This window comes from Lygodium microphyllum, chromosome 22 (genome assembly GCF_053477565.2).
Source record: "Lygodium microphyllum isolate KBCC chromosome 22, Lygodium_microphyllum_v1.1.10, whole genome shotgun sequence".
Classification (NCBI taxonomy): domain Eukaryota; kingdom Viridiplantae; phylum Streptophyta; class Polypodiopsida; order Schizaeales; family Lygodiaceae; genus Lygodium; species Lygodium microphyllum.
Genome location: NC_141156.1, coordinates 98,598,687 through 98,670,775, shown reverse-complemented (window position 1 = coordinate 98,670,775; position 72,089 = coordinate 98,598,687).

Below are 72,089 nucleotides of genomic sequence, written 5' to 3'. Positions count from 1 at the left end.
TTCCTAGGAATGGCTTCTTGCCAAATATAATACCAAAACAAGGAAGATTGGAGCGAAAATAAAAGTGAGTGTTAAAAAAGGATTAAGTGTCGCCTTGCGAGGGCTTGGTAGGTTCTTGGGTGCCGAGACAGGTCCTGAGGCCGATGCCCTGTTCTCCTTGGGTCACTACGCTCAGCTCCCTCCTTTTTACATGCCCAAGTATGTTCATCCAATACGAACCCTAAAAGAAGACATGTATTGAAAGAAAATACTCTTTGATCAGGCTATAGGAGTCCTCGCCTTGTAGGAGCTCCTAGTTGTGTTGTCTTTGGTTGGTAAGTAGTGCAGACTACCACTTCGGGCAACCTCTTTGATAGGTTTTTTTGTTTGGCTGTGTTGGAGCAGCTGGTTAGTGATTCACTTCAGATCTTCTATTAGATGATGCTAGGCCTATTCCTTGTGGATGTAATGCCTTGGTTCTGTCCAGGGGGAGGGGGAGCATTGTGCTGAGTTTTATTATATAATTGTTTTGTATCAGTTTGATGCTTCTTTGGTTGTTTATGTGCAGATATGTTCGTGGATTCGACGGGCTGAGTCGCCCTATCCCGTGGTCGCCAATGAGAGCGGAATTTAGGTGACAGGAAGTGCTTAAAAATAGCTAAAAATTATGAATATCAAGTGAAAAATATTCAATGTCAAAGGCGGCGGCTCGATCTAGGACGATTTTAAGCGTCAAAGTGCTTTAAAGGCTCCCGAGCGACACTTGTTGATTTTTCATAATTTTTCAGACAGTCGTGCAGGTTGACACGAACTACTGGCCAATGCGGGATGCTAAGCCGGACGCCCAGGATTTTTCAGAGCTCGATTCCGAGACCGGGCGGGGAAATGGCCAAGAAACCGGTCAAGATTTGAAAAGGTGGACCAAAGTTTGGCCAAATGGGCAAGTGACCCTTGGGAGCCCAATTTTAATGTAGCATGAAAGTTTCATGCATTAGGAGGAGAAAAAAACGTGAGGATGGAGGCGCCATCAGGCGGTCGAAAAATGCGCCATGATGTTGATGCCTCCATCTCCAGCCTGCAAACAACCCCCCCCAATGATCATGGACATTTGAGAGCGGAATTTAGGTGACGGGAAGTGCTTAAAAATAGCTAAAAATTATGAATATCAAGGGAAAAATATTCACTGTCAAAGGCGGCGGCTCGATCTAGGACGATTTTAAGCGCCAAAGTGCTTTAAAGGCGCCCGAGTGACACTTGTTGATTTTTCATAATTTTTCAGACAGTCGTGCGGGTTGACACAAGCTACTGGCCAATGCGGGATGCTAAGCCGGACGCCCAGGATTTTTCAGAGCTCGATTCCGAGTCCGGACGGGGAAATGGCCAAGAAACCGGTCAAGATGCGAAGAGGTGGACAAAACTTGGCCAAAATGGGCAAGTGACCCTTGGGAGCCCAAATTTAAATGTAACATGAAACTTTGGAGGTTGGAGATGCAACAAATCGTGGACAGCAAGCACCGAAAAATGCGCCCCATTGTTGATCAATGGAGTGTGCAGCCTGCAAACAACCCCTATCAATGATCACTGCCCCTCATTCCCTCCTGTCTGCAGACTCTATCGCCGTCCTTCGCTCGCGCAATGATGCCCTCTTTGGAGAATTCTGATTTCAGTCTTTCTCTCTCCTCCCTCTCTCTCTTCTAAGAGGCAGTTCATGTGTGGGAAGGAGCAATGAAGAAAGAATGATGGAGGCTTGTCCGGCATGGACTGGATTGCTCCACGGGCTGAGAATGGTGATTTGTGATGTTGCTGGACATGAAGTGTTGCTGTTTTCCAAATCTACAGCCATGGAAAAGAAACCCGAAACACGCGTTTAAGCGGTAAACTAAAAAATTACAAAGAAAATTTAGTGTTTTATGCTTTTGATTGATGGAATGCCGTTCATATGGACTAAGATTTGATTATGCTGCTGATTCTTCTGAGTTCTTACTGTTTATAACCAGAAATTATGAAAAACATGCATTTCATGGCTCGAAATAATGTCAAGAAACCCGAAAACGCATGAAAAATGGGGAAAAACAAGGGTTTTGGGCATATAAATGGGGAAAACCGTCGATACACATCAATTAACCTTTCAATTTTGTTGCAAATGAACTAAGGGCCACAGCCCACAAACTGGTTTTCATTTTTAGAAATTTAAAAAATACAAGAAAATGAAGAAAATGGCGGGAAAACGATAAAAAAACCATGAAAAATAGGGGAAAAATACATTTGGGGCTACGAAAAATATAGAACAATAGGATTTATGTTTGTTGATGTATAGCAAGGCTGGGGCATGAAGTTATGCTTCAGTTCAGCCTTGTTTATATGTTTTAGTGCGTGTTTCCTTCCTTTCTCCACATAAAATGACAAGGAAACCCTAAAAGAAATGAATGCAATGATGCACTATCAACGGGGGAGGGTAGAGTTGTGGAAAAAATGGTTAAATGCCGCTGAGCATGAGGAATAATTTGCTGATTTTATATGCATTGCATCTAGGACGGAATAATACTGATAAGAATTAACACCTAGTAGCACGAAGATCACTTCGGTGCTAGGTGTTGCAGCGAAGCACAAAGCGGTTAGAAAGAAAAGCATGAAAGAGATGTTTTGCACTTGCACGCTGCTGGTTTTTAAAATGTTTGAGCACTAGGCATCCACCTCTTTGCATGATCATTTAGAGGAAATTAAAAGTATCAGAGTTAGCTCCTGGATATGCATAGCAATTGTTTTTAGTAGGCCTGTGACCCACCGTTGAGAGCGTGAGGTTCCTATGCTGTAGGCTAGTCGTGGGATCATAACGGGGAAGAGAAGTAAGGACAATGGTACATTCCTGGACACGTTTATTTGGTACCTTGAGTGACTTGTGTGCGAAATGTCTAAATGTTGAGCGACGCATCGAGGGGCCAATCCCCAAGGTGTAGGAGAGTCGCAGAGGGTTGACGGCATTCAGCCGTAGGAGGAACCCCATGTGTGTGTGATTCGAGCCTTTTGGCTATGTGAAAGGGACTCCCTCTGAGGAGCAATATTGGGTTAGGATCAGTTGGACTACAACGTATTACAAACGCAATGTTTAGGAAGGCAGAGATTTTTATAGACGCTCCTGACCGCGAGGCCGAGGGGTTGTCTTGTGCATAGTGACGAGGTCCGGCTAGTGCATGAGCCAGTGACGGCCCGTTTTTAGGTCCATCAACATTCATTCCCCTCTGAATCCTGACTCTATCGCCGCCCTTCACTCGCGCAGTGATGCCCTCTTTGAAGATCTCTGATTTCAGTCTTTCTCTCTCCTCCCTCTCTCTCTTCTAAAGGCAAGTTCATGTGGGGAGAAGAAGGAAGAAGAAAGAATGATGGAGGCTTGTCCGGCATGGATCGGATTGCTCCACGGGCTGGAAATGGTGATTGGTGATTGTGCTGGACATGAAGTGCTGCTGATTTCCAAATTTACAGCCATGGACATGAAACCCGAAACACGCAAATAAGCCGTAATTTAAAATTTTCAAAGGAAATTTGAGATTCTATAGCTTTTGATGGATGAAATGTTGTTCATGTGGGATAAAAATTGTTCATGTTACTGTTTTTTATGAGTTCTTGCTGGTCCTAATCAAAAAATCAGAAAAATATGCATTTTGTGGTTCAAAATAATACATTAAAACACGTAAAACATGAAAAAACAAGGAAAAATGATGGTTTTTGGCATAAAAATGGGAAAGTAAATAGGAACATCAACTAAACTTTCATTTTTCTGCAAGAAGGAACTAAGGGCCACAGCCCATAACCTGTTTTTAATTTTAAGTAATTAAATAATGCAGGAAAATAAGGGAAATTCCAAGAAAATGGTGGAAAAACCCTAAAAAATAGGGGAAAATACATTTTGGGTTCCGAAAAATAAGGATAAATAAGAGCAATGTTTGTGAATGTTTGTGGGGACTGAAGCATGAGGATTTTCCTCAGTTCAATCCCACCTTCTTGTTCTAGTGTGTCTTTTTCCGTTTTTTTTCACATAAAATGATGGTAAAATGCCCCATAAATCTATGCAACGACGCAATATTTAAACGGGGAAGGGTAGAGAAGTTGAAATATGTCTAAATGCCATGTGAGATGATGGGAAAGTTGCTGATTTCTATGCATAGCATTTAGGACGGATGATAATTAAAATTAAGAGCTTAGTAGCACGAGGATCACCTCGGTGCTAGGCTCATGCAACGAAGCACGAACAATAGTTGGAAACCATTAAAAGAATGGTTTTGCACTGGTGCACAATACTGTTTTGCTAAATGTTTGAGCACTAGGCATCCACCAAATGCATCGAGCATGAAAATAATTTAAAAGTATCAGTGATCAGCTCCTGGACATGCATTGCAATTGGTTTATTAATTAGGACATGACCTACGTTGAGAGGCAGTAAGGTACCCATGCTGTAGGCTAGTCGTGGGGGTCTAGGGGAAAGAGAAGTAAGGACAATGGTACATTCCTGGACACGCTTATTTGGTACCTTGAGCGACGTTTGTGCGAAATGTCTAAAGGTTGAGCGACGCATCGAGGGGCCAATCCCCAAGGTATAGGAGAGTCGCAGAGGGTTGACGGCATTCAGCCGTAGGAGGAACCCCATGTGTATGTGATTCGAGCCTTTTGGCTATGTGAAAGGGACTCCCTCTGAGGAGTAATATTGGGTTAGGATCAGTTGGACTACAACGTATTACAAACGCAATGTTTAGGAAGGCAAAGATTTTGATAGACGCTCCTGGCCGCGAGGCCGAGGGGTTGTCTTGTGCGTAGTGACGAGGCCTGAGCCAGTGCCGGCCTGCTTTTAGGTCCATCAGAATCCCACGTGGGAGGAGCATGAACATCTCTTTCACAAAAGTCTCTTGGTGTAGGCTGAGTACGTCAAGACTCTTCCTCAGAAGCATCTCCAGTCCTCCCGATTAATCTCTTCTTATGCTCCAGTGACCAAATGTGTTGATTCCGTCGAGCTTGCAGCTCTTACCACCAAACAAACCACTTCTAGTCTTTTCTTACGCCTCTGGTATAACCATCGGCTTGAGATAGCTCAGGCTGGCAGTCGTCTGATGACCACTGCGGAGCAACGGCGCGCCATTAGTAACCTTCGGTCTGATCCTACATATCATTCTCCTGTTTCACTCCATGCCATCATTTTGGCTCATGACCTAGAAGTGCCTTCCAATTTGCAACACCATCCCCTGTTTAATAAAATTCTAACGGCGCAAGAACTACATGTGGCTAGTTGCTTTGCTGGTCCATGTCTCCTCACAGATATTACCACTTATTTGTGTGGTTTGGCTATGCGCCCATTTCACCTTGATACATTTGCGGAATTAGAGTATAACCCCAACTTTTACGCTTGGTGGATGTCCATCCTTCCTTCATTTTCCCCGTCCACCTAGTTGTCTTCCCATTTTCTTTGTCCATACTTCATCTTCTTTTTCTTTTTCCTTTGTGTGTTGCCCTGTCATCTTTTCTGTCCTTTGTCGCTTACCCCTACAAGCTAGGAAGCTTGCTAGGCCTTTTTGTTGCAGGAGGGCAATTGGCAATCCATTTTGGCATTATTTTTATAAAAAGGCAAAGATATAGTCTGACTTTTATATTTTGTGTGATGGTTAGCTAGAAATTTCTCAAGATGTGGTCTTATCTTTTGATTAAGCAGATGACAGGTTCACAGTTTGAAATGTCTACAATGACGACATTGGTGGCTGTCAAGGATCATCATTATGAGGACAGGGGAGTATTCACTATGGAGCAATGCAAGGAGTTTGGTCTAGAGAACAGCATATGGAGTTTTGGGGCCTTGAAGTTTCGTCAACTTACCAACTTGGAGAATATTGTCAACAGGTATCCTAAAATTGGGGAGTTGGTGGCTAAATGTGGGCTAACCGACTATATTAGAGCAACCAATGGGCCTATTCACTTTGCCAATTGCTACAACTTTGTTCAAAACTACGATCCTAAGACTAAAACAAGTAGGATGAGCTACTGGGATGAAAAAGAGCAAAAAGTTGGGGAGGTAGCACTTACTTCTAAGCTGATAGAACAAGCCTTAGGTCTTTTTCAAGGGTCAAGAGGGCATGGTAAAGCTACTAAAACTCATCTAGTGGATCAAAGGTGGGAGGGTAAGCCTAATGTTACTACTGGTGGTCTATTGTTCTCTGCCATAGAGGAGTTGGATCTTAGAGCCACTGCACAGGTGTTTCACCATTTGTTTACCTACAACAAAACCAACACTCGTGCAGGGAGAATATCCAAGGGCTTCATGGAAGATATCTTATCAGACAGGATACTTGATGAGGATTTAAATAGGTTTTGGATGGATCAGATTTGTGAATCCCTTGCCAAGGCACATGAGACTCTTCCTAAAACTCCTGAAGGGAGACTCACCACTACTGAGGCCAAGATATGCATGATAAATTACGGTGGTGCACTCAGTAAGGTCATCACCACAGCCTTGGGACTCTCCGAGCCCTTTCAAGTGACACCCGCAGTTGCTGAGATGGGTCAATTGAAGGAAAACGACCAAGGGAGGAACAAGAGCCAAGTGTTGAGAGTTCACTAAAGAAGATGGGTCAAAAAAAGTGTAAGAAAGGAAAATTTAAGACAAAGCACCACGTAGCGATCAAGGAGTCGCTAGAGAATGCACAACACTTGGGGGAAGCTCTCCACAAGGAAAAGGAGAATCAAGCCACAACCATACAGGAATCATCCATTAAGGACATGAGAGGGAAGGAAGCCTCCGCTCCACAGGAATTTGAAGAAGACATTGCTAGGAAACCTGGAGATTCTGACAAAGGAAAGGGAAAGACTCAAGGAAAACAATCGGTGATTGTTCGAGGAGATTTTCAGATGCTCATGACCACTTTACAAACCATGCAAGCCCAGATAAACATGTTGGAACATGGTAGACAGAATGAAGAAATTACAGTCACTTCTAGTGTAGAGAAGCTGCGACCGGATGAGACTACCACTAGTTCAAAAGTTTGCACAAGAAGGACATCAGTGAATTTGGATGGTCTTACCACATTAGAGCTCTTATGTGAAGAGTTGAAACATGACAAGGATCAAGAAATTCTGGAAAACTTGGAATTACAAAAGAAGTATGAGGTAGAGAGATCATCTCATCAAGAATTTTTGAAACACTCAGCCCAGTAGTTATAGGACTTACAGACTCAAATTGTGGAGAACAATAAGGAGATGGAGGGGCTAAGGGAAAAGTTGCAAGAAGTTGAGGTCCTGAGGAAAAGGGAAGAAATTCTCTGTGCTCAGGTTGCAGATCTTGTGGTTCAGTTAAAGGAGGAAAAGGCAAGGACATCAACTCTCACCAGAGAGTTGTCAGAAGCACATCAGACTCAGACGCAGATGAAGATAGCCTTTACAGGGTTGCAAGATACAATTGCAATGAGTCTGACTACTGCTGTCAATCAAGTTGAGGAAAAAGCTAACAGAGCTTACGAGGAGATGTTACAACAGCTACTCACAGACTTGGCTCATTCCTTTCACAAGGAACGCCAGTTTAAGCTTCATGCAACTGCCTATCAACATGCACTATCATTACAGCAGGGGCTTTATCATCAGGCCATTTGCACTTTATCATCCAAAAGCACCGATGATGTGGAGGAACTCAAAGCTCAGTTGGGAATTGCTATCGGTGCCTTAGTCGCTTTTGACCAGGGTAAGGAGCTCATGTTGTTGACCTCAGACCCAACTAGCAGCCAGATGATTGATCATTTGCATGACATGGGCTATAATGATCAAGAATTGAGGGATGTAGGAATGATGCAGCCAACATCTACTGAGCCATGTGACTTACAATATGAGACACTTGTTGAAGACCCTATTGCAGTAGAGCCTTTTGAAGATATGGTTCCTTCTGAGGATTATATGGATCCTCAAGATTTTGCTGAGCAGGAAGATGGAGCTACTGAGGAAATACAGGTACCCCCAACAGTGTCGAACAAGGAAAGAGGTCCAAGAGCGCTTTGATAGGATGGTTCAAGTTCTTAGGGCTACCCCTCAGGATGTGCCAGAGTATTCCATTGCCATGCAAGGTATCGAGGCATAGAGAGAGGATCTAGATGAGCCCATTAAGACCTATCATGAGAAGCAGACGAGGGAGGAGACCATCATTTTTGATTTCAATGTCTATGGAGATGCCAAATTCAGAACACCCTTACCAGTCAGTACAGTGCAAAAGCTTATTAAAGTGGGAGAGAATATTGCTAAGAAGTGGTTGAAGAAACAGGATAGGTCGGCTTTGAAAGGAGCTTGTAAGATTCCCAAGGAGAAGAACAAGAGGGAGTATCTCACCAAGAAGCCACGAGAGGTGTGGAAGCTTCAACCAGAATGGTGATATCCTATCCTTGAAGCGGATGAAATGGCCCATTCCGCCTTTTGCTACTCAAATCAGAAGACAGATGTACTCCATTGCCCCTATCCGAGAAGGTATGGCAGAAACTATGATGCTGAGAAACATGACAGGCATAACTTTCCCAAAATTCCCAATATCAATGCTCCGCATGAGAGTGATATCTATCACTTCCAGTTGCATGATCTGCTACCCTCTTTTGACAGTTTCCTTAAACTCTACTCAAATTGCCCCGATCCTACCTTCATAGTCACTTGCAATTATCTCCGCCTCATAGTCAAGCTCTTACAGTAGCCACCAACTCCCTATGAGGATGGCCTGCCACCCTTATTCTTCAACATCAACACAGGGATTGACTACATTGCCATGGCAAGTCTTCTTCTTCGAGCTGTATTATTCCTCTCTTATTGCGTAGCCTTGCTTGAGGATATGGTGGATAGCAGATTTGCTCGGTGTACCCATCCTTTTTATCCAGAATCACCCATTTATCTCCGAACCTTTCTTAAGCCATATCTTTTGAGCAAAGGGTGTCTTTCACTTACCTTGCAGCTACTTCCTGAGGAGTGACTCCCTTGTGCATCACATGATGGAAAAAGAAAAAAGAAAAAAAAGATATATATATATATATATATATATATATGCACTCACATGCACTGCACTGCACCTAGGGGTCCTCAAGTTGGATGCGTCCAGTGGCTTTGGTCGGCTGGCTCCGTCTCTAACCCCCTAGCCCTTTTTCCATTTCCCCACACATTTGCTTAGGGCACATCAAAGTCAGGAGATATCTAGGGAGTCTCGACTCGCCTAGTTACACATGTCTCCCTAAGTCACATGCACTTTTCATTTCTACTTCATTTATCTCAGTAACACCACATCACCTCAGGTCACCTACCACATGTGGTTGATCCAGTGGAGAACCATGCGCTTCAAGAATTCCTTTATCTATCCCACTTAGGTGTCTCCCTTGCATCTTCAACAACAACCTTTTTTTCTCAGTGCCTACCATTCTTTCCATCTTCATCAGATCAAGCTCCCTTGCTTCTCATCATCGAGCATCATCATCAACAGAAGCACCCATGGAGAAGTCTTCTACCTATGTATTAGAATATGTATGCACGTGCACTCACTATAGTATTTGCACCATAATCTATTCACGGTTTTGGGTCCTCAAGTGTGGGACAACACTTCAGGCTTGCCTGGAGTTCGACCCATCTCCCAAACCAACATCATCATATGTCCTGTGCACGATCAGAAGACTAGCACTTTTCCCCTAGGGAGTGACTGCACGTGAGGTTTTACTTTGCAGGTATTCGAGTTGTGGAGAATCATGCGCATCACTTCTACATCAACATTGCATCTCCCATCTTCTACGACCTCTATTCCATTTTCCAATGATCATTCAAGTTCTATTCATCAGAAGGATCAACAGTCAAGTGTATCTTCAGCATAGCCAACTTTTACAGGATTTGTCACCAGCAACACCATCAGTCTCACCATCTACCACAATTTGAGCAACATCATTTGTACCACCCGCAGCAGGCAACATCCTCATCTTCAACAACCACCGTTCTTCATCAGCCACATCCATTTCTTCTCCATCAGGACTACTACTTGATCAGGACTGTTCCCAGCATTCCGCGTCTTCGGTGCAAGCTATAGCATGCTACCTACGACATGAGTGCCATGGGACTGGCACTCGTCTAGGGGGGAAATAATGTTAACGGTATTTTGAGAAGGCTGCAGAAAGCGCAAGTGCTGGATACTATTTTTTGGTGGATTACTATTTTGTGGAGCTTCATTGTATTACTTTGGGCACTTGTGTATTACTTTTTACTCATGGACATCATGAGACTATCATGGTTGTATTATTTTGTGAGAGCCGGGCTCACTCCCGTGCACATTGTATTTATCACCCGTAGTTGTATTTGTCGCACCCGCATGTGTTGCGTGGGTTGCGCACATGTAATTGTGATTAGAATAGTGTAGGCTTGGTCTATTTAGGCTAAGGTTCAAGCATATTTCAAGGATTGACCGGCCTAAAGCCCACTATGTGGGTAGGATGCCCAAAGAGGGTGCAAACCCTAATTCACAGTTGTGGAAACCCTAAACACAAAAGGGGTGCAAACCCTAACCCTAACCCTAAAAGAGAGGGGCCCAACCCTAACCCTAATTCTATGTCTATATAAGGGTGGGAGGTCTCAGTTATATTGACCCCTTTGGCACATTCATGCTGCGAAAGCTCTGTCAGTGCAACCATTCAATCTTTCTATTCTATCATCTTGCTTCCATTGTGTTGAGAGTGACTGAGAGGGAGAGAGTGAGAGGTGTGTTGAGCGAGGAACTGAGGGAAAGGTGAAGCTCTTCGTCGTCTTCTTGCTTTTCTCGTCATCTCTACTAGCTCTTTGACTCGTTGGTGTGCTTGGTGGTGGATGCGAAGGAGCGACGGCATCGGATCGTGTTGATCGTGGTCGTGGAACTATCTTCGAGCCTTTGAAAGGTAAGTTAGGTGAGTTCACTACAACTCGAGCTAGTCTTGTGTTCTTGCTTCCTTGGGTTGGAGAGGAGAATGCTTGGTTAGTTAGAGCGGAGCGTGAGAGACAAGGTGAGAGATTGTCGCCAACGTGAGTTGCAGCTTCTGAAAGAATAGAAGTCCGTCCAAAGTCCCGACTGTTGGTGCGTTTGACTCAACATATAGTTTCATCAAAAAAGCCTGTTGGTCCATTTTCAAGAATCTTCTACCTAATAGTTTACACACAACAAACAAATATGTATAACAAAAAGGAACCCATAGTTGCCTATACTTGATCAAAACCTCTAGCGAGCACATCTATTGTTATCAAAATACATGTCACTCCATATCTGAATTCATTTACAACATGGTCACGATCCTCAAAAGACATGCCACCATGAATGGATGTACATGTGCGTCATGACCACATTCCATATATGCAACAATTAAAGCCGTCCATAACACTATGCCTTGACTTGCTATCCTGTTGAGCACATGTTGTGCTTCTAAAAGCAATCTACATTGCCCGTACATATCCACAAGTGTGTTTCCCACATAAAGCTCTTAGTCCCAACCCTTTTTGCATACTTCAGTATGTAGATCTCTGCCCACTTCTAAGGCCCCTATATAGTGCCAGAAGCTTTTATACCAAGAACCAGAGTCAATAGATCCATATATCCATATGGACTCATTCTAATTGCATTTGTTGGAAACACCAATACCTCTTCATTGATACCATTTTCAGCAAATCCTTCAATCAATACAGTCCAAGAAATTGCATCTCGAGCTAGAAGCTCATCAAATGCTTTTCGCCCTTCAGTTATGGAGCCACATCTGCCATACATTTCAAGTAATGCATTGCTCATCGAGAGATTTTCCAATCCTGCCAGTCGCATTTTGGCATGTAATCGCCGGCCCACTTCCAAGGCTCCAATGGTCCCACAGGATTTCAAATAGATAATGAAAGTGACAATATCTCTAGATACACCTTCTAGCTGCATCTAATCTAAATAGCTGAGGGCTTCTTCACGATGGCCATGTTCAACATATCTTGCAAGTAGAGTTTTCCACAGGATAGCATCCTTAACTTGCAATCAGTCAAACAGCTGGTATGCTTCTCTGAGAAAGTTTCATTTGGCATACATATCCACTAGTGTGACTCTTGCTTCAAGCCTTTTTGAATGATTTCTACGTGTAGCTCTTGGCCTATTTCCACAATCCCTATGGCTGCACAAGCTATCAAGCAGTAAACATATGTGACAAAAATTGCATGCAATCCTTCAACCTGCATCTATTTGTAAGGATCCAATATTTCTTAAGAGACCCTGTTCAACATACCCTACAAAGAGTGTAGTCCAGGAAACCACATATTGAACTAGTAGGCTCTTGAAAACTTAGTATGCTTAAATGAGGGAGTCACATTTCCCGTACATGTTCACCAGGGTGCCATACACATTACTTTTTGTATCCAATCCATGCTAGATGATATCAGTGTGTGTTTGCCTACCCACATCAGCATCTTGGAGCCGAGAGCACGCATTGAGTAGAGCCACATAAGTGAATTAACTAGGCTGCGCACAATGCAAGGGCATCTAGTGGTAGAGGTGAAAGGCATGGCATGGCCAGCATGTAGGCAAAGATGAGGCAAGTCTAGGAGTGCTCGGTGGGGCAGGGCAGGCCGTGGAATCTATGTAGGGCTCTCAAGCACCTCTTGTGCTTCTGCAATCAAGCCTCATTTGTTGTATATATCTATTGAAGTATTACAAAGTAGCAACTCTCTTTCCAATCCCCTTTTTGTTAACTATTGACTTCTTTCTATGGCTTTGATAATGCCACTTGCTTTCAAGCCCCAGGAAAACATCACATCAATAGGTGATACACCATCAAGATGCGTCCATTCAAAACAAGTCAAGGACTCCTTGGCAAGCCCATATTCAACATATCCAACCAGCATTGCATTCCATGTCACAACATCTTTTGGATATTTTTTGGAGGTGCCATTCAAGTGGTTGTGTTTGTATTTGTGCTATAATAATTTTTATGTGATGAGTTCCTGCTGGTTGAATAACTTGTTCGAGAGCTCTCTTTTAAACTATTGATTGTGATGGTGGATGGCAAGCCTACAATGAAAAAATGAAGAATCTCTTATATCCTTTACAACTTTGTTATGACTTTCCATTGTTTATCAGATGTGTTAATGAATAACGAAGTTTTCCTTTGGTAATATTCTTTCTTAGAAATAGGTGATAAATTGGGGTCGTGCTTGGGTGATTGTTGAAGATACTACAGAAGATTAATTTGAGCTCTTTACTGAACTTACATTCTTCTTTTCCTTAGGTCGCGAGGACACTTCCTTTCTAAGTGTGGCGATATGTTGAGAGTGGAAAACGACTGAAATTTTGATTGATTTTTGTTTGTTTTTTAGGTCTGAATGGTTGATTTTTGATGGATTTTGAGTGATGTATGGTTGTTAATGGGAGTGTTTGAGAGTGTTTTGGATGATATTGATTATATTTTGGAAGTTCATGATGATTCTTAGTAGAAATATATTAGGAGGATCTGTTGTTCTCTGATGACCTTCTGTAACCCTCTGTAGGCCTTCTGTAGAGCTTCTGTCTCTACTCTGTTTTTGTTTTGTTTTGTTATGTAGATCTTCTGTAAGTGTTCTGTAGAATGTATATGTGACTTTGAAATTTTTTTCTAAGTTTTGGAAATGATGAATCTAAGTTAAAAAGAGATAAAACAAATGGAAGAAGCAGCTGCTGAAAATTAAAGAGAAGACTAAAGTGACAGTGATAGTAGTGAGCTATGAAGAAACACTGTAGTGGCTCTAGTGCCCTTTCGTACCTCCCATACCTCTTGGGAGGTACATCCACGACCTAAGAGGGATTATTAAGTGCCATTATCGAGTATTGTAGTGAGGAGATGATGCATTATTTAGAGAGAGAGAGAGAGAGAGAGAGAGAGAGAGAGAGAGAGTCAATTCTATGAAATCTGTATATGAGAGATTAAGAGAGAAAACTATGAAGACATTGAAGATGAATACTATGTGATTGATTTCCATTCAAAAAATGTGTATTCTTTTATGTTCCTTATTCTATTGATGGATTTTATGAAGATGTTGAAGATTATGGTTGATTCTATCAAATCCGTGGGAGATATCTACTATGATGCTGTGTGAAGATTTATTATTTTCCCTATTTTGGTCATCTGAAGAATGAAACAAAAGCTTGTTGATATTACAAGATATATTTTCTTGCAGTAGAAACCCCTTTTCCTTGATGTCTCTCTTAGGGTTGCATGTTTTTGGTGCGCAGTCGAGGAAACTTTCCATCCACAAGCATAAGAAGAGGCTGAAAATGAAAGAAATGACATTGCCAAGAAGAAAAGAATTCAATGGATGTTTGCAAAGTTCATTCTTCCACTCAAGAGTTGGAGATTCTTATTATCAAAGCCACTTTCCATAAGAAGTTCATCTCACAATGACGGAAACATATTACCATCATGATGCAAGCTCTATGCGGTGGACTATTTTCTCTTCCTGTTGAAGCAACAGAGACGTGCATCTTGGTGGCAAATTGTTTGGGAACAAACTAAAGAGTAGAAACAGAGAGAATGACCATCCATGGAAGATTTGACATTCATTGAGAAGTTTCTAGACATCATCAAGTGGGAGATCGTGAAGAAGCTTCAGGGGTCGTGGTCAGTTCATGAAAACAAGAAGGAAAAGAGTTGGAATTTGTTCATGGATGCTCAACAACAATATACGTGGGATGCTTGGTGCATTGACAATCTTCTGTTTGTCCAATTAGCAACCCATTGGAAGTTGGTAGACAGAGTGTTTTTCACAACATACACTATTCAAACCCTCAGAATCTGGCATTATTACAATGATGGCACAACAACGATCCTAATAAGAATGAGTTTTGATACTTTCAGAATGGAATATCTCCCCCTCTGTAGTGGTTTGAAAGGCGAATTCAAAGATGTTGAAAAGAAAGAAGTAGAAGAGATGTTGGCTAGAGAATCCCTCAGATACTAAAGCCCCTCTCAGATTCTATTCTGTCTAGTACTAAACAATTGGTTGGAGCCAAGCCCTGATGAATGCTCAGATACTAAAGCCCCTCTCAGATTCTATTCTGTCTAGTACTAAACAATTGGTTGGAGCCAAGCCCTGATGAATGACGCAATCAAGAGGCAAGCGAAAATACAAGATTCAACTTGCTAGAATCCAAAATGATGACATAGGATATTGGACCAAAGCCTAGGGAGTTTGGTCCTAATTTTGGTCCAAGGAGGTTTCCCTCTCAAAGTTACAAAGGACGACAGTTTGGCGGTGGTCAGAGATCAGAGGTAGAATGTTACAGATGTGGAGAAAAGGGTCACATCTCCCCGAAGATTGAAGGATTCAATCCTCCTTCAATCCTTCTATCCATCAATCAATGCATTGATTGATGGAGGCTCATCAGTAAATATAATGACAGATGTGACAATAAAGGACTTAGGGTTGCAAGGAATTCAACCTACACAGTGGTGGGGCTGATTAGATTAGTAGACCAAAGTAGAATTAAACCATTGGGAATCCTCCCATACATAAAAACAACCCTTGCAGGAAAAGATTAATAGCTAACCTATCTGGTGGTTAAACCAAATTCTTATTGGACCTCATACTCTCTGCTGTTGAGAAGACCTTGGCTTTTTAAAGCAAGAGCTAGGACGAACTGGTTCAAAGGAACCCTAACCCTAGGCAGAGGATCCAACAAAGTGGTGTTGAAATTGTATGGATTGCAAAAAGGCAATGGATCCACATCCATTGAAGCCATAACTGACTCCTCCAATGAAGTAACACATGGTACATTAGGAGATGAAGAGGCTGTTAAACAGATCTTTCCCAAGAAAACAGAGGCATAGTCCCTAATAGTGGGCACTGTAAGCCAACTACCAAAGGTAGCAAAGTCTTTGTCCATGGGAGAATACCTCCTGTCTCAACTAGAATTAACTTCTGAAATCACCTCTGACAGCGAGATAGAAGCATGGATGTAATGTTCTCCCTGTTATATGTCAGTCGCAGAGATAGTAATAGAGACGATCTTGTTAATAGCCCTACAAAGACCTCAAAGGAGGCCGAAGATCTCGGGGTGTTAGAGGGAATGACCATGGTTCCATTTGGGTTGACCAATGGACCACAAAGTATGCAGAATCTGCATAAGAAATGGATCAAAGGCATAAAAATTAAGTTCACCAGTGGCTCCTATCGCCCTGACCATTCATTCTTGAGAAAAGATGATGATGTCCCTTGTCAACAAAAGCCAGAGCTATTAAAGCCACGGCTTATAGAAGGTCCATGCTATGTGACATTCTTGGACGCATCCTTTGAAGATGAATCCCTAAGTCCAGAAAAAATAACCACTCACACAGAAGAAAAAAAAGCTCTGATATCCTTCTAGCAATCTCAATAGACAAATGAGTCATTTGTTCAGAAGGAGGACACTGGTTCTAGTGGAACATCAGATGAGGACGCACTCCCTTGAAAGAGTCAGACCTCTATCCAAAAGCAATATGTGGGACATTTATCTGTAAAGTGGAAGGTGAAAGGCAAGTGACATTCTTAGATACTGATGGTACTGAACGTCACCTGAAAGTGGATCTCAATCATTCAGAAGAAGAACTAGTGGTCTTGCAAGATCTAATAAAGGAGAACTTAGACGTGTTTGCTTGGTCATACAAAGACTTAAAGGGGATTGATCCCACAGTATGCCAACATCATATTGACCTAGAGCCTGATGCCAAACCTGTAAGGCAAAGACAAAGGCATATGAATCCTAATTATTCTACTCTGGTGAAGGTTGAATTATTGAAACTTCTTGAAGCAAAGTTCATTTATCCTGTGGCTAATAGTGAATGGGTTTCGCCCATTGTGGTTGTACCCAAGAAGAACGGGAAACTTCGAATATGTGTAGACTTTTGAAAGCAGGCCATGAGTTGTATTCCCTCTTGGATGGATTCAGTGGATATAACCAAGTCCAAATCGCAGAAGAGGACCAATCCAAAATAACCTTCACCACAGAATGGGGGATCTATGCCTATAGAGTGATGCCATTTGGGCTTTGTAATACTCGTGCAAACTTCCAACAGTAATGATGGCTGCCTTCCAGAATCATTTGCATGATTTCATTGAGGTGTATTTTGATGACTTTTGTGTCTATAGCTTAATACGAGAGCATTGGGGACACCTAGAGTAATGTTTTGATAGATGTCGAGAGTATGGGATTTCTCTCAATCCCGACAAATGTGTATTTGGCATCTCATCAAGAGTTCTTCTAGGCCATATTGTCTCTACACAAGGGATTGCAATAGACCCGATGAAGTTGAGAAGATTGCTGCCTTGGGAGCACCAACAAAACTCAAGCAATTGAGAGGATTTCTTGGCCATGTGGGCTACTACGGAAGATTTATTGCACATTTTGCAACCAATTCAGCCTCTCTGCACAAGCTCCTAAGGAAAGATGCGGATTTCCTTTGGACTGATGACTGTGAAGGAGCCTTTAATACCTTAAAATAGTGCCTTATCCAAGCATCTATCTTGCAGCCTCTTGATTGGACAAAGGAGTCTCATGTGCACACAGATGCATCAGTTGAAGGGCTAGGTGCTGTCTTATGTCAAAAGGGCCCCTCTAAATTAGATCAACCGATATACTATGCAAGCCGAAAGGTCACTGATAGGGAATGGAACTACACAGTGACAGAGCTTGAGTGCTTGACAATGGTGTTTGCACTAGAGAAGTTTCAATACTATCTATTATTAACACATTTCAAGTTTTGTGTGGATCATGAAGCCCTGTCCTTCTTGATGAACAAAGAAAATGTCAAAGGACAATTGATGAGATGGTTTCTCCTATTCTAGGAGTTTGATTTTGAAGTGGTCACTAAGCCTGGCCATTTCCATGTCCTAGGCCGATAATCTGTCACGGATCCCTCAAACTACAGAAGAGGAACAGGATGATCCAGACCTTCCTGATGCTTCCTTGTTTCTAGTTGAAATAGCTACTCCTTGGTATGCAGACATAGCCAACCTCCTGGCAACCCAACAATATCCTCCTGGCATCTCAAGCCGTGAGAAGAAGAAGCTTCTGTTAGAATCAACCCCCTGCACTTTGCTAGGCAGTGCACTATACAAGAGAGACAAAGATGAAATATTGCAAAGATGTGTTGCAAGAGATGAAATCGGCATAGTATTGAAAGCATGCCATGACGAACCATGTGGTGGACACTTCACAGGAGAAGCAACAGCCAAAAAGGCTCTGTTGTGGCGAGATACTGGTGGTCCACCCTCCACAAGGATGCATATGACTACTGCAAGAGATGTGATGCTTGCTAGTGAATGGGAAAATCCACCAAAACAAGTGGCATGCCACTGCAACTCATTCTTCCCCTAAAGCCATTCGAGAAGTGGGGGATTGATTTCGTGGGACCCATTGATCCACCCACCAGACGGAAGTAGAACAGATACATCTTAGTATGTATGGATTATGTCACAAAGTGGTGTGTGAAGCTAAAGCTCTGAAGCGGGACGATGGTAACAACGTAGCTCTATTCATGTATGAAAATATTGCCACTCATTTTGGCAGTCCCCTTGAGCTAGTAAGTGATAGAGGTACTCATTTCCTTAACAAAATCATGGAGGAGTTGACAGAGTTGTATAAGATCTGCCATCGCAAGTCCACTCCTTACTACCCCAGAGCCAACGACCAAGTTGAAGTCAGCAATCGCATCCTTTGCTCGATCTTGATGACAAGAACAATTCCGCACATCATCACGAATGGAATGATCAACTTACAGAGGCCCTTTGGGCATACAAAACCTCCCATAAGGCAGCTACATGACAGACCCTTTCTAGCTAGTGTATGGTACAGAAGCCGTCTTCCCTATTGAACTGGAATTTCTCTCTTTGCGAGTGGCAGTTAAAGAACGTTTGGGAGATGATGACTCACTGCAACGCCACCTCCTGCACTTGGAATGTTTGGATGAGATTCGGCGGATGGCCCTACAGTGTATGAAAACCACTCAAGCACGACGCAAGGCCTGTCATGATAGTTTCATCAAGCACAAGGAGTTCAAAGAAGGTGATCTTGTCTTGGCCTATGATTCGAGATTTGGCAAGTTTCTTGGCAAGCTTCAACTATGGTGGATGGGCCCATACAAGGTACTTGCTATCAATCCTAATGGCTCCGTTTTTCAGGTTAGACCATTGATGCCTCTGACGATCCTTTTCTGATCAATGGCTATTGTCTAAAGAAGTACTTCCCTCCCTAGGGATCTTGACAATCATAGTCGACTCACCCTTTCTCTTTTGGGCATCGCACTGTCATTCTCTTCGTGCTCTAATAGCCTTTATGATCTTCCTCATGAGGCGGTCTTGTTCTGCTAGCCCCTCACAAATACCTATCAACCCTACCTTGTTCTCTTCTCGTCTGATCCAACAACGATGGCCGAGTTGATCTTCACACATGGTATTTCTACCATTCTCTTTATAACGAAAAAGAAAAAAAGAAAAAAAAGAGAAATGAAAAGAAAAAAGAAAAAAGAAACAAAACTGTTATAGGAGAAAAGGAAGAAATTCCCTATCATAACAGGCATCGTTCTAAGAAAAGGTGGAAACACCCTTGGGCGGGAAGCTGACTGTGGAAAAGGTGGTAAGACCCTGCAGTTGAGGATAGCTGACTCACTAGCAGTACCTTTCCAACCAGTAATTTGAAGCCACCTCCCTTGGTGCGTTGTCTCTGCAATATTAGTCAGTCTACCCTTCTTAACAGACGACCTTTCTTACAAATCATTGAAGCACTAGAATTGTTGGCTGCCTCCCTAGGTACACCTCGTCTTCAATATCCTGATGACAACAACAACCAACACGATCTTCATCACCAACCCCTAGAGTGATGCGAGCTTTCATCCTAACAAGATGGGGACGTGAGTATGGGCTGCCCTTTTGTATCTTTCAATAGAGAGTGAGACAGAGGGTGGGCTGAGTGACCAATCTTTCCCTTCAAATCAAATGAGAGGTGAGATGTGTGACTTGACTGTTGCATGCACGGGATGGGTCTCTCAATGCACAATGCATGATCTGTTCCTGTGCACTGCACCGTGAGGCTCCTTGGCTTTTTTTTGTGCACTGTATGTCGGCATAGGGCGAGATGCACAGTTGCACTATCAAATGTGCACAAGGCATACAACCTCTGCGTAAGTGACAGTGAAGATTACATCAATGGGTTTCAGGAATGGGTTGCCCTCCTAGATCTTTCAACACGAGTGAGACAGAGGATGGGCTGAGTGTGACTGGGGTTTCTTCAATTAATTATTGAGCGGTGAGACTTGAGGGACGTTACCACAATTGGCATCATCTACGTTTCTGTTTTCCTATGCACCCGTGGGATGGGTCTTTGCCATCGTCACAGGACACGCCACTCTGTTCTATGCACTGCACTACAAGGCTCCCTAGCCTTCCTCCTTGCACACTATGCCAGATGGGTGGAACACATGAATGCACTATCAATTGTGCACACTAGCATGCTCCCTCCAACTCAGTTTTCCCTTGTTCAATTCTACACCGACCGTGAGTTATGGGGTTTCATGCGTATTCATTGAGTGATGTGCATCATGGGGTGAGTGACTATTCTATCACCCTCTTGAGTGTCGTTGAGTGGAGTGACTATCCTTTGTCAACGACACCTACCTTGATGGGATTCATTCACCAGCTACCTCCCTGGGTGCTGCATCATGGTTCCTGCCATGCTGACTAAACGCTGGAGCGAGCTGTGGTGCCTCCTGCAGCCGACTCCAATCCTTTTGTAGCAGTTTGACGGTTCCTTCGACCATACACGAAACGAGCCAAGTCTTTCTAACCTTATCCTTATGATTGCAAGTGTACGTTACGTTTTAAGTGTAGGGATGCCAGAATCCAGTCGATTGACGAGTCCTAGGCCATGTTGCTACATCTAACCCTACCCGTTAAGGTTTTAAGTGTGGGGATGAGTCCCTGCACATCTATAATGCATACCCGCTACATATGCCTCACTTTAATCATGTATGTATGCCCCGACCCGATTTTATCCTGATGAGGTCCCTTCCCCACCCACTCGTCCATGTTCAACCCATCCTTCGGGCCGTTCCTTCTCTTTTTCCCTTTATCCCTTATTGTGATGATTTTCCATGAGAACATATCCTATGTTCACCATGACTCCCATCCAACCTTATAGCCCTGCTCATCCCTTTGCATATACACTTTTCCTTTTTACCAACCCTTGTTCTGACTGTTGGTTCTTGAGTTATTAATTTTTGAAGCATTTCTCATAAATTGGACGGTTTTCCATGTGAAGGCACCTTTATTGCTTCCGAACAACAATCAGACATGATAGCCCTGTCCTCCATCTTTCTCGTGATATTTTTCATTTTTACTCCATGACATTCTATTGCATGATTCATCCGATATTAATTTTTGCGTGTGTTCGGGTCATTTTCATGCATATTTTTAACATTTTTCCATGTGAACATGCTCTATTTTCACCAGAATTCCAGTTTCATTTGAAAGTTGTGTCTCACTAGCCTTTCCCTATATTTTTTCTTTTTTCTCTACTTGTTTCGATTGTTGTATTTTTCATTATTAAAATTTCCATATATTTTTGGTTTCGTTTTTTGTGTTTTTTGCATGTGAACTCTTCTCACTCCATCAAAAGTGAGTTTCGATGTGACATCCCTGTGCATTCCCTTTTCGCCCACATTTTTCCTTTTTATTGCTATTCATTTTGCTGCTTGATTCTTTCTATATTCATCTTTGACCCCATTTTCTGGTTTGTTTTTTGGGTTTTTTCCATGCGAATGCATCCTCTCTCGGTTGAAACCATGTGTTGACATGATCAGATTGTCAGGCACGTTATTTGGTACATTTTGCCTTCTTTTCACACTGCATTCGGGCAAGTGATTTTTTTCATATTAATCCTTTTTGTTGAGATATCGAGCTCCACTCGTGATACGCCAGGGTGACCGTTGTATATTTATGTCACCGACTTGTCAGTTGCAGACGCGGTTGGTACACCGCCCATGAATAATAGCTACATGATAGCTATCCTTATCTACTCTAGTTCGTGGCTCAGTTAGTATGCCACCTTAGTTAGTTGAGTTTGGTTTGAGACCCATATATAGGGTTCTTCTATTTCTTTGTACTTGAGTTCTTTTGGCTTACACAACTAAGAAGAGGAAAACTGTTTTCAGCCTCCACCCTTGTGTGTCTTCCCCCATTGTGCAAGCAAGAAAGCTTCAAGCGAGACTCCTTCCTTCTCTCCCACAATCTTGACATGGTATCAGAGCCTTGTTCGTGGTAAGGAGCTCAAGAAAGCAAGCCAAGCTCGCGGTGGTCTGGTAAGAGGAGCAGTGTTGCTTTCATTTCCTGTTTTGGGAGCAGATCTCTGCAGGTAGCACAGCCGGAAATTGCAGGAGTGCATTGTCTCAGGTTGAGACGCCCTTCGCGGTGAAGCAAGAGGGCAGTATATGCTGCGGGACAGGGCTTTAGCCCTTGGCGACCTTGTTTTTTTGATTTGAGGCCATTTCGGGGCCTGTTTTGCAGACGGAAGTTTTCTGCACGCACTCAAGAAAAGGCTCAGTTTTATGCTGTGTGACCACTGTTCTACAGGTCGGTGAAAAGTTACTGTAGAAATTGCATCGTATGCTTGTGCGCAGAGACATTGGGAGTTTCAGAATCATCCTTGGTTCCTGTTTATGCAAAATCGTCACTAGGAAGTGACTGTGTGGTCAAATACCACTTTCGCCAGTTTTGCAGATTTGCCCTTGTGAGGGTGAAGCTGTGTTTTTTGCAGTGACAGAATTTCTTGCAGTATTCTGTAATGGCGTCTGATTCTCTTTCACAGATTGTCACTGAAAAGCTTGACAAGAACAACTTCCAGGCATGGAAGTTTAGAATGACGAATTTCCTTATGGGAAAAGGATATTGGGAATTTGTTGCAGGAAATGAAGAAGAACCAGTTCTTCCTGATGTTCCCAATCAACAACAAATGCAGACATTTAAAACATGGCATGAGAGAGCCAGGAAAGTTATGTATTGGCTGTCTATCAGTATTTCAGACTCTATGATTGTGCATATTCAGGATGCAAGTACGCCAAAGGAGGCATGGGATACTTTGTCAAAAATGTATAGCACAAATACGCAAGCCAGGAAAATGCAGCTCAAGCAAGAGTTGCATAATGTGCAAAGAGAAAGTATGAGCATCAACGACTACCACATGAAGGTGAAGAAGATTGCAGATGCACTTGCTTCCATTGGGTCGCCAGTGGAAGATGATGATTTAGTTTCCGTGACCTTGAATGGTCTAGGAAAGGATTATGCACAGTTTCGGACATCCATTTCAGTTCGTGAAAGATTTCCTGATTTTGAGGAGTTGATTGCTCTTCTAATTTCTGATGAACAGAGAAATGGTGGTGCATCTTCTTCAGGAGGAACTTCAAAAGAAGCTGTCTTCTACTCAAATGCTGGAAGAGGTAGAGGCAGAGGTAGAGGAGGCCGATTTGGAGGCCGTGGCAGAAATCAGAATATGCAGCAAACTCAAGAAAACCAGTCCTATGGAGGAGGACGTGGTAACTCTAGAGGCAGGGGGAGCCAAAGAGGTCGTGGTGGATGGCAAAGAGGCCAAAATGCAAACAGTAATGTTGAATGCTACTACTGTGGTAAAATGGGTCATATGGCTAAAGACTGCTATAAAAAGCAGAATGACATCATGAATGGAAAACTGCAACAAGGGAATTATGCATCTTCTAGTAGACAGGGTGATGACAGAAATGAGCATTTGTTCATCGTGCAGCACATGAACAATTCTATGACAAGTGCAGAAGAAAGCAATGATGTATGGTATGTTGACTCAGGTGCATCAAACCACATGACAGGTCATGCAGAATGGATGGAGGATGCAAGGAAAATGGAAAAACCAGGATTTGTGGAGACTGGTGATGATACTGCACATCCTATTGTGCAGATTGGAAAAATTCCCTTGTCTATGCAGGGTGGGAAAAAGAAATACCTGTCCGATGTATTTCATGTCCCGAATATCACCAAGAATCTGGTTTCAGTTGGTCAAATGGTTGAACAGGGCTTGCAGGTCAGATTTAATCATCATGGATGCTTTGTTGAGGATATGAAAAATAAAGGTCGCTTGATAGCAAAAGGAAAGAAGAAGGGCAGAATGTTTACATTGGATGCAGACATGTCTGAATTGAGTGCATCAATGTTTGCACATGGGACCGGTGTAGTTGCAGATATTGATATCTGGCATAAACGCATTGGTCATGTTAATGTACAGCGACTTAAATCAATGCAGGCCCAAAATATTGTTGCAGGATTGCCCAAATTCAAGGTTGCAGAAATGCATAAGGTATGTGAAGCCTGTCAGTTTGGAAAACATGCAAGGAAACCATTTCCTAGACATGTTCAAGAGAGTGAGAAGCCATTGGAATTAATTCACTCTGATGTGTGGACAACTAAAGCTGCATCTCTTGAAGGCTGTCATTATTTTGTCAGTTTTATTGATGACTATAGCAGAAAAGTTTGGGTGTATTTTATGAAAAAGAAAAGTGAAGTTTTTGGGCATTTCAAAACTCTTAAAGCTATGGTTGAAAAAGAAACAGGCTTGCAGATAAAATGCCTAAGGTCAGATGGAGGGGGAGAGTACCTCTCAAATGAGTTTGCAAAGTTCTTGCAGGAGCATGGCATAAAGCAGCAATATTCATGCAGTTATACCCCACAACAAAATGGAATTGCAGAAAGGAAAAACAGGCATATTGGAGAGGTATCTCGTGCCATGCTCAATGAAAAAGACTTGCCAGATTTTTATTGGGCTGAAGCAGTTGCTACAGCAGTCTACATAATGAACAGGACTCCCACTGCAGCAATACATGGAATGACTCCAGAGGAGAGGTATACTGGTAGGAAACCAGATATTTCTCATTTGAAAATTTTTGGTTGCATTGCCTATGTACATGTGCCAGATGAGCTGAGATCCAAGTTGGATCCAAAAGCTTAGAAGTGCATCTTTATTGGTTACTCTCTGCAGCAAAAAGGGTATAGATGCTATAACCCTTCTACTCGTAAGTTTACAGTGAGCAGAGATGTTGTTTTTGATGAGATGAGTAGCTGGTATAAACCAGTAAATGTGATTGATGATGAAGATGCACAAAATGGTAATGCTACACAGAATTCACAGCAGCAGTCACAAAATATTAGTGGACCTGGAGCGTCCTCTAGCAGTGGTTCACATTCTTTGCCATGGACAGGCAGATTGAGATCAGGAGAATCTTCTCAAAGCAATGCAGATAGTGGTATGCAGGTATCACGAAAAGGAAAAGAGAAGGTTGATCAGCCCATGTTTGATGTGAATGCAGGTCACTCTTATGTGGATGGTGAATCCAGTGGCTCAAAACAGAGCATTGATGATGAGTTGGGTATTCCTTCTATTGTTACACCTGGAGTAAGGAAGACCAGGGATGTTTTGAGAGCACCTGGGAGTGAACCTACTTTGCGCAGGTCTACAAGAGCTAGGTATCCTGTGGATAGGCTGAAATATGATGGATTTACAGCCATTCACTATGCATATATGGTCAAAGTGATACAGGAACCAGAACCCACATCTTTTGAGCAAGCCATGGGAAAAGAAAAATGGGAGAAAGCCATGGATGAAGAAATGGATGCCTTGGAAGCAAATGCTACATGGGAGTTAGTACCTTTGCCTAAAGGTAAGAATGCAATTGGCTGTAAGTGGGTTTATAAGGTGAAGCACAATGCTGATGGTTCTGTGAACAGATACAAGGCAAGATTAGTAGTCAAGGGGTATGCACAAACATATGGCATTGACTATGAAGAAACATTTAGTCCGGTTGCAAGGATGGCAACCGTAAGAGCAGTCATTGCTATGGCTGCATCAAAGGGATGGTCTTTACATCAGATGGATGTAAAGAATGCCTTCTTGCATGGTGATTTGCAAGAAGAGGTCTATATGGAGCAGCCACCAGGTTATGTGCATGCTGTTCATCCTGAGTTTGTTTGCAGGTTGAAGAAAGCCTTGTATGGCTTGAAGCAAGCACCTAGAGCATGGTCTGACAAGATAGGACAGTATCTTGTCACTATTGGCTTTCAGATTTCCAAGGCAGATTTCTCACTTTATGTGAGAAAAACAGAGAAAGGTATTATGCTGCTTGTCATTTATGTTGATGATTTGATTATGACAGGTGACAGTGATGAAGATATCCTTCATGTGAAAATGCTATTGAAGCAGAAGTTTGAGATGAAGGATTTGGGAGAGCTGCGTTATTTCTTGGGCATTGAGGTGATTAGATCACCAAGTGGGATACAGCTCTTGCAGAGGCAGTATGGATTGGACATGCTGTCCAAATATGGGATGACAGGCTGTAAGCCTATTTCAGTTCCTTTGGAGCAAAATGTGAAGCTGAGCACAGATGCAGGTGAGCTTCTAGAAGACCCTACTATGTACAGACGCATAGTAGGAAGTTTGATTTATATGACTATTACCAGGCCAGATTTGAGCTATGCTGTTGGATTGGTAAGTCAGTTTATGCAGGCTCCAAGGAAACCACATTTGGATGCGGCTAGACGCATACTTAGGTATGTGAAGTCCACATTGCAGTATGGACTATTTTATGAGACTGGGGTTCAGATACAGTTGCATGGATACACTGATGCTGATTGGGCTGGTAGTATTTCTGATAGACGATCTACTAGTGGATATGTATTCTCTTTTGGGAGTGCTGCAGTCACTTGGAGCAGCAAGAAACAGCCTACAGTTGCCTTGTCGAGCACAGAGGCTGAGTACAGGGGTGCAGCAATGGCTCCATGTGAGGTAGCTTGGTTGCATAAGCTACTTTATGATATGCATCAGTCTACAGATGGGCCAGTTGTCATTTATTGTGACAACATGAGTAGTATACACTTGGCAAATAACCCAGTCTATCATGCTAGAACAAAGCACATTGAGGTGCATTATCACTATGTGCGAGAGAGGGTTTTACTAGGTCTTATTGATCTAGTTTATGTTAGCACAGAGGATCAGGTAGCTGACATATTCACGAAGGCATTGGGCGCAGAGAAGCTGCGCAAGTTCAGAGACCTGCTTGGTGTGCAGGAATTGGGATTGAGCTCGAGGGGGAGTGTTGAGATATCGAGCTCCACTCGTGATACGCCAGGGTGACCGTTGTATATTTATGTCACCGACTTGTCAGTTGCAGACGCGGTTGGTACACTGCCCATGAATAATAGCTACATGATAGCTATCCTTATCTACTCTAGTTCGTGGCTCAGTTAGTATGCCACCTTAGTTAGTTGAGTTTGGTTTGAGACCCATATATAGGGTTCTTCTATTTCTTTGTACTTGAGTTCTTTTGGCTTACACAACTAAGAAGAGGAAAACTATTTTCAGCCTCCACCCTTGTGTGTCTTCCCCCATTGTGCAAGCAAGAAAGCTTCAAGCGAGACTCCTTCCTTCTCTCCCACAATCTTGACACTTTTATGTATTTTTGGAGCCGTTTTTCGTGTTTTTTCCATGTGAACACCCTGATTTTGTCCCGGCACCTGTGTTGCAGATTTCTGTCATCTTTCCCTCGTCTCCCACCACATTTTTCCTTTTTACGGTCTTTCCATTCGGTGTATGGTTTGGGTTTTATTAGTTTTTCTTTCTCTTGACGTGTGGTCGTGTCTTTCGTGTCGCGCTGTCGTAGAGTTCACGCAAAGGCTGCAGAACACGGGGTTCAAGATACAGCAAGGGAAGAGGCTAACAAGAAGAACTCAAATTTTTGATGCAAAAGTTCACTATATTCCTTGTCAAGTGAGTTACATGAGGTCCATGTTCAAAAAAAGGTGTACATATTCAGCTTTACTTTCAGATGTTCAAGTTTAGTTTTGCCATTGGCACATAGACTTGTTAAATTCTGTTGGGTAATAATTCCTGTGAACAAATTTTCAGGATTCCATACAAAGTCAAAACAATGGAGTTCTGTGGTGGGTAGCACTGCTCACTGTGCTAGTAGTATGGCAAGTTTAAGATGCTGATAACAAAGAAGTAGATTTGGCTTGTCTGAAATGACCTCTAATAGGCGATAGAGCAGGACATAGTTGCATCAGTACACCCTATGGCATTGACATTTTGATTGGTCTTAGACTTCTTACTGGCACAAAAACATTTTACAAATCCTTTGCTGACTGTTCCTTCTGCTCTCAGTGTGGTTTCTATGGCACTGGGAGGCAATGCTCTTGCAATGTTCTGGAGAATCAGGCCCATTCCTCTACTGACAATGATGATATTGTCGAATAACTCTGAGCACTTGATAATCTTCTATTTATGGAGGGCTTACTGTACACCGCTTCCATGCTTGTGGACCTTAAACCTCCATGGTCAAATTTCCCAAAGCTTTGGCTAAAGCCTCTACCTTGGCTTAACTGCACTAGTTGCATCTTCTGCCGCAGCAACTGCTGCTTTCATGGCCATCACATCGCTGGGGTGGCCCTCTTGATTGGTCTGATTGCACTGCTTTGTGACATCTCTTGTGCCAATTTGGTAAGAATCTGATTTATGTAACTCAGAGTCTGGACGGTATATGCTGTCTGAACGGTATGGGGTGATACTGTGAGCTGGAAGAGAACTCACACCTAGAGCAGGATCCAACGGAGCCACACTTGGCCTATCATAACCAACGTGACGGTCCACCTGCCAAGACCTTGAATCGCGATTGACTTGAGCATTACTTACTGCAAAACCAGGATCCAGTAAATGTAAGGGATGGGAAAGCACTGAGCGGTATTCCTCCAAACGTCTGTCGTGGGATGAAGCTATAGGCAGCAAGCTGTCCGCCTCCCATAGCCTTGAGCTGGTGATTGTGCCTTCTTCGTGATCACCTCTGAGACTTCCACAAGGGGTCTTTGTGTACTCCTATCCTAGGGTACTAATTTTTCCTGCTTTGTGATTGCCTCTGGTATTGTCACAAGAGATCTATGCATACTTCTGTATTGGGTTGGACCTTTGGGCTCCCCTATCTGCAGAGATGGTTGGCATCTCTCTGGACTTCTCCTTGTTCCTTTCGTTATTATTCTTCTGAGTCCTCTGCACGGGCTTGTCAATTGATGATGACGATTGCCTCCACTGTAGAGCGAATGATAATGGCAAATTGCGATATGATTTGCTCTCAAGTCGGCAGCACAGCAGTATCAGACTATTTTCCAAGCTTCGGCCTCCGCTCTCCTCTCCTCTCAGCCACACATCTCGCATTCATCTGTTTCATTTTCTTCTGACATCTCATCCAGATCCATATCAAACACAAAAACCTTGTTGCTGTCCTCTTCCCGAATAATATCCTCCCACCTTATCTCCACATCGATTTCAATCAATCTAAGATTGTTGACTGAAATGAACTCATTAGGCAGTTGAAAACTTGTTCGATTCGGCCTGCATTGAAACAAGTCTGCAGGTGCTGAAGTGTCATATCCATGAGTACATCCATCTTATCAGCAACAGCGCATAGGGTTTGTTTCTTTCACCGTTCAAAGCACTAGCATCAGCTCCAAGGCCGATCAGACCTGTTTCGTTGCCCTCTGTTCCCTTGCCATCATCTTCCATGACTCCCCCTCTTTTTCCAGCAGCATCCCCCAAATTAGATTCCCAGTACCCCTAAAAGAGAGCACACCGTTATAGTGGATTCCCCTCAAAACAGGGCAAGTCGCTATATCTCCTTTACTTCAGAATTTGTCAGCTGCCAAGACATGTGGATATTGTTCTCATGAACCTTCTTTTTAATTGGTAAATTTTGGAATTTGCTGGATTGACACATTCTATGGGGATGCAATCTTTGAGACAACTGCAGAGATTCCTCGCATCAAAGGCAAAGGCATATGAACTCTTCTTCTCCATGACATGTAGTGATAATGTATCTTCTTCAAAAATGATTTGTCCCGTATATTATGTCTACCTTGTTCTCGTGTAACCTCTATCTTCATAGCTTAAATGTCGGCTTCAACAAAGCTTCCTTTGATTCCACAATTCCCTGCACTTTTCTTAGAGATCATCATTGAAATTATCAGCTTGATAATGTCCTTTGGCATCAGTTTTTCATATTTTTCTAACGCACACACATCATGCATCCAAACAGAAACACACACACACTAGCGGAATATATACATTGAATGCGGGTACTAAAAGGACGGATTATTGTAATGCATCAATCACACACAATGAATCACACGCGGAAAAATAACACAAATGCACAACAAAAGAAATGGAGGTGTATACAGCTCGGATGCGCAGCAGCACGACATCCACCCCATCTAAACCTGCGCATCCTCCAGATGAGCCAACTATCCAGGATCTTTCAAGTCCACAAACAGGTCGAGTCCCATGAGTTTCTAGTAGACCTGTTTCTCCATCAGCTTCATCATCCATATTCTCTGCTTCTTCTGCTTGACTTTCTTCTACCTGCTCTTCTTCTGCCAATGCTTCAATTGAATATTCTTCATCTTCTCTTCTCTTGAAAATCTTGACTCGTTTTCCAGCAATGGGCACCCTCAATAATGTTCCATCTAATTCAACCAACTCATAGGTACCATTGTCAAAAACCTGTTTCACCTCATGCGGTCCAAACCATCTTTGAACAATTTTTCTCATGCTACTATGCTGATTCTCTAGACTACTGTCGTAGACTAGAACCCAACCTCCTTCTTTTATGGCTCTAGGCCTCAAGCGATGCCTCAAATCAAACCTGCCCTTATTTCTGAGTTGGGCTGCCTTCAAACGATCAACTGCTAGCTGCACATCTTCTGTTCTTCTCTCTAGTTGACGAATCCGAAGAGCTAGAAGCTCCTCCCTTGATAAATTCTCATGCCATGCAAGAACACTCCACGTGAGAGCACAAATTTCAGTAGGCATGACAGGTTTTTGCCCATACATCAACTCTGCAGGCATATATCCAGTAGTCACGCTATGTGTAGAGCGGTCTGCCCACAATGCAAAAGGTAGTAATCTCGGCCAATCTTCAATCCGACCTCTACAAGCTTTTGCCAATGCTTTAACTATTGGCGGATGTCCTATTTTGCTCTTGCCATTTCCCTCTGGATTATAAGCAGTAGTAAGAGCCAACTTAATCCCAAGCCGTGAGAAAAATTCTCTAGCTTCATCTGTATCTAGCTCTCCACGATCAGCTGTAATCTTGCTTATACATCCATACCTGCAAAATATTTCTTCCAACAAGAATTTACATACTGTAGTGGTGGTCTTCGTCCGCAAAGATCTGCCTTTAACATAGTTTGTAAGATCCTCCCTAGCCAAGACAAGATATCTCATCTGCCAAAGTCCCACTGGCAAAGTAACCAAGTCTACCACCCACTTATAATGCATACATAGTGGATAGGTCGGATGCAACTCATCACGATGCCGCACTAAAGAGTAAAGTTGGCAGCCCCTGCAAGTCTCCACAAAGTGAGAAACATCTTTATACATCCCTTTCCACCAATATCTTTCTTTGATTTTCTCATAGGTAGCCCACACACCTCTATGACCAGCCCATGAACTCTCATGAAACTCTCGCATAATCTGTATCTACATCGCTACCTCACAAACTACTCTCAAGGGTAAGCCGCCTCTCTTCTTTGGATGCTTCCAAAGAAAACCATCTTTCAAGAAATACCCATAAGCCTTCCTTCTGATTTTCTTGAATTCATCATCTGTCCAATCAGCTCTTCAAGTCAATGAACTTAGATACTGTCCAATTTGCAGCCACTCGTCAACATAAAGTTCTTCAATAAAGGCTTCAACAGTAGATACATGACAATCATGAACAAGGACAGAAGCTGCAAACTTTGTCTCATCATCTTCTGCAAGCATTGACTCCTCATCCTCATATCTTGCTCTAGATAGCATATTAGCAACTGGATTATCTTTCCCTGCTATGTGTCGAAATTATGGATTCAATGATTTGATATAGGCAATCCACCGAAGCATCGCTATATCTGGAGTCGAGCAGCTAGTAATCATGCCAAGCAAAGGCAAACAATCTGTTTCCACAACAACTGAAGCTCCAATAAAATACCCTTTATCACACTTTAGTGCAGTGACTACTCCCCACAACTCTCTTTTAATCTGTGGATATCTCCTCTGTTGCTCATTAAGAACTTTAGCTCCAAAGCGGATTGCATATCTATTTCCATCAGCTTCATCCTGTCCCACTGCCCAACCTATGCCAATAGGGCTAGTATCAACTGTCAACATGATTGGCCGTCCACACTGATAATCCGCCTTGCGAAGAGTAGGAGCTGACTGCAATAGCTTCTTGAGTTTACGCATGGCTTTCGAATGATTCTCATCCCAATGAAATTTATGCCCCTTTCGAAGCAACTGATAGAGAACATCTGCTATGTGAGCAAAATGAGGAATCCAAATCATGTAAAATACACAAGCTCCCACAAATCTCCGCACCTTTGAAGTAGTCAAGCAATACTCTGCAATCCTACTTATGGCATCCACCTTTGCAGGTGAAGGCTTCCTGCCATAATATCCAACCATATGCCCAACTATGATGACTTCATTAACACCAAAGACAGATTTCAGCCCTGAAAGAGTCAAGTTTACCTCCTCTAATCATGTCAATATTTGCTCACAAGCAACCAAGTGTTTAGCCACAAACTGTCTACATCCTCGCAAATCAAGACTTTCATTCTTTTCTTCTTCTGCACAACCCTTAATAGGCACATCATCTAGGAAAGGCATGGTATACTGCGGAATATAGTCTCGTAGAACTCTATGCATAGCATTCATCATATGAGCAACTGAGTTGGTGGCACCTTGAGGCAAGGTACACATCCTCACAAGACCAATAGGTGTCTGCATAGTAGTAATATCCCTGCTTTCCAAGGCAAGCTAAAACTGATCATAACCTGAATACAAGTCACCTAGAGAATAGATGGCTCGTCCTGCAAAAGCCTCAGAAAATTCATCCACAACTGGACCTATTTCCACATTCCTAATTGTCACTTTGTTCACGGGCTGCATATCCTGAATAAATCTCAAGGTACCATTCTTCTTTGGTACAGTAAACCATATGTTAGAATAGGGCGTAGAAGAGGGTTCCAAAATCCCCATCTTAATCTTCTCATTCAGCAACTCTATCAGCTTTGGCAAGTGTGCTTTAGGCACAGGTATAGGACGTATATTCCATGGTACATGAGGAACAGTGAAGATGACCATAAGCGCAACCAATTCGGGACTAATGCAACCAATTTCATGAGGAAAGAAAGCAAATGCCTTACCATGATGCCCAAGCATCTCTCTAAAACATTCTTTTTCCACTGGAAGTAAGAAATCATCATTTCCAATCTTCAATTCTGCAAGAGTTTCAGCTGTAAATTTATGTCCAATATTTGCAGGATCTCTCAACATAGGCTGCTTCATAGCTTTTTCTATTTGCTCATCACTATCAGGAGTAAGCGGCCCTGCAATCAGCTTAACCTTCTTATCAACTATTTTATACTTCGTGTCAACCTTGGCATCAGTCAGGCACTCTTTTCTTTGCTGCAATTTCTGCAAATTTTCAGCAACTCTCAACTTTGTTGGCTGAAAGATTTCAGCCCTTTGCTCTATGGACTGCATGGGTGCAGCCTGAAACTCTGTATGCTGAAGTTTTTCAGCATTCAACTCTGTTGGCTGAATGAATTCAGCCCTCGGCTCTATGGACTGCATGGGTGCAACCTGAAACTCTGTATGCTGAAAATTTTCAGCATTAAACTTTGTTGGCTGAATGAATTCAGCCCTCGGCTCTATGGACTGCATGGGTGCAGCCTCATACTCCATATGCTGAATTTTTCCAGCATTTAACTCTGTTGGCTGAAAGGTTTCAGCCCTCTGCAACTCTGTAAGCTGATCAAGCTCAGCCATAAATTCAGTTTGCTGAGTTTTCTCAGCCTCGAACTCTGTTTTCAGCATAAAATCAGAAATTTCCTGAACATATCCAAGGTTTGCACAGGTATGATCTTTGAACCCTTACATACATCAGTTTTCAACATTGTTCCCATCTCAAACAATGTATCTACATAAGACATCCCTTCATACAATCCATCTACATGCTCTTCTGCTTGCAAAATACCTGCAATCTTCAACTCTTTCTCCTTACAACCAATGTACTGCCTGACAGCTCTAAGCAAATCTGAAATTCTCTGATAACTCACTGAACTATCTGAAGAAAAACCCACAAAATTAGTGGAGAAAGACTGGCTGCCAGGAGGCGAGATCTCCTCTTTTCTCCGCTCCGTACCATTGGCGTCTCGCAAGATAGCGGTACCTAATGAAAATCCAACTCCTTCGCAGGTAGTGGTGCCTCACACAAGGAGTCCCTGTTTCTCGGATGATTTACCCCAACAGTCATAAACTGAACAGCTCGCATACCATCCTTATTGCGTATCTGTGCATAAGCTGAGCCGTCATCCATCACTTTCGTCTCCATTCTTGCTTCTGTAATGAAAGGCTGTCCAAGAATAATCGGATAAGAGTAAGAATCCTGAACAAAGCAATGATAATCCTCTTCAACATTACCAATAGAAATTCTGATACTCGGACAAGCAGCATACATATCACCAGAAGTATTATTGGCGGCTCTCATGCGCCAGCCATGCTCTGCATCCATAGGCCACTTGCCACTTTCATAAACTCCTCGAGCAATAAGATTAATCTCGGAACCATGATCGACTAAAGCGACCAAAGGAATCTGTTTCTCTCCAATCCTTACCACCGTCTCAGTGGTTGCTCTAGCCCAATGACTTCGTGAAAAATGATTGCGAGGAATGAGAATAGGGGTATCATCATCTTCATACTGCATAGGCTGAACTATTTTCTCCAATTGCGGATTGACAGAAGCATTCTCAACCATCACTGCATCATCATGCTCTTCCCCAAGAGCTCCATGCCATAATCCCTGTAAAGCAGGTCCTTCCATCGCATGTCGTTTCCTCCGCAAAAGATGCTGCATCTGATCCTGTATTTTTCTTCTAGCAATCCCAAGAGCTTCTCCAACAGTAAAAGTGACTTCACTATTCAAAATTCTTTCATGAAAAATCTTACTCATATCCGTCTGCATATCAAGGTCTGACAAGAGCTTGAATCCTGGCTCCTTTCTTGGTTGCCTCTTCTCTTTCATCTGCTTGTCTCCCATAGGTTGTTTAGGACCTGATTGAGTTGGAGAACTTGACATAGGTGGAGCTGTAATAGGTGGTGAAACAAAGTCACCCCCTCTAGTCTTTTTGGAGGTGCTGAGACCCTCCTCATCTCTTCTTCTCTTTTCCTCAACCATGGCATCTAAACCCTGTGTTTTTGCCATATAAGCAAAAACAGAATACCTGTCAACAGGAGAATCCCATCCTGTTTCTCCTCGGATGCTGAAGCCCACACAAGTCATAGTAGATGCCTGAACTTTCCCTCTTCTCGCTATCTCCAAGGCAGAGGACCATAAAGCAAAGTCTCCATCTGATTTCTACTCAAGCTAGACTCCATAAGCTGAAGCATCTCCTCTAACACTCACATAAGCTGATCGCGTAGCCATATCATCAACGAGTTTCTTCATGCCTCCCTTACCAAAGTTCGTGTCAAGAGGAGCACCAGTCTCTGTCAGCCATATCTTCCCATCTTGTCCCCATAACACTTCATTCTTCTTACGTGCTTCCTGAAAAGAATCACAATCTCTGTAGTGTTGGTGCTCTGTACTATCGCACCAAATACATCGTCTCCCTTTTCTTTGACCAGCTGGAAAAGCAGTCACTGGAGCAGGTGCTACAGCAGGTACTGACATAAGTTGCTCTTTTAACTTACCAACTTCAGCTTTGACTGCTTCAATCGTCAAATCTGCCAAGCCTTTAATAACATCATCTACATATAAGGGCACTGGAGCAGCAGGAACTGGTGGATTTACAACAGGAGGAGTAGGCTTAGGCATAGAACTTGCAGCAAGGGTAGAAGAAGAGGTCTCCAAGGATTTTTCAGAAGCAGATCATGTATTACGATGCAATCGTACTCTCCTGCACTGCTTCTTAACAAGAGCATTCACAGCATCAATGACATGTCTCCACTCGGTCTTTAAACCTGAATCAATAGCTTGATCTTCCAAAAGATCATCCAACTTTTCCTGTAAATCAGCATCAGCGGCCTGTAAAAATAATTCCACTTTCTGTATCTCCAAAGCTTGCTACTCAGTTCCATCCAACTGATCATAGCGACTCTCAAACTCTCGCAGAAGGGCGGTAACTGAAAGTCCCTTATTAGGCATAGAAACCCATGCTAAGAAATTTCTGCGGCTCATAAGACCTGTATCCTCCAGGAAATATTCATCTTTTAATGCCTTCTTAAACTCTGCCCAACTAGTATGTGTTTCTTGAATTTCTGAAATTCGGACTTCAAGAGCGCGCACCACGATCCGCAAGAAGTAGCGGCTCCAAACTTCTTGAGAAACCCCAAAAAACTTCATCTTTTCTTCATATAAATGCAAGTAAGTTGACACTTGTTGGCCATTGAACTGCTTCATTTCCTGTTAGACAGCTTTCAAGGCATCCATGGCATCACTATCACGCTTCGAGTGAGCTTGCTGCTTCATATAGGTTGTAAATGACTGAAACAGGTTCTTCATGACATTGTCATCAGTCATCTCTTCTTGCGAGTCTCCCATCTTGCTAAAAAGTGACGCCGCACTTTCATGTCGGGTTCACCAGAAATGTCGTAGAGTTCACGCAAAGGCTGCAGAACACGGGGTTCAAGATACAGCAAGGGAAGAGGCTAACAAGAAGAACTCAAAATTTTGATGCCAAAGTTCACTATATTCCTTGTCAAGTGAGTTACATGAGGTCCATGTTCAGAAAAAGTTGTACATATTCAGCTTTACTTTCAGATGTTCAAGTTCAGTTTTGCCATTGGCACATAGACTTGTTAAATTCTGCTGGGTAATAATTCATGTGAACAAATTTTCAGGATTCCATACAAAGTCAAAACAATGGAGTTCTGTGGGCAGCACTGCTCACTGTGCTAGTAGTATGGCCAGTTTAAGATGCTGATAACAAAGAAGTAGATTTGGCTTGTCTGAAATGACCTCTAACAGGCGATAGAGTAGGACATAGTTGCATCAGTACACCCTATGGCATTGACATTCTGATTTGTCTTAGACTTCTTACTGGCATAAAAACATTTTACAAATCCTTTGCTGACTGTTCCTTCTGCTCTCAGTGTGGTTTCTATGGCACTGGGAGGTAGTGCTCTTGCAGTGTTCTGGAGAATCAGGCCCATTCCTCTGCTGACAATGATGATATTGTCGAATAACTCTGAGCACTTGATAATCTTCTGTTTATGGAGGGCTTACTGTACACCGCTTCCATGCTTGTGGACCTTAAACCTCCATGGTCAAATTTCCCAAAGCTTTGGCTAAAGCCTCTACCTTGGCTTAACTGCACTAGTTGCATCTTCTGCCGCAGCAATTGCTGCTTTCATGGCCATCATCATCGCTGGGGTGGCCCTCTTGATTGGTCTGATTGCACTGCTTTGTGACATCTCTTGTGCCAATTTGGTAAGAATCTGATTTATGTAACTCAGAGTCTGGACGGTATATGCTGTCTGAATGGTATGGGGTGATATTGTGAGCTGGAAGAGAACTCACACCTAGAGCAGGATCCAACGGAGCCACACTTGGCCTATCATAACCAACGTGACGGTCCACCTGCCAAGACCTTGAATCGCGATTGACTTGCGCATTACTTACTGCAAAACCAAGATCCAGTAAATGTAAGGGCTGGGAAAGCACTGAGCGGTATTCCTCCAAATGTATGTCGTGGGATGAAGCTATAGGCAGCAAGCTGTCCATCTCCCATAGCCTTGAGCTGGTGATTGTGTCTCCTTCGTGATCACCTCTGAGACTTCCACAAGGGGTCTCTATGTACTCCTATCCTGGGGTACTAATTTTTCCTGCTTTGTGATTGCCTCTGGTATTGTCACAAGAGATCTATGCATACTTCTGTATTGGGCTGGACCTTTGGGCTCCCCTATCTGCAGAGATGGTTGGCATCTCTCTGGACTTCTCCTTGTTCCTTTCGTTATTATTCTTCTGAGTCCTCTGCACGGGCTTGTCAATTGATGATGACGATTGCCTCCACTGTAGAGCGAACGATAATGGCAAATTGCGATATGATTTGCTCTCAAGTCGGCAGCACAGCAACATCAGACTGTTTTCCAAGCTTCAGCCTCCGCTCTCCTCTCCTCTCAGCCACACATCTCACATTCCTCTATTTCGTTTTCTTCAGACATCTCATCCAGATCCATATCAAACACAAAAACCTTGTTGTTGTCCTCTTCCCGAACAATATCCTCCCACCTTATCTCCACATCGATTTCAATAAATCTAAGATTGTTGACTGAAATGAACTCATTAGGCAGCTGAAAACTTGTTTGATTCATCCTGCATTGAAACAAGTCTGCAAGTGCTGAAGTGTCATATCCATGAGTACATCCATCTTATCAGCAACAGCGCATAGGGTTTGTTTTCTTTCCCCGTTCAAAGCACTAGCATCAACTCCAAGGCCGATCAGACCTGTTTCGTTGCCCTCTTTTCCCTTGCCATCATCTTCCACGACTCCCCCTCTTTTTCCAGCAGCATCCCCCAAATTAGATTCCCAGTACCCCTAAAAGAGAGCACACCAGTTATAGTGGATTCCCCTCAAAACAGGGCAAGTCGCTATATCTCCTTTACTTCAGACTTTGTCAGCTGCCAAGACATGTGGATATTGTTCTCATGAACCTTCTTTTTAATTGGTAAATTCTGGAATTTGCTGGATTGACACGTTCTATGGGGATGCAGTCTTTGAGACAACTGCAGAGATTCCTCCCATCAAAGGCAAAGGCATATGAACTCTTCTTCTCAATGACATGTAGTGATAATGTATCTTCTTCAAAAATGATTTGTCCCGCATATTATGTCTACCTTGTTCTCGTGTAACCTCTATCTTCATAGCTTAAATGTCGGCTTCAACAAAGCTTCCTTTGATTCCACAATTCCCTGCACTTTTCTTAGAGATCATCATTGAAATTATCAGCTTGATAATGTCCTTTGGCATTAGTTTTTCATATTTTTCTAACGCACACACATCATGCATCCAAACAGAAACACACACACACTAGCGGAATATATACATTGAATGCGCGTACTGAAAGGACGGATTATCGTAATGCATCAATCACACACAATGAATCACACACGGAAAAATAACACAAATGCACAACAAAAGAAATGGAGGTGTATACGGCTCGGATGCGCAGCAGCACGACAACGCGTGAACGCATATGTTTTTGGTTTTAAGCGCCTCGGGACACCCCCATGGCCTTTGCACCTCCGTGTCACCGTCCCTGCCCCATTTGATCCTGTCGATGCAAAAAAATTTTACTTCCGCCCCGTGCATGCGCACGGGATGGGGGTGCGTTCACCTTTTAATGGATATTTTGAAAAAAAAACCCCCAACAATTCACCCCTACCACCACAAACAAAAAACAAAAAAAAAAACAAAAACAAAAAAACACAACAAAACAAATCCAAAAACCAAAAAAAAACCAAAACCAACATACTTAAACTTTTAAAAAAACCACAACCACAAACATTTTTTTATGAAAAAAACAAAACCACAAAAAAAACACACACATACAAAAGCACAATAATTATACTAAACAAGAGAAAAAACCAAAAGAGAGAGAGAGAAAAAAAACAGCCAAAAAAACAAAAACAACCAAAAAAGAAAAACCCCCAAAAGACGAAAGAAAAAAAAAAAACAAAACCACAAATTAAAAAAAAAAACACAAGAAAAAAAACCAACACAAGAAATAAAACAAAAACAACAAAAAGAAGAAAAACAACAAAAAGGAAAAAAAAACAAAAGGGAAAAAACAAACAAAGGAAAAAAGAAGAAGAAAAAAAGCAAACAAAAAGAAAAAACAAAAAAAGAACTAATAAAAACCAAACAAAAAGGAAAAAAAAAGCTGCATTTCTACTTGTCGCATCGTGTAGCCCTCCTCCCCTTCCTCTGCATCGTAGTCTCCTCCTGCGCACCCGCAAGCGCTTCCCTCTCCACCTCCTCCCTCTTGCGCAGTGCCTCCCTCCTCTCCACCTCTTCCCTCTCCCACAACGCCTCTCCACCTTTTCCACCTCCTCCCTCTCGCGCAGTGCTACCCTCTCCACCTCCTCCCTCCCGCCCATCGCTCTCTTCTGCCTCCTCCTCCCTCCCTCGTGCACCTCCCTCCCCTGCGCCTCCTCCTCCTCCTTCCACGCCTCCACCCTCCCTCCTTGTTTTCTCCCTTTGTCGCCTCCTCTTCCACCTCCACCCTCCCTCCTCGTCTTCTCCATTCCACCTCCTCCTCCTCCCATTCGTCCTCTTGCTCCTCTAACCCTCCCACCTCCCAACCCTCTCGTCGACCACCCCCCCCCAAACCTACCTCCAATCCTGCCTCCAAAACCCCCCCCCCCAAACCTAACCCCCCCCCAACCCTAGTTACCCTTACCCTAGCCCCCTTTCCCACCACCCCCACCCGCAGCAAACACGCAGCCCCACCGATTTCATATAGGAACTCCCCACACGCAGGCCCCCTTGCTGCCTGGTGGTCCCGTGTGTGCATGTGTTCGCGCCGGCCTCGAGGTGTGTTTGTGTGTACATGAGCTGCCAGTGGGTGTTCACGTGCAAGGACGCGCATTTGGTCTTATTCGTGCGGTGATACGTGCCGTCCTCGAGCACACACAGCTATTCACAAGAAGCTAGGGTATCTCCTTTGATTTTCCACAAACCCGTGAAAATTGCCTAAAAATACCTAAAACACTTGAAAACATTAAAAATTTCATAAAAATTCAATTAAAAAATAAAAAAAATTACTTAAAAAATTATAACTAAATTGGGTAATTTTTTGGTTTATCTTTTTTATTATAATATAGAGAATTAATTGTAAAAAAAGTAACAATATTTAAAATTATTTTTTAAATTCACTAAAAATTGAGAAAAATTCATTAAAAATCTCTAAAAATCAAAATTAAATTCAAAAAAATCACAAAAAATTCCATCGATGCATTTTACTACTTTTGGAATATTTTACAAGTTGAAAATGATCACCCTATTATTTTTGGACCTAAATGGTAAACTTTTAACCTAAATTCATCAAAAATTCATTTTAAATTCCAAAAATAGACTGCCAAATTACAAAAAAAATACAGTTACATTGTTGAAGCCTGATGGTTTCATTCTCATTTAGGTTTGATTGATACCCTAATAAATCAAACATTAAAAAATAAATAAATAGAGAAAAAGAAAAAATAAAAAAATAAAAACACACCTAAATTAGAATAAAAATAATAATATTTTTTTGTCTAAGGAGCTCTTCACAGCTTCTAGGATGGTTTTAAAAGGGGTTGCCATTGACTAGAGTACTTACCTTCTTACAAAGATGGATTAGTATTTTGTCAAAGTGACTAGAGGGAATGCTACTAATGTAACCTATGGTTCATATTTATATGCTTTCTTGACATATTCAGGCCTTAAGAAGGGTGTGCTACCTCCTTCTCCATCTGATCCAGTCCCTCCCCCTCCACCTTCAGAAGATTCAGAACCCATTGGCATAGAGGATATTCATTCCCCTCCATTGGTCATTCAATGGAAGTGCTTGAAGCGTGTAGCTAAGAAAATTCCAGTAGTCATTCCTTCAGTGTCAGTTCCTGCCACCTCTGGAAGTGACCTCCCTGCCTACCTCACATGCAACAACTTATTCATGGCACATCAAGAGGGTTCTTTGGAATATCAGCTCCTTCGCTGAACAGTTTAGTGTCAGGGGATGCCATTCCTTTCTTTTGTAATGACATCCAGAGTTCTATTGAACTCTCAGTGACAGCTTGTGTTCAACAGTTATATGCTTCTTTCTATGAAGAATTGATGCAATCCAAAGACCAGATATATAAGACAACCACAGAGTTAGCCTATGCTAAAGACACTCTTGCCGATTTGTTTAAACAGATGGAGCAGCAGACACAAATGATTGAGACCCAAAGAGAAGAAACGTCCTATCGTTTTTCGTTGTATATTTTCCTCCTCACTTCCAACCCTGACACTATTTCTCAATTGTCTTTTACTCCTAATTCCCCTCACATTCATGTCTTTACTTTTTGTCCTTTCATTGCCGATTCGACATCATTGCCTACCCCTTCTGAACCTCCTCTTGTAGTTCCTCCTATTCCTTCTATTTTCTTAGCAAATTCCCTTCATAAGCTTTTGCTGAATTTTCCATCTCTTCCATCTTTCTTATCTCTTCATTTCCCTTCTTTTTATGATCTATCCTATCCTCCTTTACAATGCTCTTCTCTTATTCCAGTCCCCTCTCCTTTCGATTACATTAACCTTCCTCCTCAATCAGTGCTGGATACATCAAGGTATGATAGTGACATACTTCGTCGATGACAATATCTTCTTTGAAAATTCAGTCAGCAGAACCTCAGTCAGAGGTCACTATAGTTTCGGAAGAGAAAGAGAAAATGTCCAAAGGAGCTCAAGAGTTTAAGACTCTTTTGGATACGAAACTATGAACTTTGCACACTGCTCACAATACAGTGGAATCCCAAGCTTCCCAGATTAAACAATTGAAGGACCAACTGATGCAGTCACGGTCCATTCCTCCAAGCCCTATTGTCCCCATGATTCCTTCTATATCTCAATAGGACTTGGTAGTTCTCCAGAGACAGGCCACATTATGTCCGTTGTTTCAAGATAAAGTGAAAAGATTGCAGTCCAAGATGGATTTATTATGGTTTACATTTGAGCAATTTCAGGAGTCTGTTCCTCCTGACCATTCCTTTTTTGTCCACTATCAGCTGCAGAAGTTGGCCTTCTATATTAAGCTCTCAATGATGGATCTCCCTCTTCTAGAGGATGGTTGGACTGGGGCTTGGTCTTTTGATTTGCTAACAGAAGTTGTCTGTATGGTCTTTGAAGATTCTGTGACAACGGATACGATGTTGCTATCTTATATCTATCTATGAGGTGATCTGTTAATTTTAGATGATGTAGATCTGGCTTGGTATGTCGGGATGTAGTCTTACAAGCTGTCTTATATGTCAACCATTTGGAGTTGAGGATAGATGACATGTTCCAGTGCTATTATTCTAAAGTGGCTACTTGCCCTGACACTTTATGGCATTCAATGATTGATTCTGTATTCTTGAGAACCAATGCTAGAATATAGCTTCTACTTATGTGCAGAGCACTAACCAATTGAGGATGGATCTCCTACCTTATCTTTCCAAGAACCATCCATTTAATTTATCCTTCTTTGATGCCTACCTTCGACAATCTTTTTTAGGTCCCTCTGTTCCTAGCTTATTGTATTATCAACAAATGGCCCATCGCTATGATGCTTATTTTTGCCTTTATCAATCCAACTTTGCAGCTATCTTACCTCTCCTTTTCCAACCTCAGGGTTTTCCTCAAATTTCAATATTTACCTATTGTTCTTTCATTGAAGATCGAGTTTTTTCCCCTTCTCTGCCATGTCCTTCCCCATCTATCCATATACCTTCTACTTTTCCTACTTATCAATTGACACCTTTCCTAAAACTGATTCGCTTAAATTTTCAGCCACTCTTTCTTTAGCTTATTCCTCATTTTATGATTTTGCCTACCCATCTCTTCATCCTCTTTTGCTCATTCCTCTTCCATCTCTTGCCACTTCTATTTCTCAACCCCCTTAGTTGGTTAGTGGGTATGAAGGATTTGATCAGCAGATTCCAAGAAGAAGAGGATGGAGCTCAACTGATTCTCTCACGGGACCACAGATTAATTGGCTATTAATTCTAGGGGATTGGACAACTGCTAGTCAAGAATACCAAAATTACCTCCATTTTTTCCAACAATATTCACAATCTCTAGATCCTTCATCAATGAGATTGATAGCCCATTTTGCTTGGTACCTAGCATATATGCGTAGGCATTCCCATAACGATCAAAAGGCCGGTATGAATGTCAATGTGAACATTGATTTCCAACAGTTGGATGTCCTATATTTTCATGTCCTTTGTCTACCTAGCAGATACCTTGTTTTGCTAGAATGGATGTGCTGCCTTCAATTCTTTTAGAATCCTCCAAGATCTTTTGTAGATGAGTCTTTATCCCTGGATCACTTTCGTAATCATCAAGCTTTCAAGAGGGATCATCTTCACATTGATACCCCTGAATGTAACTTCTATGCTTCTTAATGAGATATTTTTTGGAGGTACCATTTAGATGGTTGTGTTTGTATTTGTGCTATAATAATTTGTATGTGATGAGTTCGTGTTGGTTGAATAATTTGTTCAGAGCTCTCTTTTCAACTATTGATTGTGATGGTGGATGGCAAGCCTACGATTGAAAGCTGAAGAACCTCTTATATCCTTTACAAAAAATTTATGACTTTCTATTGTTTATCAGATGTGTTAATGAATAACGAAGTTTTTCTTTAGTAGTATTCTTTCTTAGAAACATGTGCTAAGTTGGGGTTGTGCTTGGGTGATTATTAAAGATACTACAGAAGATCAAATTGAGCTCTTTACTGAAATTACATTCTTCTTTTCCTTAGGTCGCGAGGATGCTTCCTTTCTAAGTGTGGGGATATATTGAGAGTGAAAAAAGATTGAATTTTTTACTAATTTTTGTTGTTTTTGAGGTCCAAATGTTAATTTTGATGGATTTTGAGTGATGTATGGTTGTTAATGAAAGTTTTTGAGATTATTTTGGATGATATTGATTATGTTTTGGAAGTTCATGATGATTCTTAGTAGAAATATGAGGCTCTGTGAGGTTTTGATAGGTTCTGTTGAGGTTCTGATTGGTTCTGATACCTTTTGTATAGCTTCTATTTTGTTCTGATTTTCTTCAGTATGAAGCATGGATTGATGATTGATGAAGGTTGAGGTTTTTGGAAAGTTTATTGAATATTTTTTAATAGTTTGAAATGGTTTTAGTATGAGTTAGGAGGATTTGTTGTTCTCTGATGACCTTCTGTAACCCTCTATAGGCCTTCGTTAGAGCTTCTGTCTCTACTCTGTTTCTGTAGATCTTCTATAAGTGTTCTATAGAATGTATGTGTGACTTTGGAAAAGTTTTCTAACTTTTGGAAAGGATAAATCTAAGTTCAAAAGAGCTATGAAGAGACACTGTAGTGGCTCTAGTACCCTTTCATACCTCCCATACCTCTTGGGAGGTGCATCCACGACCTAAGAGGGATTATTAAGTGCCATTATTGAGTATTGTAGTGAGGAGATGATGCATTATTGAGAGAGAGAGAGAGAGAGAGAGCTAGAGATAGCCAATTCTATGAAAACAATGTATTTATATATGAGAGATTAAGAGAGAAAACTATGAAAACATTAAAGATGAATACTATGTGATTGATTTTCATTCAAAAATGGTGTATTCTTTTATGTTCCTTGTTCTATTGATGGATTTTATGAAGATGTTGAACATTATGGTTGATTTTATCAAATCCGTTGTCGTGTTGCAACGCACACACCGTGTAAAAAAAAATCTAGAGTGTGGCTTCCTTTTAGATTTAGAGAGCCAATGCCATTTTAGATATTAGTGTTAGTGTCCATGGCTCAAAAATATTAGATTTTAGTCAATTTTTAATATTCTGGATATTATCTCTTGTAAAAAAAAATCTACAAAACTATAGACAACTTCTAGATTAGGATGACATGTAAAAGAAAGCATATAGCTTTTAGCTAATTTGAGAGGATTTTATGTAAAAAGAGAGATTAGTGAAATTGTGCAACACGCGATTGCTGTTTTTAGGCAGTGAACAACACTCCGAAAGTGGGAGATGAAGAAGGAGTTATCTAGCAAGATTCTAGTCAGGTGCCTTGGTATTTAACCCCCCTTTCAGGGCCATTGGAAGGATCAGATTGGTGATTTGAGCAACAGAGAGGAATGCATTATTTTGTACACGTTTTTTGTCTATTAGAGTTATATTTTCTCATAATGCTAAAAGAAACTGACAGGCTTCATCTCTGTTAGTATTCTTCTATATTTTCTAATTCTTTTTTTGAAGTATTATTGTACATCTTCAATCTCTTCAAACCCATTCTCTTTTATCTACTTCTCTCCTTGAATCTACCTTCACCATGTTGTCACTTATCTTCAAGAACTTGGCTTGAAACCTTCAACCCTTCTCTTATCTCTACTATCTCTGGAGTCTAAGCTCTTGAACCGCCATACATTCTTCTCTTGCCAAACCCTTGTGGTGACCTTCAACCCTACGCGCTACGACATTGGTGAACCCGACATGAAGGTCGGTGTAAGAGAACTCCAAGATGGTGGATTCTTCAGGAGATACTCTACAACAATTGTTGCGCATACTGCATCAGACTTAGCAACAATAAATCCAAATGTTACAACAACAATAAAGGGAAGATGAAGAGAAGATTGATTCCACAGCTATCAAGACCCTAGAGAAAGTTGGGCATGAATTAAAACAATTTAATGGTCAAAATGTCTCTTTTTTAATTCACTTATATGTTGAAAAAATGCTCTTCTTTGGTGTACCATTGTAATATTTCTGCTCAAAAATATTGTTGAACTTGACTCCCCACATGCCGTGTAAAACCTAGGCAAGGTTATCTCCCACATCGAATTTATCGGCAGCTTAATCCATACCCCGCACGCGCAAAAATGAGGCCTCTGCATTGAGCAATTGAGGCTAGGGGTTCAAGACCGCATAGCCGCAGAAGAACACCCCTTTTTAAAGGGGCAATTGGGATAATGATGGAATTTAAGTCAAATTTTTTTAATAATAATTATCCCTTCCCCCAGCCGATGCATGGCTGGAGGAGAGGGAGTGGGAGAGGAAGTAGGTGAGGAGTATGGGGAGCTTGTAGAGGTGGAGATGCATGGGTGAAGAGGGAAGCATGGGGGTCTCCACGTTTGTGGAGTCTCTCCCCCCCTTAAGCCTATATAAACACCCCTTAGGCATTGAGGGAGGGAATACAGGAGGGTAGAAGCTAGTGAATTGAGGGGAGCCAAGGAATTGCTGTCGTCGTGCTGCGTGAGGGTCCATTGCCTATCGTGGAGGATCAGATGAACGGTTGCCATGTTGGAGGATCGACACGAGAGGAAGAAACGCTGCTACGCCATCGTGAATCCACCACCAGGCTATCGATGCAGCAACTGCCACACCTAGTTCATCAGGCCATCGGCATTCCATCATAAACCCCCCTTGTCGGCGCTGATTTTTTCCCCCCCAATCATTACTTTCCCTCCCACGTGGTCGTGGAAAGTGAAGCTCTTTAGAAGCTTCTAAAGGATAAGGCCCTTAGGCCTTGTTCCTATGCACCCTCCCCGGTTTTAAAATCGGGTTCGTAAAGCCAATTTCCTGCGCAAGGGAGGGGCAGGCGGGCTTGGAGGCTGTTTTGCCAAAGCGGAGGAAATTCGGAGATCGAGTAAGAGATCGCGGAGTTCAAGTCATCAACGATGGCTCCCAAGAAGATGCAAGGCGCACCCGCGGGAGGTTCCTCCCCGAACTTACACGTAGACATCCTACGTATAAGAAATGCTTTGAACATGCTTAATTCCATAGGGCGAATGCATTTTACGCTTATCGTTAATGCATGTGATAGCGATAAAAGTACGTTTGATAAATTATCTCTTTGAACGATAGACAAGGGTTGGTGCATGTTATGCAATTGGATCGTTTGCATTTCCAAATTTGTCAGTCTTAGGAGATTAGCTGCATGTTGCTATTTTGGTGCATTTCCAAAGTAATGAGTCTAAACGCCTATTTCTTAGGAAAAAGGGATGAAATTGTTAAGTGCATTTTTGACTGGACATGGAAAGAATAAGGGTACGTCGCATTTTAGGAAATATCTTCCTTGTAATGATTCACATGAGAAAAATTCGTTAACGCCCGTAGGATGTTATCCGAAAAGGAATTGTAGAGCACAAAAATGAATCTATGGATTTGCATGTGGAATATGCTTGTAAAATGGAATAAGTCAACACTAGTCCTACAATATTCACTTTGCATGAACTTCATTAACTACGTTGTAGTTAGGAAAGGGTTGCATGTTGCATATTCGTCGTGCGTAAATTTCATTTCATCGAGTTGCATTTAGAAAAGATTGCATGGCTTATCAAAGCATGAAACTCAATTGCCTAGACAAAAGGCTGTAGGCATGATTCTTTGATGTAAGTCCTAGTAGGGCTTATGAAAGTTATTCTGGAAATTGTCATGCGTTTTAACTTTAGCAAGAAAAGATAGGGTTATTGCAAACCTTGTGGTGCGTGGAAGTAATGAATCGCATGTTTACATGTATTGTGACATCTTGCAAACTAGTTTAGCATCTCTAGGAAAGAATCCTCCTTGTCGCAAGACAAGTAGTTCAATTTACCCAAATCACTTGGATATTATAACTGTTAGGGTTTCGTATAGGCATAACTAGTCGACACGATAAATACCTCAAGTACTAGCTAGGGCTTGGCACGTTGGAAGTGCTGCCTAATATCGCACTTGGAATGCCAAGTCAAAATCCTCAAACCCTAAGGTCCTACCCACATTCACGAAATGTTTGGGTCAATCAGACGCTCATGCAAACAACGATCTAGGGTTTCTACCCTAAGGATCGTTCAACCTAATTCTAAAACTCGGATTGAGTTTGGAAACCCTAGGACCAAACATTGTCAACCTAGTACAATTAGGGTTGGGTGGGGTAAGAAGACACCCTAAACCCCACTTCTTGTCTTAAAAAAATTCATTGACCAAGAAATGCCGTTAATGGATGAAATGATCCCATGAGTTAGGTGCGACACTTGTGCAACAAGTTGCATCGTCGCATGGCCTTGTGGTTTAATCACAAGATAGATTTGCCATTCCTTGGAATGAGGTTGGCAGGTTCTAGCGCAAGTCTTACTTGCAAGAGGATGAGTAGACATCCTGTTACATCACCTTTCTTGGGCTGATTTGCCAAGTTAAGGGAGGTTATGCTTTGCCTAGTAAGCAAAGGACCAATCAAGTTAGAGCGAGCCACAATCTACTGTCTTAATTTAAAAAACACTAAGGTGTTGGTTAATTTGGGGTTGACAGGGTATGACCCTAACCCAAGGACAAAAGGGTAAACAAACAAACCCTTGGGGATCTTGCCAAGTCACAATTGATCCCGGATCGAATGCCGGATGCATTTGGAGAGAAGGATTCACTCCTTAGTAGTTGTCAAAATAAACGACCACTGGATTGATTGTGCTTGTAACAGTTTAGGAGCACTGTTTGCATTGTTTGCTCAAGGAACTAAAGGATGGTAAGATAATTAATGCTTCAGGTTGAAGGCCTGAAGGGAGAGGCAGCATCAATTTCCCCCGACTGTTTGCCTGACCTTAACCAAGGGGGTTGTTAGCCGCGCCGAGAAAGTGGACCGATCCCACCGTGAGAGGTCTCTCTAATGGGTACTACTTGGAGCAGGAGGATGCTTGGGTGCCGAGGGGGCTCTGGCCATAAATCCCTTGCGTTCCAGGCCCTACACAAGAGGCCAACGTGACTCGGGATTGGATCTCGAGGCCCGCATACTAGTCTACGGGCGGAATCTTGGATTAGTAATCCCTATGGATTGCTGGATAGCCTTCGGGCAGATTATGGATTGCCTTCGAGTAGATTATGGATTAGCCTACGGGTTGGATTATATGGATGTATTCCTAAGATAAATAAGATAACCTATTGAAAAGGAACTTGTTTGACACTGTTTTTTTCTATGTCAAGTGCTAAGATTACATGAAGGAACGGGTGTCTAACTGGCTAATTAAGGAAGCTATTTTATGCGTGTCCAACTAGATGTGGTAGGTAATTAGACAACTAAAACAACCCTGAGGAAAGTGCAGTGGATGTGACCGTGGGTCCGTCCTATGGATGGGTGGTCCCAGTTGGCCGAGAACTTTTCTCAAACGAAATGGACAGCAGGGAACTTCTCTTGAAGGAAACAAACATCAAGGAACATTGACCTAGAATCTAGGTTATTAGAACCCGATTTATGTTGTTTTAGGGGAACGGATTGGGAGTATGCCTCATGGGCAGAGAGGTCGAGCTTTGCATCCCTCTCGTTTCCCATTCTACTTGAACCAAGTGCAGCATGAATCTGCTTTGACCCTGACGTTTCTGCGTAAAGTAGTTTGCCTGGGGTTCGATGCTAGCTACAGTTCTAGGAGTTTGACCACTAGGAAAACCCTGATTCAGGTCGGTCCTAAGTGGGAATGGTCATAATACTTCCGCTACGTGGTAGACTCGGAAAGACCTAGATCACGAATCCTGTAACATTCCATGGGAATGTCGGGCGGAGCTTTCTGGACCCTCTTTCTGATGGGCTGCTAAGACGTGTCCTGAAAGGGAATAGGTGGACACATTACAGTCAGTATCAGAGCGAACCAACAAAGGATCTGTCTTTATAAGAAAACTTAATAAGAAGAAGTAAAGCAAATGTTGTTGTTAAGAACATTTTCTTACTTATCGATGTTGTCTTGCAGAGTCAGGAAGCATGGAACAGGTTCATGGTGTTCCAAGTGATGTTTATGACCGCGATGCATGCCTTGGATTATCGACAAAGGATCAATATGATGAATATCCTAGACCGCATTTACAATCCATCACCCTTGTACATGGAACAGAGATGGATGGGTGTTTTAGGGATCTATTACATAGCTTCCCACCAACTTGCGTACCTTCAAATCAACTTGAAGAGAATCAAGTGGATGGAGGACCTAAAGATTGTGAAGCTGTTCGTCTTTGTTGAAGCTCACGTAAATGCGACCTACATGTCGGAGGTCGAAGGGTTAACTAGAATAAGTATGTGTATGAGGAAGTGACTCGAGTAATCCCTACCGATCCTCAAGATCCTCAAGTGCCTAGGACCCTACAAGATCCTCAAGTGCCTAGGACCCAATTCTTATAGGCTACAACTCCCTAAGAACCTAAAGGTTCATAATGTATTTCATATCATCCTACTAAAGAAGTATGTACCTAATCCTAGCCATGTACTTGATGATCAATAACTTGTAATGCCTAGCCAAGGAGTCCTTGAGCTATGACCTGTAAACCGAGAACATGGCTAGGATTCCTGTAATATTTTCAGTATTGGAATTACCGGCAGTGTACCTATAAACCGCACGTGAGGAATCAAGGCCTCCACATTAGCAAACTGAGGCCGGGGTTCAAAACCGCATAAACCGCGGGGAAACTCCCTCTTGGGAGGAGGTTAAAAGGATAAGGTGCAAATAATTGCAATTTTTTTTCTAATTTTCCCCCAGCCGATGCATGGCTGAGAGAAGGGGATGGGCTTAGTAAGATGTGGACTGCATGAGGAGGGGGGGATGCCATGTAGTGGCCACGTAGTGGAGGCCCCTCTCCCCTCTTGACCTATAAAAACCCCTCCTTAGTGGAGGGGGGGTAGGAGGGTAAGGAGGTTGAAGCAAGGAGCTGCCGTGTGCCAATCGTGGAGAGAGAGAGGAAGCCATAGCTGAAGCTGCCCAGTTGTCGAGATCACTGCCTAACCCAGCCGCCAGTCCTACCGCATTGCGCCAACATAGGACATCAGGCCGCTGCCAATTTTCCGCCCACTAGACGTCGTTCTACTACTAATACTACCCCTCCCTCTTCCACATCGGAGCTGCACACCTTAGAAGATTCTTTAGAAGCTTCTACGGGGGATTTCCTAAGCCCACTTCCCACCAATCACCCACAAGCCCATCCCTAGCCCGGGACTTTGAAGAGAAGAAGAGGAAGCTTATAAAGCCCCCTTCGCACTAATCCCCCATAAGGCCGGCCCTAGCCTCGAGATTTTTAAGAGAAGAAGAGGAAGAACTCTCAAAGCCTCCATTGCCGCAAGGCCATTCACAAGAGCCCTTTTCGAGAACCCCCTCCTCTCCCGCATAAGGCCCAAGCTCCAGCCCCTAAGCCCTTCCATAAGCCAAATCCCGCAAGCTGGAACTTCTTTCAAGGATTCGTACTTCGAAGGGAATATTCGCGTAGGAGGGAGACGGGCAAGGATCTTAAGGCTGCATACCAATGCAAGTAATTCGTAGACAGTGAAGGCAAACCAGAAGTCAAAATCACATCTACGATGGCCCCTAAAAAGTCACAAGGCGCACCTGCAGGAGGTTCATCTCCTAGTATTCATGTGGATATATCTCCAAGCCCGCAAGTCTAGGTTTTTTCTATTTTAATTTCACGCAAAAGTATTGCATTGCACGATAATTTCATGAACCTAGATGCACCTATGCATGTCACATCCACCTAGTTAAATGCAATTGGAAATAAATTGGCTATTTAGAATTTACTAGAATTAACTCATGATACGAAGTTGGTCATTGGTACTTTCAATGGAATGAACGAAAAAACATAAGGTGTCGATGCATTTTAGGACCTTATTAGCAAGTTGCCTTTTGTGCATTGCAAAGTGACGAGTCTAGAATAACTGATGACTATCATTACAAGGTCTAAATTATTGTAGTACACCTTTGATTAGGCATGGAAAGATTAAATCCGATGTCGCATTTTTAGACAAATCTTCTTTGTAATGATTCATTAAGGAAGTCATTTTCAACCATAGGAAAAAGCAAAGCATGGAAAAGATTTTAAGGGTTGCATGAAATAGGTTAACTCTAACTTCAATTAGCATGAATCTCATTTAACTACGTAGTAGTTAGGAAAGGTTGCATAATGCACATTCATTGTACGAAGAATTTCATTCATCAAGAGATGTAGTTTAGGGAAAGGCTGCATGGTTCATTTAAGCGTAAAATCTTAAAAGCTTAGTGGCATGATTCGTGAATGCAAGTCCTAGCAGGATCAATGGAAGTTATGCCAAAATTTAACATGCGTTTTGGTCTTAACAAGAAAAGTTAGGGATTGTGATTCTAATCGTACGAAGAGGCAATGAATCGTGTGCTTATGTGAATTGTGTTGTAATGCAACTAGTTTTCCCCTTTTAGATCAAATTAACATCCCTAGGATTGGTTCTTCCTTGTCGCAAGACAAGTAAACTGGATTACCTAAATCACCTAAACCGCAAAGGATTCGCATAGGATGGTTCAATCGATACAATAAATACTCCAAGTGCTAACTAGGGTTTCGCACGTTAAGGACTCGACCTAGTTTCGCACTTGTTGCCAAGTCGAAACCCTCATACCCAAAGGTCCTACCCACATTCAGAGAATGTAGAGACAAGTGGACGCACTTGCAAGAAATGATCTAGGATTTCTACCCCAAGGATCACTCGTTTAAATGATGAAACTCAGATTGAGTTGGAATCCTTAGGATCGTCGGCCTAGTGTAATTAGGAATGGGTTGGGTAAGATGACACCCTAAACCCTGTTTCTTATCTAATCATAATTTCTTGACTAGAAAACACTGTTCAATGGGTGAAAATGATCCTATGAAATAGATACGACACTTGTGCAATAAGTTTCAACTTTGCATGGTCTTGTGGTTTGATCACAAGAGAGTTGCCAATTCCTTCGAATGAGATTGGCAGATTCTTGTGCAAGTTTAACTTGCAAGAGGATGAGTAGCGGTCCTGCTACAGCACCTTTCTCGGGGAAAAATTTGCCAAGATAAGGGAAATTAGGTATTTTCTTGGAAGCAAAGGATTAGTCAACAATTTGGTGCGACATGGTTGCCAGGATTTATTGTTAATGTATGAAACCTAAGGTATTGGCTAAGTTGGGTTAATAGGGTATGGCCCTAACCCAAGGACAAAAGTGTTAACAAAAAAACCCTAGGGGATCTTGCCAAGTCACAATTCGTCCTAGATCAAATGCTATATGCATTCGGAAAGAAGGATTCATTCCTTAGCAGTTGGCCAAATAAACGACCACTGGAAATGTTTGTGCTTGTAATAGTTTAAGAGCACTGTTTGCATTGTTTGCTCAAGGAACTAAAGGATGGAAATATATTTAATGCTTCAGGTTGAAGGCCTGAAGGGAGAGGCAGCTTCAGTTACCCCCGACTGTCTGCATGACCCTAACCAAGGGTGTTGTTAGCCGCGCCGGGAATATGGCCCTAACCCGCCGTGTGAGGTCTTTCCATTGAGCGCTACTTGGAGCAGGAGGATGCTTGGATGCCAGGGGGGCTTTGGCCGTAAATCCCTTGCCTTTGGGGCCCTGCACAAGAGGCCAACGTGACTCGAGATTGGATCTTGAGGCCCGCATACTAGTCTACGGGCAGAATCTTGGATTAGTAATCCCTGTGGATTGCTGGATAGCCTTCGGGTGGATTATGGATAGCCTTCGGGTGGATTATGGATAGCCTTCGGGTGGATTATGGATAAGCCTGCGGGCTAGACTTATGAATGTATTTCGAAGATAAATATGCTAACCTGTTGAAAAGGAACTTGTTTGACACTGCTTTTCTATGTCAAGTGCTAAGATTACGTGAAGGAACCAGTGTCTAATGGGCTAATTAAGGAAGTAGCTTGATGCATGTCCAACTAAATGTGGTAGGTAATTAGACAACTAAAGCAACCTTGAGGAAAGTGCGGTGGATGTGGCCATGGGTTCGTCCTACGGATGGGTGGTCCCGGTTGGCCGGGAACTTTTCTCAATCGGAAGGGACAGCAAGGAGCTCCTCTCAAAGGAAATGAACAAGAAGGGCACTGACCTAGAGTTTAGGTTACAAAATTCTCGATTTATGTTGTTTTAGGGGAACGGAATGGGACTATGCCTTATGGGTAGAGAGGTCGAGCCTTGCATCCCTCTCGTTTCCCATTCTCCTTGAACCAAGTGCAGCATGAATCCGCTTCATCCCTGGCATTTCTGCGTAAAGTAGTTCACTTAGGGTTCGACGCTAGTTTTCGTTTAGGAAAATGACCATGAGGGGAAACCCTAATTAAGGTCGGTCCTAAGTGGGAATGGCCGGAATACTTCCGCTACGTGGCAGACGTGGGAAGTCCTAGATTGCAAACCTCGTAACATTCCACGGGAGTGCCAGGCAAAGCTTTCTAGACTCTCTTTCCGATGGACTGCTAAGACGTGTCGTGAGAGGGAACAGGTGGACATATTACAGTTGGTATCAGAGCAAACCAATGAAGGATTTGTTTTTATAAGAAATCTTAATAAGAAGTAAAGCAAATGTTGTTGTTAAGAACATTTCCTTACTTTCGATGCTGTCTTGCAGAATTATGAAGCATGGAACAGGTTCTTAGTGTTCCGAGTCATGTTTATGACCGTGATGCATTCCTCAGATTATCAACAAAGGATCGATATGATGAACATCCTAGACCGCTTTTATAATCCATCACCTTTGTACGTGGAACGGAGGTGGACGGATGACTCATGAATCTACTACATAGCTGCCCACCTGTTTACGTACCTTCGAACCAACCTAAAGAGGATCAAGTGGTTGGAGGATCTGAAGATTCTGAAGCTATTCATTTTTGTTGAGGCTCACGTAAACAAAACTTTATATGTGGAAGGTCGGAGGGTCGAGCTGAACTCATATGTATACGAGGAAGTGACCCGCATAATCCCCGCCGACAGGATCAAGGTGTTGGGACGCTACGAGAAGAATGGGTACCAAAGGAAAGGATACCCTAATCTTCCGATGACTTATCGATTCTTGAAGATCCATGACCCGAAACCATACTATTATCCAGTTTTCGTGGCTAAATGTAACACAACATTATTCTCCCCAAACTAATGTAACAGTTGCTCTATCATCCCAGGAAATATTGTACTCCGAAAGGGCTATGCCCATATAAATGAAATAAGACTTCTTTTTATCAATGTTGTCTTGTCTATGAGAATTGATAAAAAGTTAAGTGGCTTGGTTTCTTGGCTGAAAGCTGAATTGGGGTATGAGATATAATCATAATGATTAGCGAGTTGTAACGTTAAAAATCCTCTATCTAGGCACAACCCCAGGTACAGATTCCTAGTCCGTCCCCTACATCAAGTACGGCCATGATCTAGGGGAAGAAGTTTCTTCTCAAGCAGATCAAGCTGCTAGAATTTGACGGAAAAGGAAGGACGGTCCAAGCGGATGCTGAGATTTGGATAGAGTCCATGGAAGATTACTTTGAAGTGGCACGTACTGCACCTGCCAAGCAGGCTATGCTCGCCAAACTGAAGCTCACCGGCGAAGTCAGGCTTTGGTGAAAGCAATGGTGCAGATATCAAGGGATCTCGAAAGGATCCGTTACTTGGGAAAAACTGAAGAAAGATGTGCAAGGAAGATACTTACCACCTGCATATGGCACATAAAAAATGAATGAGTTCTATGAGCTGAAACAGCTGGGTCTAACTCTTGACGCATACTACTCAAAGTTTGTCTCACTTCTGAAGTATGCGCCATAGATGGATATGACACAGTAGTGTCAAAATTTTGTGCCGGTTTAAACCCACCTGTGAATACCCGCCTTGAATCTATGCGCCCAACAGATCTACAAGACACATTCATTCGAGTTGTGCCCATAATTCAGGAGGTACAGGCTAGGCCAAGAAGTAACAAGACTTGGTCTTATAATGACCAGAATAGAGGAGCATATAAGCCCCAAACGAAGAGAGTTCAAGGTCAAAATCAGGGACAAAGAAAGAAAGCAAGGACCAATAATGTCAATAACTTTGTCCCTACCCAAAGCAATGGACGAAACCTCTGTTGTTTCCACTCCAACGAGCCCGATCATTTCAAAAGGCAATGTCCCAAGCTTAGCAGAGGACAACGTCAAGCTCCTTTCCAAGGAACTGCCCGTGGCCAAGGAGCCAACACCCGAGGCAGAGGAAGAACCACCTGTGTTGCCAACAGGAAAATGTGCCAAAAAAAGACCCGACCATGGAAGTAGAGTTTGAGAGGGCAACAGTCCATGCCGCCCTTCACAAGAAAGGCCCGAATCACCAGTTTTCGGTGATTGAGACACCATCGAACTATCAAGGTAAAGGCTTCAAAACCTTGATTGATTGTGATAGTACACATTCCTTTATCTCACCAGCTTGTGCAAGAAGATTAGGAATAGCCAAGTAGAAGCACCTACCTTGCTTGTGGAATTAGCAAATGGTCATGAGGTCACTTGTACCAGGCAAACTCCTAAGGTGGAATCCTTTCTGGGAGGAAAGACAACTTCGGTCAAATTCAGGGTCATGAACCTAGGTGATGGGACCTCAAATGGGCCGGCACTGGCTATGGCACTAGCCAGGCCTCATGATCATGACAGACAAACACACCCTCACGGCCTCGCGCGGATTAGGAGTGTCTATCTACTGCTAAAGAACAAACTACCCTAAAGCCTAATCTATGCGTTTATAGTTTCATCGTTTTGTAGCCCAATGTTCCCTTTTATAAACTCCTCAGAGGGAGAACCCTTACACATTGGCAATAAATACCACAATAACATACATGGAGGCAACCTCTCGGTAGAAACACCGCGGCCCCACTGCAGCTCTCCTACATCGCACGGATTGGCCCCTTGATGCACTGCTCAACATATAAAACACACGAACACAAACTCCTCTCTTTTATATTTCTCGTATTTCCAGGAGATATACCATGTGTCCTTACTTAACAGTCCCTTAGGAAACAGACCCTCTATCCTACAGCAAGGGATAACCTTACACTCTCAATCATGGGTCAATTTCCTAAGAAAACAATTGCTATGCAGTCCAGGAGCTTTTCCGTTGATACCATGAACTATGCATAGTGCATAACGTGAACAGTTTAGTGCACAAACAGAAGAAAATCAGCATTGTGTATTGTGCGAAACCAATCTTTTCATGATTTCCATGCTAGCGTTTATGTAATGGAAAAAGACACCGAGCCTTATGCTCATGCTGCCTTTCCCTTTATTTTAAAACAACGTCCTATAGGCATGATGCAACACATAAAATAGATTTTAATTTATATTTTGACGCTCAATCTCCCCTCTCACCCTACCGTTTAATGTTTTGCATTCGTTGATAGGTGAAGGGTCATTTTATGTGTATTTCTTCATAAAGAAAGCGATAAACATGAACGAAAACATAGAAACGAGGGTAAACCGAGGCCAACCTCATGCTTTACCTTCATTATACGCTGCACAACCACACATGTAATTTTTTGGAATTTTTCTTTTATCGTTTCCTAATTTTCTCCCATTTAAAACCCATTTTCACCATTTTTTGGTATTTTTCCTCTATTTTCTTTAATAAAAAATGACTAGAAATTAAGATTGATTGTGGGCTGTGGCCCTTAGGTTCCTTGATAGTAAACTTTCAAGTTTTGTTGGTATTATGTCTCATATTTCCCATTTATTTTGCTAAAACCCCATTTTTACCCCTTAAACGCATGTTTTTCGGGTTTTATAACATTAATTTCAGCCATATCACTTATGATTTTCTGATTTTCTGATTATAGACTCTTGAAAATTATAGAAACCAACATCATAATGAATATTCAGCCCATGGGAACAATGTTTCATCAATCAAATAGCATAAAAACTCATTTCTTCTTCATAAAAATTGAATTACCGCTTAGATTGGGTGTCTCGGGATCTCGGTTTTGGTGCGGGACTGCGGGTCAGCCCACATTCAATGTCCAGCATCTTCACAATCATCAATCTTCATGTCTACATCAATCTGGAAGCAATCCGGTCCCAATTGGACAAGCTTTCCTTCACCATTCTTCATTTTTCTCTTGCACACAAGAACAGCCCCTTAGGGGAGAGAGAGGGAGGAGAGAGAAAGACTAGATTTCTATCTCTGCATTCAAGCCATCATTGCTCGGGTGAAGGGCGACGATATGATCGGCAAGGAAGGAGTAGTCAAGCCCCATTGTCAATTGGGTAGGTTGCTTGCAATCAGTCATCACCATCATCAACTTGAGGGCGAAAAAATCGAGCGCAGACAGACCACACCATCTCCACGTTTTTTTCTCCTTCTTTCTCTCACCATGTTTTGTTGTGGCATAAAATGCTCCAAGGCCCCCAAAAGGCACTACCCACTTTGACCAAAACAAGTCCACCTTTTCAAATCTTGCCCATCTTGTGGCCATTTCCTCATCCGGCATCCGATTCGAGTGCTATAAATTTCTGCGTGTCCGTCTTGACATCCCGCATTGGGTAGCAACTCCTGATAACTTGCATGGCAGTCTGAAAATTTATCAAAAATCCACGAGTGTCGCTCGGGCGCCTTTTAAAAGTCGTCTTTCACTTGGTGCTTAAAATCGTCCTAGTTGGAGCCGCCGCCTTCGATGTTGAGTATTTTTCCCCTAAATTCCAGATTTTTTGGCAAAATTTAGGCACATCCGGGGCTCAAAACTCCGCTCTCACTAGGTATCCATGAGTGTTTACTTGGAATGGATTGGCTTAAACCTAAGGATCTCAGATTGTGAAGGGAGTTAGAAAGGGACTACCTGTCTACTTGATTAAGCTTAATAAGCTAGATCAGAAGCAGGAGTCTAGTGAGGAACCTTCATGGCTAAAGGAGTACACGGACGTATTTCCTGAAGAGCTGACAGAACTCTTGCCTCAAAGAGAAGTGGATCATGAGATCAAGCTAGTGACAGGCGCGCTGTGCCAATTGCAAAGAGGCCTTATAGGATGTTCATCTCGGAAACAATTGAGCTAAAGGAGCAACTCAAGCAACTGTTAGATCAGGGCTACATCTATCCCATCAGTTCACCATGGGGAGCTCCAGTGCTGTTCCAGAAAAAGAAAGATGGAACGCTTCGACTGTGTATTGATCACAGAGGGTTGAATCAATCAACTGTTAAGAACAAGTACCCTATTCCTAGAATAGATGAGCTTCTTGATCCTCTTCAGGGTGCAAAGATCTTCTCCAAGATTGATCTCAGGTCTGGGTACTATTACATAAGGATCAAGAAAGAAGATATCCCAAAGACGGCCTTCAACACAAGATATGGACACTTTGAGTTCCTAGTTATGTCATTCAGGCTGATGAATGCACCTGCCACCTTCAACAGGTTAATGTTGGATATCTTTAGGCCATATCTGGATGACTTCGTACTCATCTTCTTTGATGACACCTTAGTCTATTCCAAACAGGAAGAAGATCATGAACCCCAGCTTCGCATTGTCCTTGAGACAATGAGGGCACACAAGCTTTATGCTAAGATGAAGAAGTGTGCATTCTTCAAACGTTAGATTGAATATCTGGGATTCATCGTATCAGTGGAAGGAATCTCAGTGGATCTGGCTAAATTCAGAGATGTTCTAGAATGGCCAATACCAACAACTGTCAAAGAAATACGTAGTTTTCTTGGATTGATAGGATGGTATAGGGTCTTTATCAAAGACTATGCTTTGATTGCAGCACCTCTAATGGATTTACTGAAGAAACAAACATCCATTGCATGGTCAACTGCCGAACAATCTAACTTTGATAGATTAAAGCAAAGTTTGGTATCAGCACCTATCTTGAAACTTCCGGACCTCAGTAAGGAGTTCAAAGTAGTAACTGATGCTAGCACGCTTACCTTAGGATGTGTTCTCATGCAAGAAGGTCATCCTATAGCATACTCTTCAAGGAAACTAAAGAGCCATGGGAAGAATTATGCTACCCATGATCTAGAACTGTTAGCTGTCATCCATGCTCTAAAGCTTTGGAGACACTACCTGTTGGGTAACAAGTTTACTCTAGTGACCGATCATAAAAGTCTCAAGTGGATCTTTACCCAGAATGAGCTCAACATGAGGCAACGTCGGTGGATTGAAGTTCTGGAAGAGTATGAATTTGAAATCAAATACTGACCTGGGAAGGAGAATGTAATTTCTGATGCACTCAGTCGCAAGGTATTCCTTAATTCTCTAATCTTGCAAAATCCATCAACAACTAGATCTCTAGCCACAAAGGTGTCCATGCCAAACAACCCAATGCTTGAACTCGCTAGAGAAGAAGCATGCCATGATCCAACCTATCAAAAGATGCTAAGGGAGATCCCTATCAAGGATCAGGACCAAAAGATACAGGCTAAGTATCATGAATTCTCTATCAATAGTGGACTTGTCTACTATAGAACGAGATTATGTATACCGGCAAGCTAATCACTCAAGCAGAAGATACTGTGGGAAGCTCATGATTCCCCTTTCTCAGGACATCCTGGCTATGCCAAGACTCTCAATGCAGTTAGGAAGAGCTACTATTGGGAGAGGCTTAAAGGTGGCGTTCTCAAATATATCATTGAGTGTTTGTCTTGTCAATGTATTAAGGCTGAACATGTCAAAATGCTAGGAAAGTTGCAACCACTTGTCATTTCCCAAATGAAATGGGAATTTCTTCAGTATGGATTTTGTTGGTGGCCTACCCCAAGTTCAGGGAGGATACAACTCCATCATGGTTGTGCTTGATATGCTTACTAAGGTTGCACACCTTATTTCTATTAAGACAAACTATAAAGCCTCACACATTGCAAGGTTGTTTATCAAGGAGATATTCAAGCTACATGGGTTGCCTAGAAGAATCATTAGTGATCGTGATTCTCTCTTCACATCACACTTCTGGAGAGCTATCTTTGAAGCCATTGGGACTCAACTCTATTTTAGTATAGCCTACCATCCCCAAATTCATGGCCAAATGGAGCGAGTCAATCAAGTCATCGAGGATATGGTAAGGGCACACTGCTGCCGTGAACCAAAAAGGTGGATTCAATACTTGCCTTTGGTTGAATTTTCCTACAATGCTTCTTACCAACAAAGCATTCAAATGACCCCTTTCCAAGCATTGTATGGGCATGACTGTCGAAGTCCCCTAAACTTCTCAGATCCAACCTTGAGGGTTAAAGCTTCAAGGTAAATGCTGGAAGAGATGGATGACCAAATGAAGTCAATTAGACAAGACATCCAAGCTGCCAAGGATAGACAGAAGGCATATGTGGATTTGAAGCATCAAGATAGAACCTTCAAGGAAGGAGACATGGTCTTCATTCGCGTATGGCCAAAGAAGAGTTCCCTATCCTTAGGAGATTGCAAGAAGCTAAGTCCAAGGTATTGTGGACCATACAAGATCCTCAAGTGTGTAGGACACAATGCTTATAGACTGCAACTCCCTGAGAACCTAAAGGTTCATGATGTATTCCATATGAGCCTATTAAAAAAGTATGTACCTAATCCTAGCCATGTACTTGATGACCAACAAGTTGTAATGCCTAGCCAAGGAGTCCTTGAGCTACCGCGTGATAGGATCTTAGATGTTAGGGAGAGACAACTGAGATCCAGAACCTTGAGAGAATGCCTCGTCCAGTGGAAAGATTATCCTGAGGAGTATGCCACTTGGATGGATGAAAGTACTCTCAACCAACAATATCCCCAGTTCATCTCGAGATGAGGACATCTCGATTCCTCCAAGGGGGAGAGAATGTAATATTTCCACTTAAAAAATATTACTAGACCTGACTTCCTACACACCGCGTGAAACTCGTGCAAATGTTATTTTCAGTATTGGAATTACCGGCATTGTAACCGCACGCGAGGAATCAAGGCCTCTGCATTGGCAAACCGAGACCGAGGTTCAAAACCGCATAAACCGCAGGGAAACTCCCACTTGGGAGGAGGTTAAGAGGATAAGGTGCAAATAATTGCAAATTGTTTTACTAATTTTTCCCTAGCCGATGTGTGGCTGAGGGAAGGGATGGGCTTAGTGAGATGTGGACTGCATGAGGAGGGGGGGATGCCATGCAATGGTCACGTAGTGGAGGCCCCTATCCCCCCTTGACCTATAAAAACCCCCCTTAGTGGAGGGGGGTAGGAGGGTAAGGAGGTTGAAGTAGGGAGCTGCCGTGTGTCAGTCCTGGAGAGAGAGAGGAAGCCATAGCCGACAGTGCCCATTCGTCGAGATCATTGCCCAACCCAGCCGCCAGTCCCGCCGCGTTGCGCCACCATAGGCCATTGGGCCACTGCCAATTTTTCCCACACTCGACGTCGTTCTCCTACCAATACTACCCATCCCTCTTCCACGTCGGAGTTGCACAACTTAGAAACTTCATAGAAGCTTCTATAGGAAGCTTCTAAGGGGGCTTTCCTAAGCCCCCTTCCCACCAATCACCCACAAGCCCATCCCTACTCAGGACTTTGAAGAGAAGAAGAGGAAGCTTATAAAGCCCCCTTCCCACTAATCCCCCATAAGGCCAGCCCTAGCCTCGAGATTTTTAAGAGAAGAAGAGGAAGAACTCTCAAAGCCTCCATTGCCGCAAGGCCGTTCACAAGAGCCCTTTTCGAGAACCCCCTCCTCTCCCACATAAGGCCCAAGCTCCAATCCCTAAGGCCTTCCATAAGCCAAATCTTGCAAGCCGGAACTTCTTTCAAGGATTCGTACTTCAAAGGGAATCTCCGCGTATGAGGGAGACGGGCAAGGATCTTAAGGCTGCATACCAAGGCGAGTAATTCATAGACCACGAAGGGAAACCAGAAGCCGAAATCACGTCTACGATGGCCCCTAAAAAGTCACAAGGCACGCATGCAGGAGGTTCATCTCCTAGTATTCATGTGGATATATCTCCAAGCCCGCAAGTCGAGGTTTTTCTATTTTAATTTCACGCAAAAGTATTGCATTGCACAATAATTTCATGAACTAGGATGCACCTATGCATGTCACATCCACCTAGTTAAACGCAATTGGAAATAAATTGGCTATTTAGAATTTACTAGAATTAACTCATGATACGAAGTTGGTCATTGGTACTTTCAATGGAATGAATGAAAAAACATAAGGTGTCTATGCATTTTAGGACCTTATTAGCAAGTTGCCTTTTGTGCATTGCAAAGTGACGAGTCTAGAACAACTGATGATTATCATTACAAGGTCAAAATTATTGTAGTACACCTTTGATTAGGCATGGAAAGATTAAATCCGATGTCGCATTTTTAGACAAATCTTCTTTGTAATGATTCATTAAGGAAGTCATTTTCAACCATAGGAAAAAGCAAAGCATGGAAAAGATTTTAAGGGTTGCATGAAATAGGTTAACTCTAACTTCAATTAGCATGAATCTCATTTAACTACGTAGTAGTTAGGAAAGGTTGCATAATGCACATTCATTGTACGAAGAATTTCATTCATCAAGAGATGTAGTTTAGGGAAAGGCTGCATGGTTCATTTAAGCGTAAAATCTTAAAAGCTTAGTGGCATGATTCGTGAATGCAAGTCCTAGCAGGATCAATGGAAGTTATGCCAAAATTTAACATGCATTTTAATCTTAACAAGAAAAGTTAGGGATTGTGATTCTAATCATACGAGGAGGCAATGAATCGTGTGCTTATGTGAATTGTGTCGTAATGCAACTAGTTTTCCCCTTTTAGATCAAATTAACATCCCTAGGATTGGTTCGTCCTTGTCGCAAGACAAGTAAATTGGATTACCTAAATCATCTAGACTGCAAAGGATTCGCATAGGATGGTTCAATCGATACAATAAATACTCCAAGTGCTAACTAGGGTTTAGCACGTTAAGGACTCGACCTAGTTTTGCACTTGTTGCCGAGTCGAAACCCTCATACCGAAAGGCCCTAGGACCGAACGTTGTCAGCCTAGTGCAATTAGGAATGGGTTGGGTAAGATGACACCCTAAACCCTGTTTCTTATCTAATCATAATTTCTTGACCAGAAAATACCGTTGAATGGGTGAAAATGATCCTATAAAATAGATGCGACACTTGTGCAAAAAGTTTCAATGTCGCATGCTTGTGGTTTCATCACAAGAGAGTTGCCAATTCCTTGGAATGAGATTGGCAGATTCTTGTGCAAGTTTAACTTGCAAGAGGATGAGTAGCGGTCCTGCTACATCACCTTTCTTGGGGAAAAATTTGCCAAGATAAGGGAAATTAGGTATGTGCTTGGAAGCAATAGATCAGTAAACAATTTGGAGCAACATGGTTGCCAGGATTTATTGTTAATGTATGAAACCTAAGGTATTGGTTAAGTTGGGTTAACAGGGTATGGCCCTAACCCAAGGACAAAAGGGTTAACAAACAAATCCTAGGGGATCTTGCCAAGTCGCAATTGATCCCAGATCGAATGCTGGATGGATTCGGAAAGAAGGATTCATTCCTTAGCAGTTGGCCAAATAAACGACCACTGGAAATGTTTGTGCTTGTAACAGTTTAGGAGCATTGTTTGCATTGTTTGCTCAAGAAACTAAAGGATGGAAAGATATTTAATGCTTCAGGTTGAAGGCTTGAAGGGAGAGGTAGCTTCAGTTATCCCCGACTATCTGCCTGACCCTAACCAAGGGGGTTGTTAGCCGCACCAAGAACGTGGATCGAACCCACCGAGTGAGGTCTTTCCATTGAGCGCTACTTGGACCAGGAGGACGCTTGGATGCCAGGGGGGCTCTGGCCATAAATCCCTTGCCTTTCGGGCCCTGCACAAGAGGCCAACGTGACTCGAGATTGGATCTTGAGGCCCGCATACTAGTCTATGGGCGGAATCTTGGATTAGTAATCCCTATGGATTGCTGGATAGCCTTCGAGCGGATTATGGATAGCCTTTGGGCGGATTATGGATAAGCCTGCGGGCTGGACTTATGAATGTATTTTGAAGATAAATATGATAATCTGTTGAAAAGGAACTTGTCTGACACTGCTTTTCTATGTCAAGTGCTAAGATTACGTGAAGGAACCAGTGTCTAACATGCTAATTAAGAAAGCTGCTTGATGCATGTCCAACTAAATGTGGTAGGTAATTAGACAACTAAAGCAACCTTGAGGAAAGTGCGGTGGATGTGGCCATGGGTCCATCCTATGGATGGGTGGTCTCGGTTGGCCGGCAACTTTTCTAAATCGGAATGGACAACAAGGAGCTCCTCTCAAAGGACATGAATAGGAAGGGCGCTGACCTAGAGTTTAGGTTACAAAATTCCTGATTTATGTTTTTTTAGGGGAATGGAATGGGACTATGCCTTATGGGCAGAGATGTCGAGCCTTGCATCCCTCTCGTTTCCCATTTCCCTTGAACCAAGTGCAACGTGAATCCGCTTCGTCCCTGGTATTTCTACGTAAAGTAGTTCACTTGAGGTTGGACGCTAGTTGCTGTTTAGGAAAATGACCATGAGGGGAAACCTTGATTCAGGTTGGTCTAAGTGAGAACGGCAGGAATACTTCCGCTACATGGCAGACGGGGGAAGTCCTAGATCGTAAACCCCATAACATTCCATGGGAGTGCCGGGCGAAGCTTTCTAGACTCTCTTTCCGATGTACTGCTAAGACGTGTCCTGAGAGGGAACAAGTGGACACGTTACACGACTTGATAGGATCTTAGATGTGAGGGAAAGAAAATTGAGATCCAGAACGTTGAGAGAAAACCTTGTCCAGTGGAAAGATTATCACGAGGAGGATGCCACTTGGATGGATGAAAGCACTCTCAACCAACAATACCCCCATTTCTTCTCGAGATGAGGACATCTCGATTCCTCCAAGGGGGAGAGAATGTAATATTTCCACTCAAAAATATTGTTGAACTTGACTCCCCGTACGCCACATAAAACGTGGGCAAGGTTATCTCCCACATCAAATTTATCGGCAGCTTAATTCATACCCCGCACGCGCAAAAATGAGGCCTCCGCATTGAGCAATTGAGGCCAGGGGTTCAAGACCGCATAGCCGCAAAAGAACACCCCTTTTTAAAGGGGAAATTGGGATAATGATGGAATTTAAGTAAATTTTTTAAAATAATAATTATCCCTTCCCTCAGCCGATGCATGGCTGGAGGAGAGGGAGTGGGAGAGGAAGTAGGTGAGGAGTATGGGGAGCTTGTAGAGGTGGAGATGCATGGGTGAAGAGGGAAGCATGGGGGTCTCCATGTGTGTGGAGTCTCTCCCCCACTTAAGCCTATATAAATACCTATTAAGCATTGGGGGAGGGAATACAGGAGGGTAGAAGTTGCCGAATTGAGGGGAGCCAAGGAATCACTACCGCCGTGCTACTGTGAGGGTCCGCCACCTGTCGTGGAGGATCAGACGAATGGCTGCCATGTTGGAGGATCGACGCAAGAGGAAGAAACGCTATTGCCACCGCCGTGAATCCCCGCCAGGCTGCCGATGCAATAGCTACCATGCCCAATTCTTCAGGCCGCCGTCGCCATTCCATCATAAACCCCCTCTGGCGCGCTAAATTTTTTTCCCCCCAATCATTACTTTCCCTCCCACGTGGTCCTGGAAAGTGAAGCTCTTTAGAAGCTTCTTGGAAGCTTCTAAAGGATAAGGCCCTTAGGCCTTTTTCCTACGCACCCTCCCCGGTTTGAAAACCATGTTCGTTAAGCCCAATTCCTGAGCAATGGAGGGAGTAGGCGGGCTTGGAGGCCGTTTTGCCAAAGTGGAGAAAATTCGAAGATAGAGTAAGAGATCGCGGAGTTCAAGTCATCAACGATGGCTCCCAAGAAGATGCAAGGCGCACCCGCGGCGAGAGGTTCCTCCCTGTACTTACACGAAGACATCATCGCGGATCCACAAGCCCAGGTTTTTCAAATTTAATCCTACGTATAAAAAATGCTTTGAACATGCTTAATTCCATAGGGGGAATGCATTTGATGCTTATTGTTAATGCATGTGGTAGCGATAAAAGTACGTTTGATAAATTCTCTCTTTGAACGATAGACAAGGGTTGATGCATGTCATGCACTTGGATCGTTTGCATTTCCAGATTTGTCCATCTTAGGAGATTAGCTGCATGTTACTATTTTGGTGCATTTCCAAAGTAATGAGTCTAAACGCCTATTGCTTAGGAAAAAGGGATGAAATTGTTAAGTGCATTTTTTACTGGACATGGAAAGAATAAGTGTATGTCGCATTTTAGGCAATATCTTCCTTGTAATGATTCGCATGAGGAAAAGTCGTTAACACCCGTAGGATGTTATCCGAAAAGGAATTGCAAAGTATGAAAATGAATCTATGGATTTGCATGTGGCATATGCTTGTAAAATGGAATAAGTCAACACTAGTCCTACAATATTCACTTTGCATGAACTTCATTAACTACATTGTAGTTAGGAAAGGGTTGCATGTTGCATATTTGTCGTGCGTAAATTTCATTTCATCGAGTTGCATTTAGAAAAGATTGCATGGCTTATCAAAGCATGAAACTCAATTGCCTAGACAAAAGGCTGTAGGCATGATTCTTTGATGTAAGTCCTAGTAGGGCTTATGAAAGTTATTCTGCAAATTGTCATGCGTTTTGACTTTAGCAAGAAAAGATAGGGTTATTGCAAACCTTGTGGTGCGTGGAAGTAATGAATCGCATGTTTACAAGTATTGTGACGTCTTGCAAACTAGTTTAGCATCTCTAGGAAAGAATCGTCCTTGTCGCAAGACAAGTAGTTCAATTTACCCAAATCACTTGTGATATTATAACCATTAGGGTTTCGTATAGGCATAACTAGTCGACACGATAAATACCTCAAGTACTAGCTAGGGCTTGGCACGTTGGAAGTGCTGCCTAATATCGCACATGGAATGCCAAGTCAAAATCCTCAAACCCTAAGTTCCTACCCACATTCACGGAATGTTTGGGTCAATCGGACGCTCATGCAAACAACGATCTAGGTTTTCTACCCTAAGGATCGTTCGACCTAATGCTAAAACTCAGATTGAGTTTGGAAACCCTAGGACCAAACATTGTCAACCTAGTACAATTAGGGTTGGGTGGGGTAAGAAGACACCCTAACCCCCGATTCTTGTCTAAACAAAATTCCTTGACCAAGAAATGTCGTTAATGGATGAAATGATCCCATGAGTTAGGTGCGACACTTGTGCAACAAGTTGCATCATCGCATGGCCTTGTGGTTTAATCACAAGATAGATTTGCCATTCCTTGGAATGAGGTTGGCATGTTCTAGCACAAGTCTTACTTGCAAGATGATGAGTAGACATCCTGTTACATCACCTTTCTTGGGCTAATTTTCCAGGTTAAGGGAGGCTATGCTTTGCGTGGTAAGCAAAGGATCAATCAAGTTAGAGCGATATGGTCACCACGATCTACTGTCTTAATTTAAGAAACACTAAGGTGTTGGTTAATTTGGGGTTGACAGGGTATGACCCTAACCCAAGGACAAAAGGGTAAACAAACAAACCCTTGGGGATCTTGCCAAGTTGCAATTGATTCTGAATCAAATGTTGGATGCATTCGAAGAGAAGGATTCACTCCTTAGCAGTTGGCGAAATAAACAACCACTGGAAATGTTTGTGCTTGTAACAGTTTAGAAGCACTGTTTGCATTGTTTGCTCAAGGAACTAAAAGATGGAAAGATAATTAATGCGTCAGGTTGAAGGCCTGAAGGGAGATACAACATCAATTACCCCCGACTATCTGCCTGACCCTAACCAAGGGGGTTGTTAGCCACGTCGCTGGGAATGTGGACCGATCTCGCCATGAGAGGTCTCTCTGTTGAGCACTACTTGGAGTAGGAGGACGCTTGGGTGCCAGGGGGGCTCTGGCCGTAAATCCCTTGCCTTCCGGGCCCTGTATAAGAGGCTAACATGACTCAGGATTGGATCTTGAGGCATGCATACTAGTCTACGTGCGGAAACTTGGATTAGTAATCCCTGTGGTTTGCTGGATAGCCTTCGGGCGGATTATGGATTGCCTTCAGGCAGATTATGGATTAGCCTATGGGTTGGATTATATGGATGTATTCCCAAGATAAATAAGATAACCTGTTGAAAATGAACTTGTTTGACACTGTTTTTTTCTATGTCAACTGCTAAGATTACGTGAAGGAACCGGTGTCTAACTGGCTAATTAAGGAAGCTATTTTTTGCGTGTCCAACTAAATTATTGAGTTGACAAGCTCAACACATGTGGACATTAATGATGGACCACCTAATTAGATGGGTCCACATGTCTACACTCAGCACGTCGGTGATCATTATGACTCTCACATGGCCACTGACTCATTACTTATTATATTTAGGTTGTTACACCTATTTATAACTGGCATAGTTATAGTGCCAGTCGACTATGCATTGTTTGACTTAATAGGCTACTTTCCTTTATGTTGTATCTTATCTATACTTTGTGTACATTGTAAAGTGTGTGGAAGAAGAAGAAGAAAAAGGCTGTCTGGTATATTGTTGTGCACTACAGGTTGAGGGTTGCAGAAGATTTGCTTGTTGTTTGGTATTAGTTTTGTGATAATGGCAGAGAACAGTGGAAACCCCATCATTGAGAAGCTCTACAAGAACAAGTACCCTTCATGGAAGTTCCGTGTCAGGTGAAGAAAGGAGCTGGAGGTGAGTGATCCTCCAACTGCAAAAGAAGAGACAAAGGCACGGAAGGAATGGAATGCAAAAGATAAAAAGGTCATGTATTGGCTATCTGCAGTAATTGACAATAATATGTTGGGACATATCAGAAATGCAGAGAATTCATATGTAGCTTGGACCGTACTTGAAAGTATGTTTTTCGTAAATAGAAATGTACGAAAGATTCAACTCAAGAAAGAGTTGAATACATTGAAGAAAGGGAAGATGTCTATCAATGAGTATGCACTGAAGGTACGGAGCATTGCAGATGCCTTGGCAGCGATTGATGCAATGCCCAATGATGATGATTTGGTGTCGTCTACCTTAGGTGGACTTAACAATGAAAAGGCTTGGAAGTCTTTTGTAACTTTTGTATATGTCACAAAGCCATTTCCAGATTTTGATGAGTTGGTCTCCCTTATGATCACTGAAGAGATCAACATGCAGAGTGAGACATCTGAAGGAAGTGGTGAACAGGTCCAAGCTTTCTACTCCAGTTCAGGAAGGGGACGTGGCAGGTTCTCTTCAAGAGGCCGTGGTATAGGATGTGGTAGTGACAACTAGCAAAACAGATTGAATCAGAAATTTGGCGAGCAGGTTTTAGGAGGTCGTGGTAACTTTAGAGGCATGGGGAGCTTTAGAGGAAGAAGTGGATGGCAGAACAGAGGCTCTAAAAACTCTGGTATTGTGTGTCACTATTGTGGAAAAACAGGTCGTATTGCAGCCCAATATTATGTTAAGAAAGATGATATTCGCAGTGGTAAGTTGCAACAAGGAAACTATGTATCGTCTTCACGACAAAATAAAGACAAAAATGAATGTCTGTTTGTTATGCAGCATATGATGAATGCTATTACAGGAAAGGGAATACATGATGATGTTTGGTATGTTGATTCAGGTGCATCTAATCATATGACCAGCCATGCATAATGATTTGGAGAGATGCAAGATTTGCAAAATATAGGTTATGTGCAGACGGGTGATGATACATGATGCCACCCAATTTCACACATTGGAAAAGTTCCCTTGTCCTTGCATGATAGTAAGACAAAGAGTCTTTCAGATGTATTATATGTGCCATCTATTACAAAGAACTTGGTGTCAATCGGTCAAATGGTAGTGCAAGGGCTGCAAGTCAGATTTAATGCAAAGGGCTGCTTTGTAGAAGACTTCAATGACAAGTGCAAGTTGGTTGCAAAGGAAAGTAGAGTTGGACGTATGTTTACTCTGGATGCTGGAATTCCTACTATGAATGCTGGTATGTATGCTAAAGGAAAAGATGTTGTTGCAGATATTGAAATTTGGCACAAACGCATTGGACATGCAAATGTACAAAGGCTAAAATTAATGCAGTCCAAAGAGTAGGTTTGCCTACATTTAGAGTTGCAGAATTTCATAAGGTATGCGAAGCATGTTAGTTTGATAAGCAGGCAAGACAACCCTTTTCACATGATAGAGATGTAAGCAGAAATATCCTTGATGTTGTGCATAGAGATATTTGGGGGCCTACACAAAATGTATCTCTTGGAGGCAGTTCATACTTTGTCACATTCATTGATGGTTGTTCTAGAAAGCTGTAGGTATATTTTATGAAGGAAAAGAGTGAAGTGTTTGAGCACTTTAGAACTTTCAAGGCTGCAGTTGAAAGAGAAACATGCTTGAAAGTAAAGTGCTTGAGGTCAAATGAAGGGGAAGAGTACCTCTTGAATGAGTTCAGTGATTTTCTGAGGTCTCATGGGATAAAGAGACAGTTCACATGTAGGTATACCCCATAGCAAAATGGTGTTGCAGAAAGGAAAAACAGGCATATTGCAGAAGTTGCACACGCCTTGATGGCTTAAAAGAATATGCCTAAGCATTTTTAGTTTGAAGCTGTCCATACTACTGTCTACATTATGAAT